General features: G+C 38.5%; 1 protein-coding gene and 1 long non-coding RNA gene across 3 annotated transcripts; one reads left to right on the forward strand and one right to left on the reverse strand.

Annotated features, from left to right (window-relative positions):
- Positions 1 to 1,180: 1,180 nt before the first annotated feature.
- On the reverse strand, positions 1,181 to 17,737 carry LOC128570731 (uncharacterized). Its single transcript, XR_008375619.1, has 5 exons — positions 17,681 to 17,737; positions 5,787 to 5,850; positions 5,165 to 5,252; positions 3,226 to 3,293; positions 1,181 to 2,773 (listed from the first exon to the last, which is right to left on the reverse strand). It is a non-coding gene; the product is annotated as an uncharacterized LOC128570731 (long non-coding RNA).
- KCNJ2 (potassium inwardly rectifying channel subfamily J member 2) lies at positions 14,274 to 27,836 on the forward strand. 2 transcript variants are annotated; one of them, XM_053570121.1, is made up of 2 exons: positions 14,274 to 16,757; positions 22,577 to 27,836. In XM_053570121.1, exon 2 carries the CDS (start codon positions 22,807 to 22,809, stop codon positions 24,088 to 24,090), a length of 1,284 nt encoding a protein of 427 aa, XP_053426096.1. In that variant the 5' UTR covers positions 14,274 to 16,757; positions 22,577 to 22,806; the 3' UTR covers positions 24,091 to 27,836. The 2 variants fall into 2 exon arrangements, with proteins under 2 accessions (XP_053426096.1, XP_053426095.1); XM_053570120.1 differs by lacking the exon at positions 14,274 to 16,757 and adding an exon at positions 17,443 to 17,616.
- The last annotated feature ends 44,253 nt before the right edge of the window (positions 27,837 to 72,089 follow it).

The raw sequence follows: 72,089 nt of genomic DNA on the forward strand, positions 1-72,089 counted from the left end.
GGGGATCAGATTTTCAGATTTCCAAGTAGATTTGGAAGAGACAAATATCCAAACTTTTGCAAAACACAAGGGGAATTATTAAAGGAGCGTGAGAAGGGGAAATCCATGAGGTCTGAGAAAGGAAGAAAGACTGGTGAATTGTCAGTGGTGCAGCTGAGCACCAGAGCCTCTGGGAAGACGGCCTGGGGTGAAGGCCTGACCCGGAAGTTCATAGAGAAAGAAAGGTGAGAAAATAGAGAAAAATGTTGAAGTTTTGCTGTAAAAGGGAGAAGATGAAGTAATAGCTGAAGGAGATTTAGGATCAAGGGAAGCTTTTCTTTGTGTGTGTGTGAGCGTGAGAGTGAGTGTCTGTATTTTGCTTTCTTCTGTTAGTGGGAGCTTGTTCAGTATGTTTATGAGCAGATGGGAATGATCCCTCTCTAAGGAAAAAATAGATAATGGATGAGAGAGAGGATAATTAAAGAAGTAGAGTCCTTGATTACACGAGAAGGGACGGCATCTAGTCTGTAAGCACAGGCAGCGGAGATGTCTCAGCTTAGCTAGCGACACAGAAGGGAAACGGCATTTGTAGGTAGTGGGGCTGAAGGACATCTCATGTTGGGTGTTGGGGTGGGGAGGGTGAAGGTTGAGGTTGCTCTCTGTGCTTCTCTTTTTGTAGGATAATGAGAAGCAAAGTAATCAGAGGAGTAGAGAGGGTATTATTTGAGTGGAGGAAAAACAAAAAAAAGGTTCAATACTCATCTCAGAGACTAGAAGAACTAAATGAACCAGGAAAACATAATTAGATTGTGAGGCTGTCCTGAAGTCACCTTTGAGATCCAAGATCATACTTTTAAGGTAACACTTGGCCAGGCATGGTGGCTCACACCTGTGATCCCTGCCCTCCGGGACACGGGGTCAGATGGATTGCTAGCGCTCAGGAGTTTGAGACTAGCTTGAGTAAGAAGAGCGGGACCCGATCTCTACTAAAGTACAGAGAAAACTAGCTGGACATCGTAGCAGGTGTCTGTAGTCCCAGCTATTCGGGAAGCTGAGGCAGGAGGATCACTTCAGCCTAAGAGTTTGAAGTCACTGTGAGCTACGATGCCCCAGCACTCTACCCAGGGTAACAGAGTGAGACTGTCTCAAAATAAATAAACAGACATATAAATAAACACCAGCCTATGTTTGTGGCATTTGCTATAAGATTATTTCCAAAAACTGATCAGTTGAAGAAAGAAACCCTCAAAATAACACATTCATTTTTGGAAATGACAAATTCATTCACAATTCAATAAAAAATAGACTAATTTCATCTGTCATGGAAACATTAATTGTGAGGCTCTAGAAATAAATGACTAGATCAGCATTTGGCTCAAGGAAGACATCTTACTACTTACGTATCATGCAGAGCAAAAGACTCTTTGAAAGATGACAGCTCTTCATCTTTTTTGTTTGTTCATTTTGTTTTCCTATTTGGTCATAGATTACAACCAACTGTTGAAGGGAAATGAGTAAAATGTGCTAAGACTCTGTCAACACACTAGATTTATCTTAGCTCATGGGTCTGCACACGGTTTCATAAGCTTTTTAGTGTAACATAATAAAGCACAATAAAAGGGGCTAAATGATAAATATATGAGGTAGGGAAAAACAAATGGTTTAAGTTGAAATTATTCTAGAACAGTGGCCACCTGGCTACTGTGGGCAGGAGCTGAATAACAATCAAAGGAGAAATGAAGATTTCAGTCCAATATTTGCTCATCTTCGTGATAACAGAACTTATTTTTTCTATCTATGGATTTGATTTTCTTTTTTATACAGTTGTGGATAATGTCAAAACTGGTTCTTTCCATGAAAGCAGCCCCATCCTCATCTGTACATCCGCTACTGCTGTTCATTCCCTTTTTCGTAAACACTTTTGACAGGTGGAGATGAGAAGATCTTAATGAATTTGGTGCTGTCTTGGTTTGGGATATATTCTGTGATATCCTTTTAGAGAAAAGTATTTCTTAAATCTGGTTTTTAGATGTACTTTTTCATGCTTTCAACAATGCACTACTACAGGGTTCATAGTTAAATGCATTAAAATCTAATAGGGCTATTTTCAGTCAACCTACCAGGATATAAACATTAAAAAGGTTCACTTTTCTCTGAAAGTGATGGATCCCAGACTGATACAGGCTTTTTAGAGAATAAATGAAGTGTTTGTAAATGAAATGTGGGTGTATATGGGGGCATGCCTGGCAGCTACTGTCATGAGTAATGAATAATAGTCAATGTATATTTTTATAAGTATTGAAAATAGGCACTTATAAAGAAAACCCTAATGTATTATTGCAGTTATAAATTCAATTGCCACATGTGAATAAAGCATGTGTTTATATTTAGTTTATAGTAAAATTGATGTTTATAAGTAGATATCATAAATCACTGATTTTATTGACCATAACATAGAAGTGAGACAGAAGCACCCTAAAATTAATTGACATGCTTATTTATACATTTTTACAAAGGAAACATCTTGAAAGTATCAAATTCATTATCTTCTCATATCCTGATTATTTGCAACAGAAGTTGCCAGGCTATCACATTTTGTCCAGGAGCCTATCTGAGAAGAATTCAGATCTCTGTTAAGAACAGCAATTAGCCGGGCGTTGTGGCGGGCACCTGTAGTCCCAGCTACTTGGGAGGCTGAGTCAAGAGAATCGCCTAAGCCCAAGGATTTGGAGGTTGCTGTGAGTTGTGTGATGCCATGGCACTCTACCGAGGGTGGTAAGGTGAGACTCTGTCTCTACAAAAAAAAAAAGAAAAAGAAACTTGCATCCAAACAAGAACAGCATTGAAAAGACAGAAAACAATTCATATGCCATTCTTGGCCACAAAGAAAGTAAGCAGTGTTTATTAGCAATGATAATAGTGATAACAATAGTAACAATAGTGGCAACATCTTTGGATCAACTTCCAAAGATCCTCATATTAAAATAACCATGCAAAAACAAACAAACAGAAGAAATAATATGGTGATATCACCTTGAAGGTCAACCCGGATTGTGGCGAACAAGGCAAAGGTAAAAGGTAAAAACTCATATTTAACTATATTAATATCATAATCCTTTAAATTGTAAGATTTTCAGAGGACTCACATCCATACGGAAGTATTTAAAATTGATTGTGACAATTTTATTTTTAATTGTTAAGAAGACCAAATCACATAAGGTGACATGTCTACCATTTTAGTCTTACCAAGAAAACAGCAAAAAACAACTCTAAGGGAATCTTCAGGAAGATCCTTTTCGACTTCCTTCGGATGCCTGTAGAATAAAAAACAGAATAAGAAAAATGATAACCCGTTCCATGGAGTTTTGATAAATATTTGACCTCAAAGATCACTAAATCTTTTTAAATAAAAATGTTAAACCTGCATATAACGGATTCGGGGGATTGCAATATTGTTTGAGGTAATTAACATCACAGTCTTCTTTTCACTGAGGTTGATTCTGAAGCTTAAAATTCCACCAAAATCAAAATTTTATTTATTTGTAATGTTTGATACTTTTTTCCCCTGGAATTTCTCCTGAAAGGCAATTCTTTATGATCTTTATCAATATGCATAATATTTGATTTTTTTTTTGCCTCTGTGGTGTTTCCCTTTGATTCATAGAAGCAGTTTTAAAATTTTACTCACATCTGCCACATGATTTGAATGACTAATTGTTCTCTCTGGAATTATGAAATACATGTTAAGGAAAATTTAAAAAAATCAATGTCAGGGAACAACTCCATCAGCAATCATCTCACCGAAAATCAATATTTTCCAGAATATTTTCACTTACGTTCAGGGTTGTCTGTGAGTTTAGCTTTTCAAATTATTAATAATGCGATGATGAAGCTAGGGCAGGAGGGTTAATGGTAGGAGGTACACCAGTTTTTCTTGCTTTTAAACAAAGCATTCAAAAGAGCAGAAGTCTCAAAGCCTTGTTTAATACTGGGCTTTTGACATTAAAATAAACTGACAATTTGACTCTTAGGGAACAGAATTCAATTAGGTATCAAGGTAGGTCTAATGGGGTTCAGGGAGCAAGGACCACACTTTTCTTATTTTTTAGAAATTTTATGTTAAGAACAATTCTTTGATGACTTTGTCCTTGGGTCCCTAGAGGAAGTTTGACAAGATCTTCTTTCTATAAGGTAAGGATGGTAAAAGTCCTGCAATGAATTATGGTGAAAATTAGCATTTGACTTTTTCTTTTTCCTTATTAAATTCGGTAAGGAAATTTCCCCAAGCTTCTCCGACTAGTGCACTTACATTGGTTTAGAACTATTTCTGCTTTCACTCATTGGATAGATGAGAAACAAAATATTATATGCATAACTTAGTTGTGTTTTTAGACAGATAAAAGAGTTTTTATTTTTTCTCTCAATGAATACAGAAATAAGATGCCAAGTTTTGCTGACACTGTCAGTAAATAAAAGGTCCAAATTCCATCATGGCTTTAATAAGAAAACTGCAGAGATAATAGAAAAGGAATGGCACGCCTTTTGTTCCCTTAAATTAATACAGTGTATTCAGTTTTGTTATTTACTATGAAATAATAAATATTAGATAAAATGAGAAAATGTCAATAATGAAACAGAAGAATATATCAGAATAAGTGTAATCTTATTAACTAGGTCATTGTTAACCGTGTGTGTGTACGTGTGTGCACACGTGTGTGCGTGTGATTTTAGAACAAAGCCATAGGCATCAAAACACCATGGGGTCACCACCAGGCCATGGAATGCCTATCTCCAAATGTTTTTACATGCGAGAGAATTATGTCTATGTTGGTTAACATATTGTTATTTTGAATGTTTCTATTGTAGGCAACTTCAACAAATCCAGTCCACCCAAGGGACTTTAACAAAAATGGTCGACATGCAGAGGAGGTCAACATAAGGAACGAGGCGACTGTACTGACACGTAATGTGGTGCATGTCTAGTCTATGAAAATTAGGTCCACTTGTGGCTGTGCTCAGTGGAAGGAGGTGGTCAGCTACAGAGGTTCTACTGTGTGTGTGTGTGTGTAAAGAGAGAGAAAGAGAGAGAGAAATGTCTGTCCATATCTTGACCTATTTTACTTATCATGGATTAATTTGCATTACTCTTTATTTAAAAATAATAGTGCATTAAACTATTACTTACCTTGATTACTGAGGCTTTCGATTTTGGTGCCTCTTAACTTTTACACCTGAGCTGAGCAGTGCCTTACTTTTTGCATTCTAATCCTGTCCTTGAAGTCAAATATAGAGAAAGATGAAGATATAAACCTCGATATCATCAGATACTGCTTTTTTAAAGGCATGAAATTATACAGTAGTATATTCTACCTTCAAATCACCTGACATTCTTAAACACATTTCAAAACCTAATGTTTTGGTTGCAAAATAAACCAATTTATTCAGTTATTAGTTGCTTCGATGTTGTTTTCAATCGCTAAGCACTCTTCAGTGCAACCTTTAACGATCACTAATGAGATCAAATTCAACATGGGTTGAGCTGGACCAGTCCAGAGCTAAATACTTGCCTGAAAGTTTCACAGTCCAAGATCCCTCTGTGGAACAGCAAACTTAAAACAGTCTACCTGTACGTTTATGAAAATCAGGAAACTACTGATTTTCATATTATTTGAATGCATAGTTGAAATCATTAGATAGTCTATCCTAAAAAATTTTTATGGCATTTTATCTCCACTTTAACCAGGAGGCACCAGTTAAAGAAAACATTCAATCCTGCAAGAATCATAAGTGAGTGTTGGTATTTGCACCTGTTCACTCAGTTCAACCTCGTGCTCCATCGCATTATTTAGGCCAGCAGTCAGCAGACTTTTTCTACAACCAACCAGACAGTAAATATTTTAGACTGTGTGGGCCACAAAGAGTCTCTGTCTCAATGCATTCAACTCTGCAGTTGTAGCCTGAAAGCAGAGACAATCTATAAACAGATGACCTGTGATCCACTGACACTTTCTTGAATACAGAAACTTGAATTTTATAAAATGTTCAGATGTCACAAAATAGTACTCTTCTTTTGATTTTTTTGCTATCTTAAAAATGTAAAAATCGGGCGGCATCTGTGGCAAAGGAGTAGGGCACCGGCCCCATATGCCAGAGGTGGCGGGTTCAAACCCAGCTCCAGCCAGAAACTGCAAAACAAAAAAAAAAAAGTAAAAATCATTCTTGGTTCACAAGCTAGATCGGTGGTGAGCCCAATTTTGCCTGTAGAGGGTTCTGAATCTGGGTCCATGGGAAGCATTATACTTTTGACTTAAAATTTCAGAAAGGCCCAGAGTTTTGATTTCTACAAGTCTAGTACTATAAGGATAATCTCTTGTGAAGCATATATCTCTGTTCCAGGCCATGTTCCGAACCCAGATGCTTTCCCATCAATTATACTCACTCCTATATTGTTTTGCATGAACAAAAGGAAAGGACTGTGCCTGTAGTCAGGCATATCTGGTGCCAGGGGAGTCACTGCACACAAAGAATTGAGTTCTTTTGAAGAATGGTTTTAAAAAAAAATTACTTGATGATGCCATCTCTAAATATTTCTTTACTTCTTTTCTGGATGGCTACCTTTTCCATTGTGAGTTCATCACACTTCTCACTCAATCCGTGGGATTCAGAAGTCCTGAAGATAATCCGTCTGCTGTTCTGGATACGTGGACCTTGTTCTTAGGAAGTATTACAGACGTTTCCCTCGAGGAGTTTGTGCACAGACCCCAGGAAGGAGGAGGAGAGGGGAGGAAGGGAACGGAGGCTCGCTAGTGGGCTATTGTCAGAGCCAACACTGGGTTACACGGAACTGACAGGTGCACCTGTGGCTGTAGGCAAAAATGCAAATTCTCCTCTGCCTGTGGGAACTGATGCTTCTGTGCTTCAGCCCAGGAAAAATTCCTAGAGATGAAAGAGGAAAGAGAGACTAGAAAAGGGATTGTTGGATGATTAAGCGATGTAAGTAGGGGAGCAGTGGAGGCTGCAGCCCACTTCTGCCCACTTTCATCTGGCCCCAGAAAACTCCTTCGTGAGAGCTCAGTTTGCAACTTGCTTGCACATCTAGGAAAACCCGCACTGCAGCTTAGGACAGAGAGGACTGGGACATCTGTTTCATTTACTCTTGCTGCATTTGATCTCACCTATAAAAGAATGTTTAACAAATGCGTGTCCTCTATTTGTCCCCAACTACTTTTCACTTGCTTAGACAACCCTCTTTCTGTGTTTTGCAGAAAAAAGGCAGAGCACCCTGCTTCATGAAAGTCAGTGGTATCAGGGCCAGCTTTTTCTTCATCTTTTGTTTTGTTTTGTTTGTTTGTTTTTAATCAGAAGCCACTGCAGTGGCTGTTATCTGATTATACTTCTTTCTGTAGTTAAGGCCTCTGGGTATTCAAGCCATCCACCTTCCTAGCAAGTGAAGATTGGGGCCAAACCATTATAATTCTCGAATTAGCCTGAATTGAATCATCACAAACCCATCACACAAGGCTGCTCCCTTCAGCCCAGCAGTTGAGATTATTATTTTCTGTGATGTAATGGACCTTTTGAAAGAAAACTCACCAGCAAGTACAATTCTCTGTCTACAGATCCTGTCTAACCAGAAGATTGTTGAAATCATCTGCAGTGGCCGAAAATGTGTCATTGAGGGAGAAGGTTTTTTAGATCAGAAGCATTAGTTATGGAGGGTGTAATTGTTGTTCCTCGCAAGGAAGAGAATAAAAGTGCAATTGCACTAGGTCATGTGTAAATTTATGCTGTTTTTACTGGCTCTTAACCCTTTTCCTTCCAGGAATTGTTAAGCTCCTTTGCAGTCGTATATCAGCCCTTGGGTAGGTTCTCACCCAGGGTGACTGTTTGACGGTAAGGCCCTTTAGTAGACCAACAGAATAGGAGTCAGGTCATACAACTTACTCCCTGGAAATTACGTAAGAGAAATAAATACCCTGGTATTTGCACAGAGAGGAAATTATGAAACTCTCACCGAGCATGAACTCATAGACTTGCCTGTGAGAAAATTTTTTCTTGGGCTGGGTCGGGGTCTTCAGTAGAGTTAAGGGTAAAACCTTCTGCTTGATATGGTCTACAGATCAGGCTGCCTTCTCACGGAGAGCACAGGGGTTCCGGAGATGGGAGGCTGCACGGATCATCTGTCAATGCTTAGAGTGTTCCTTCTTACTTTCTTTTTGTTTTGGTTTTATGTCATAGCCATTGCTTTCCATTATGAAGAAATAAGGCCAAAAATGTTTTTTTCTTTGTTTTTATATACCTTTCCGTTTGTCTGCTTTTTTTGTTTGTTTGACTGGACTGCCTCACCCTGCTGGGTATGGTATAGCTTAGTTTTAAGGCATCAAGCTTTCAGGGTACTTTTCCGACATGTTGCTTTTATAGGTGATGCTTTTCAATGGAGCCTGTGGAGCTGGAATCATGTAAGGTCTTGAGCTGCAATTCCAGGGATGAATCAAACGCTAACTTATGGTAGTGATGTAATTCAGAGCTCTCTGCCTGGACTGCCACCTCTGTTTGGGTCCCAATCCCCTTTACATAGAACTTGAAATAAGGTATGGACAATGGAGAGAAAAAAAAATAAACAGAGGCAAGAAACGCACAAGGAAAGAAGATAGAATATAGAGAGGAGTAAACTAATTTCTGTGCTTAATTCACTTAAGAAGAGCATTGATTTATTTTAAGCCCAGGACTAAGGACACTTGCATAAATTTCCATTATGCTGCCTGGATTTTGAAACTATGGATACGGCATCGGTGACTAAGCCTGCTGTGCTAAGTGATGCTTTGAACAGGTAGAGGTTCAGATTACCTCTGGAAAGAAATGCAAATAATATTTTCATTGTTTTCTACACGAAGGGAACTGTTTAAATCATGAGTATTCATCTGGTGCTTTACTGCAGTGTTGAAGCTGTTCAGCCTCAGAACTTTGTAGTTTATTCTGCTTTTCACAAATACAGAGAGCTGCCAGTCTTGACTTTGTCATACTTTTAATGCATAAGAAATGTGTGTGTGATGGGTGAATAGATGACTTTTTATATAGAAAATTGTAAAGAGTAACAGGACTCTAATCAGAATCAGGAAAGCAAGTTACAGACAGAGAATCTTAGAGTCTGACCACAACTTTTGTCAGAATTAACTAAATACAAATCAAAACTTAGCTCTCTTTGTCTTCTTATGAAGTTTTTGAACGTGTCATCCTTGGATCAGCAGATCTATATACGTGTCTGCATGTTTATATTTATTTCAAATTTGCATTCTGCCCACTAATCTATTAAGTATGTACCTTCTTTAATCTATACTAAAAAGGCACTACATTTTTATGTAAAAATAATATACAGTAAGAGCAATAGATTTGGGGAAGGATCTTTGCCCAAGTGGGAACTATATCACAACTTTTCAAGGATTTTTTCGAAAGCACTATTGGATGTGTTAACACATAATAAAAAGGTTTAATCTCAGTAAATAGGAACGTTAGCTTTTCTGATTTTTCTCCCTAAGTTGACTTAACAGGTCTTCACGTATTTCATTTTACATGCAGGGAAATAGCAATCAGATTGCCAAAAAGCATTATTTATAGCTTGAGTTCCTGCTCTGCTAAAACTTGATGACTCAGTTACGCAAACTATACAGAAGAATAGACTCTGATACAAACACAAGTTTTGAAATGAGAGCTTTGCTGATAAAAAGATCAGAAGCTGAAATACCGGAGACAGAATTTAAATCTGTGTTATAGATTCAGAGTTTCTCTATTGCTAACCCTAGCAACAACCCTAGAAGCAATTTCTAAAATACTTGCTTATAATGATGATTCATTTGAATTTCTTTAACATTTAAAATGATCTGGATGTAGCTCAAGTTCAAATGCAGCAGAAGAAATATCTGGATTAGATACTAATAAGTACATTAAAATATCTGACTAAGCACCTCCCAAATGAGTAATGACATACTTTATATTTTCTTTTAATAATCATATAATTCTATTAATGTTATGTTACCATCAATCACTGACATTACACCTATTAATGGCAGTCGGGTAAGCATTTTATTATTTCAGAGTTGTAATGTAAAATTTTATTTATTTGTAACAGATACTGGGGCTTTAAATATTAAAACATAAACTTATCAAAAGTCTTGAATTAAATATACATTGAGGACATGTGCTTACAGAATGGAAACTGGTCAGTGATAGGGGAAAACTCAATCAAACCCTCAGGGACTGATCAAATTTATTTTTAAAAGGGAAGAAACTCTCCCACAGGAAAGCATAAAAATTGAGCCAAACATTTGGAGTAAAAAGTCAAATTTCTTTCTTTCTTTTTTTTTTGATGGGGGCTGGGTTTGAACCCACCACCTCCGGCATGGCGCCCTACTCCTTTGAGCCACAAGTGTGCCCCAAAGTCAAATTTTTTATATTCTAGAGTCAGGGGAAAAATAATTTGGGGAAATTAGTTCAGTGGCTTTGAGAACTAGAGGTCTTATTCTTGGTTCTAGATTGGTCTGAAAATGCAAAGGAAGAGACAGCAGAGATACTATGAAATCTCCTGCACACAGCAGAGAAGGAAACTTTGGGTTTGGTATCAGCAGGCTTAGAATCTCCATCTACAGCTTCTACTCACATGAAGAAATTTCCTGGAACATAATTTCTGTATCTCGATATCCTTTTAGAATAAAATTGAGTTTTGGAAAATCATACTAAAAAAAAAAAAAAAAAAAAAACATAAGGAAAGATAACATGGCCAGGCTGCAGGAAGAAGCAATGAACGAAGAAATGATAGATTGAAGTTCCAACAGCCCTGTTTACATTCTTTTCATTCATTTTTAGATCTCTCCTTGTGTAAAAACTAGAGCATCAAATCGTCAGCCTTATCATACAAGTCTAAAAGTGGGCCTAAGTTTAACGTTTAATCTTTATATCTCTTTAAATCAAGTCATGAATTTTTTTTGAAATTCTGACCACCAACTGCAAAATCCATTTTATTGCTCTCCCTTTGTTTAGTGCCAACCTATACTTTCAAATATAGATACAATATGTGGCTAAACTCCTCAGATACTTATTTCTTGGTTTTAGGAATTAATCAGGCACTGCAATGAATACTTGTTGTGTAAGGTCTTAATGTATTTGTGCTTGATTCTCCCGAGATGCTCTTGATCTTATCACGTCTATCACTGCTAGGAACAGTCAATACTGAACTATAAATACCTATCACTGGGGATTGCTCTATGTCAGGCATTTTACATATATTATCCCTAATCTTTACCATGATCTTTCATAGCTAGTAAGTGGCAGAGCAAGTTCGCAAACACATGTCGGGTTGACCCAAAGCCCAACCTTTCCCCACTGGGCAACTCTGTCACCATCACCAAAGACACATAATTTAGAGCATCTTTGAATTCCGTGCATTGAGATTTGATTTAGAAGAACTGCATTTTTAAAAAGTTTTAAGAGTTCATACACTTTGACCTCGTAATTCCACATCTAGAAATCTATTCAAGGAAAATAAGAAGATATGAAGATAAATCATCTCTAAAGACAGTTAATGTATACCTATAAAAGTTAAGAAACAAAAATGCATATAAAGGTATAAGGATAGGTGATGATTAATTACAGTTCATATATATTATGGACATAAAATAGATGTGATTTTTAAAATATACACTTTCAGATGATTTTTAATTACATTTCAGAGGCTTAGATCATATAAAATTACGATATTCATGTATCAAAAATTATGACACAACTTGTCTTGAAACTGTAAAACATAAATGACTTTAAAATGGAAATGGAATATAGGAAAAGGGAGCTACCCCCAAGTAATCATGTACAGTTGTCATCCCCCAATGATGGGAACATGATTGTTTCATTTTCAACATTTTTCTGTACTCCTCTAATTTTTAAAATGCTTATCTTCTACATTTTCCACAATAACCATGCATTGCTTTGAATATAGGAGCCACACAATGCACCTTTTAAAAAAGCCACAAACTCTGAAAGCCCACATTCCACCACCTCTACCTTCAGGTTCCTACCCTTTCTTTGAAGAGTATCATTACTGGTGTTTTGACCCTATTGAAAATGTGTTTTTTGCATTTTTCTTTGTAGCTTGTGGCATGTTTCTTAAATATCTAAAATAGTGACTAGGCTTGTCTGTCTTAAGTTTTTTTTTTTTTTTTTGCTTTATTTTTGTTAATTCTGGAAAAAGCCGCATTGCAGGAGTCATTTAGTTCTCCAAAGAGGCATTATTACAGCTAAGAGGCATTCTGACAGGGATTTTAGATGTTGGATTCAGTTTGCTAATTGTGGTGTCCCTTACTGGAAAGCATTCCTCCCTGGGCTAGGCAGGGACTCTGGACGCTGATGGCCATCTCACCTACCCTAGCGGCTACCGACAGTGTCTTGTGTCTCCTTTAGAACTAATTATTTCCCAAGAACATTTTCTCATCTCCTCTCCTTCCTTCCTACCCTTCTTTTCTCTCATTTTTGTGTGCCAATGTACATGCAATAGATAACAATATTCACGGCTTCAGAGTAGTGCCTACTCCCTAGAAAGCCCTTAATAGGTGGTAGTTTCTTACTAGACGTCTTCTTATTAATACTCTTTCAACACCACTATTAAATGTTGGTACTACTAAGCCTCCAGTAATAGGTTTGCCTATTCCCAATGGTGGTGATGAGGCCGCACATTACTGGTATTTTCTCATCTGGAAGCTCCTCTACTCAATGACCCTGACCTGGCTACCCAGTCTCAGGAGCTGTGTCCCGTGGTCATTCAGGATGAACCCAGGCGAGCCTAGTTACCTTTGATAGAGCCAGTATGCCAGAGATAACACAGATGAAACGATCATTTTAATCTCTGTGTCAAGAGGCAGTAATGTAGGGTCCAGCCCTAAAGTGAATGTGGTATTTTCAGGCTGTAATTGTCTCACTCATGTGAGAGAAATGAAATCTTCCAGAGAATGGCAGAAGAGGTAATTTAGTAAATAATAACCTGGCTGCTCTGGAAGGATGATCTTCTTAAAGAACAGTACCTCTTATTGTTGTTGTTTTTAACATATTGGATGAAAAATAAAGGTCATAGTAAGAAACAGACGCTGTAAACACTCAAATATTTTCTAAATAAGTGAGTATATGATTTTGTTGTGTTTATACATATAAACAATTGTGAAAACACAAGTATCTTACATACCCAGAAACCTTCTTCAACTATTTGTAACACAGAAAATACAGGGACTAAGGAAATTTAATGCCCTGAGAAGCTAAAATAGATGCCATAAATCCATATCCTGAAGCTTTTTTACCCAAAAAGGAAATAGACCAAGAGAAGGTAACTCCAAATTCAGCCTCTGCTCATACCATTTCAAAAATACATCTTCAGAAGTGTTAGATCATATTTGCTTTTACTTTAACAACCTGGGTTACATAATTTCTCACCTCAGTGCAGATGAGAATCAACAAATTAGACAGAGCAGGGTGACAGCCTGACAGATTCAAGGCCCATTTTCAGAAGTAAAAAATGAGAAATGAAGGCTCACATTGATGGTGAAGAAGGAAAAACGAGCAGAAAGGCTTAAATAAGCTTAGTACAGGGTCATTTAATGCAGAGGAAATGGGTCTGCCCCACTGTATTGCAGGTAAAATTGAAACAGCTTAGGTTGATGATAAACATACTGAATCCTTATTCAAAACCTATATTATATTCAAAAACAATATTCCTTTCATTCATTTCATCATTCCACTGACCTTCTTAGAAGCAACTTACAATTTATACACTTGACTACATGTACAGATAAAGATCTGGGGGCATGGTGAGCATGTGGGAAATTAAATGAGGCAACCCTCTCTTCTGGTGTGTCCTCAGCATGCTTAACACCACTACAAATGGTAATACGTTAATCATATTAAAGCTTTCATCATAAAGACTTTCCCATAAATAATAACTCTGTTCCTGTCCTCAGAAACGCTCTACTATTATTCTGTTTTTGTTTTTATTGCTTGACCTATTTGAGTACTTAATAGTAGGCTGCATTCTAATGTCATTTGGTCATTTAAATGTTTCACTTTTGCATAGTCTGTCTTCTCAGTTAGAAATTTTGAACTCCTGCTTGAAACTATTCCTCCTAAAACCGACTTTTCTGTTTTTCCTATCACTTCACATATAGCTAAAGTACTAAGCAGTTATTCAATGAATACATTCATTGAATTTAATACGAAGATTAAATATTACCAAGTGGTAGGTCAACCTGCATAATTGCTAACGGCAAAACTGTTTCCCTATATATAAAATTACATTCAGTGCCTTAAAATACCAGTTAGTGGCTTGTCTTCATAGCAGCAGGTTGCAAACTCATCCTGTCTACATGTCAAGTCAATCTGATAATGATTTTATCACTTATTGCTATTGATTATTTTTTGGAAGATTAGTGACTGTTTTTTAATCCTCAACAGGAGCAAATGCTAAGAGCTTTTTGCCATCTATCCTTGTGAAATTGAACTGTATATAGATGGTTAATGGAAGTCTGATAATAAGTCTAATTGTTGGGGATCTTTATTTAATTGCAAAGCAAAGATTTTTGCTCCTAGTGCAATCACCCTCTGCATCACACAACTATTCACAGTCTGACTACAGATCTAGATTGTGACTAATATTTGGCTCTGATATTATAGGTGGTTACCGTGGAGAGAATCAGTAAGAGCACAATTGTCATTTCCTTGGAAAAATTTAGTATCCAGATGGATCCCAACACTGAGCTGCATTGGTGTCCAAAACTAATGGGGATTTTTGCTAAATAAGGCCTGACTCAGCCAAAAAAATAGACTCTAAATAGAGAACTCTGTATCGTGTGTGGCTCCCAAAAGTATATTTACCCAAGTACTGAAAGCATTGGCACACTAGAGGTTTCCTAATAGAGACATGATAAAAAGACATTTATTAATTAAAACACACATTGATATTTTGTCTTTATGAAATGAGGCAATGAAATTATTCAATGCTGCCGTACATTTACAAAGGTTCAGTTACAAAATTTAATCATTCGTACTTCCTTATTTAGCTAAAATAAATAAGGTAAAGATTCTAATCAGATTGAGAAGCTGCTTGTTAAAATCATTAACATTTCTCAAACTGTCTCCTTCAAGAAATAAGTCTACATCTTGCAGTCCCCAGGAAGAAAGGTTGCTGGTGAAACGATGTGGAGAGAGCCTGGGATACATTTATAATGTACCCCAACCTCCACAGCAAAATTTATACAGTCAATTATAAACTTATAACTCTGCTCTCATATATTTAAGGATTTTCCTCTCCTATCAAACTATTTTGGCCTGTCATGCATTCATTTAATTCAAAGTAAAACATTAAAGTAAAACAATACAGTAAAACAACAGCAATCCAAGTTCCAGAAAAAAAATAGCATCCCTTTCTGGGTTAATGACTGTTAAACTGAGCTCATTACCAGGGGGGAAAAATGTGTTGCCTCTCTGAATTCATATAATTTCTTAGCCATCTACCATACACCAACTGAATCATAATAAAGGAGAGAAAATATATAAATGATTGATTTCCTCATTCCATTTAGGCTTAATATGTTTTAAGGGACTAATTAGATCTCTGACTGTTTTTTTTAATAAATCCAGGAGGAAGCACATTTCAGAAGAAGCTTACTGAAGTGGAGCGAGCTGTTAACTCATTCTCCGTCCTTTAGCTAACATACAGTTAATTTGTCTATCTCCAGGTTCTTTTTGCTCCGGACTACAGCCTGGGTTCTTATACATACGCCCATCTATTTTACAGAGTTAATTCAAGCGGTTTAAAAATAATGCATGACTTAATAAAAATGTAAGTAGACCTCCTTTGAGGGAGGCATTATTCCCACATACATGGCAACAAGAGTTGATAACAAGGCTTGATGGATTGTATAATCTCAGCAAATGAAAAGAAACAGCCGCAGCATTTGGCTAGCAGAACAGTCACACCGCGTGCATGACCTATTCCACGCCCTTTTAATTTAAATGTCTTGCTCCATGCTAAGAAAGGAGGCACACTTAGTAACCCAGGATTAAGTACGTATCTGAAAAATCTAAGCAAACATATTTCACCAGCACCTCCTAGGGGCCACGTGAGGATATGAAAAAAGAGGGTGGGTACCCGCGCCGAGCTTTCCTCCAATTGTCAGTTTCTCCTCTTCTACACATTAAAAATCCACCCGGCTCTGCCGTTCAGAACGTGATCTAGTTTGGGAAAGTAGTCTGGCGACTCGAGGAGGCCTTTAGAGGTTTTAAGCAAACTGTACAAAAGACACTTGAGGAAACAAACATTTAAAAAAAAAAAAAAAACTCAGTGGCAGGAAAACACTCCTAAATATATCCTGTCCTCTAGGAGCAAACCTATGTTACGACACCAAAATGCTCAGAGTTAATTTGCACTTACTCTTAGATTTACACCCACAAAGACACACACACGGATTAATTGGTAAAAGTTCCAGGATCCAGGCCCCGGCACCACTGAGGCTGATTTGTAAGGGTCTGCATGCTCTTGCGTGGTTCTTGGGAGTGAGGGCTGGGAGGCGCTCATGAGAGGGCTGATCTGAGTGTCTGTAGGAGTTGCTGTTCCAGAAAATTCATTACTCTCCTAATTGTTCTGATTTTAGATCAGCAGAGCGTGCCAGGCGGTGGTGAAGAAAGAGATTGAGGGCGGATGAGGCGAGAGGGAAGGAGTCGTTCACCCTTCAGATAAATCTAGGCACTTTGTAAGTAATTCACGAGCAGTCGGGAGAAGGAATAGCCGAGCAGTTAGGCAGTGGTCACACTTGGGAGCGTCAGAATCCTGCGGGGTTGTGTGCGCCCGTCCGGGTCCCTTTCCCATTTCATAAGCGGCTCCTCCGCGCGCAGCAGGTTGCGCCGTGAGGGTGGGGGTGTTCGAGGGGCCCGAGAGGGAGGGGCCCAGGGCAGAGGGAGACGCGCCCGGACTGCCGTGCGGTCCTCATAGCAGCAAACTCCCGGCCCCGCCACCGGCACGTCGCAGGCCCTTCAAGGAGCACGCACAGCACAGCCGCCACAAAGAAGAGAAACCGGGAAGTGTGGGGCTCGGAAAGGGTAAGGAAGCTTTGCCCAAGACCAAGTTGCAATTAGGAAGCGGTAAAAGCCGGGCCGTGGAGCTTTCCACCTGCTGCTGTCCCAGCTGGGCCGCCACTTCCTCCTCCGCAGCCCTGGCCGACTCCCCGAGCAGGCTCCGGAGGGCGGAGGGGTAGGAAGCGGCAGCAGGTTCCCCTTGCTCGCTGCGCCGCGGGCCGCGGGTGTAGCATCCTCCCCTCCCCGCCCAGGCTCCCGGGGGCCGGGCGCACGGACAGGCGCTCTGCGATTGGCCGGCGGCGGCCGTGGGCGGAGCCAGGAAGGCCGGTATCGCATGTGGACCGCCTCAAAAGAGCCCAGGATATTGCAGAGCGCACTGGAACCCTGGCCAGCGCGCAGCCTTCCCGGCGCCGGCAAGCTGGGTCTTGGGAATTCTGGCTTGCTTTGGCTCACTCGCTTTGACAAACTACTGGATCTTATATGCCTCTGTACTCCCCACTTCCACTCCATGTCCCCATGCTCCAGCGCCAGCAACAGGTAAGGGCTGCTGTGTTTTCTTCCCTTCTCTCTCGTGGACTGGGGCCGCCGTCCCTTACCCTACCCTGTCCCGCTGCTCGCTGCTCCAGAGGTGGTCAGCTGTCACACTGCTGTAGCGCTCACCCACGCTCCGGAGTCCCAGATCATGCCTATATAGTTTGTGTGCGCACCAGAACATCCCCAGAGCTAAAAATACTGAGACATGCTTGGAACAGTTGAGCAATAGAACCAGATTTCTCTGCAGCATCTGTTTGTGCTCATAACTTCCAGTGCACCAGCTGTAGCGAGATACTGGATTTGGAGGCAATGGCGAGAGTCTGTGTTCCATTCTCACTCCTAGGGCGAAAAAAGGTGGTTGGGGTCAGGGCGAGAGTCTTGAGCCCTGGTCTCAAACCTTGGCAACCTTAGGACTGAGGGCTCAACATTATTTTTGATCCTTGGCTTCTTCTTCTTATTATTATATTTTTCCCTCTTGGTCATTGCCTCAAGTGTAGCTTCGAGAGAGTTGCAAACAGAGTGAGCTTCTCAAAGTTGCTTTCCTGGGGGAAGACAGTGGGAGCTGGAGTTGGATTACAGCCCATAGACTGCAAAACTTTGACATCGTATTATCACTCTCCTCTAAGCAATGTGATATTCTTAGTAAATAATGGTGCTAATACCTAGCTTACAAACATTATGGTTTTAGGAAGCAGAAAGATCAAAACGACGTAGTTCTGCAAAAAGATTGCATCATAGCCTGGATTCGTCAAGACAATTAAAAAAAATAGAGATAGAAAATTGGGCAGTTTAATGTCTCTGTCGGATTAAGGATATCGGTAGGGTGGTAACTAGGAAAAGGCTGTGATTCTGGGGGTTTTCACGCACTCAGAATTTACCTGTTAGGAAATAAGGTGCTATTTGAAAACCTGCTTTGGGTATGCAAAGAATGTATATTGCTTTTGACAATGTTTTCTCTTCGCATTCATAATAGTCACATTTCCTTTCCCTAACCACTGTTGTATATCTGTTGTACATTGCCTTTACACTTGGTAGCTTTTCCTGCTCACTTCCAAGTATTTTATTTATATTTGCCTTTATCTGGAAAAATCCTAGTGCTCAAAAGGAGAAAGAGATGTTACTTCAAGGATGGTGGAAGGGGGTGACAGCTGGGGTTAAAGGTCATTTGCTTTCTGCCCTTCCCCCTCTTATTTTGGTGGTACTTGTTTAATGTTACTTGGTATCTATAAGGAATATTTGTTCTAAATGCTTGTGAATTTGGCTTTTTTTTTCCCTTTTTCTGTCTTTCTTTTTTAAAGAACATAGTCTTTCTACATTCTTAGACTCACCAGTTATAGAATCTTTACTTAGCTCTACAGTCCTTGTATGACTTTGTAGTAGACTGAAAAGATTGAGCACAACTTTACCTGAGCAGATCTTTTAACTGTTTTGTTTTTTTTAAGTGTGTGTTTTTGTTTGCCAAACATGTTTTTTTTTAGCATATGCAAATGCCATTGTTGAGCTAGTTGGTGCTCACATAGATAAATGGGTACTCCCTTCCCCTCCCCATTTTCCCCTCCCCCTCCCTTCTGTTTACTGAGCTTCTAAGAGGTTGCTTTGCAAGCAATTGTGCTCACATAGCAACATGTGCCCACAGCACACTCAGGCTGGTCTATATGGCGTCAGCTGGGGAATAGCTACTCTAAACCCTCATTAGCAGACCTCTCTCTCAGCCCAGTATATTTTCTTTCACTATCTTTATTTCCTACCGTTAGAAACCTTCATAGTCACTGCATACCATGACCATATCATGGGACATTTTTGTTCTCATTTATTCTCCCTGATTATTTAATTTTTAGCTATTTATAAACTGTATTGGAATATTTCCTATATAGTGAAAGTAATGTAGATCCCCCATTTGTATCATGTGACCTCCTTGACCTTGAATTTATCAATAGCCCTCTCTCCTTTAACATCTACCTACGACTGAAGCACTGAACTATTTTTTTTCCATTGCTTATGCTTAATTTTGGCTCAACCTATAAATAGTCTTAACATGAACAGCACCACATGTAACCTCTCAATTTCCCAGAAATACTTTCTACATTATTGGTTATAGCCTGGGCAAAATGATTATTTGTGTGTATTAAATTTATATGCAGGACCCTGAATATTTATTTGGCCATGAGAGGTAACTTATACATCGTTCATCAAACCCAGTATCAAGTCTCTGGAGCTATGTCCACCAAGAAGGAAAATCACTTAGCACTCTCATTTACTCCTAACTGATTCTTTCTCAAAACATTATTTTGAGTGTATGCTTGAAATAAAGTTACATAAAAGTCCTTTTTTTTAAATGAAACCTTTTACCAGGTGGTCATAAATTGATTTCTAGTGAGAGAGGAACGGGCAAAGAAGTTTTCTGTTTGATACAAGTCGTTCAGGCATGTGGGAAGGTTAACAGTAAAGGCAGTCTTTACAGTGAAATGTTAAGACAAAGGTCCTATGAGACTTTGACAGGTTCTAGACTTTTGTTATGTAATTAGTTCCACAGAAGCCTGGATATACACAGTGTGTGTGCACACATATACACATATAAATCTGGGGGAATATCTATTTAAAGTGACAAAAGTTTCTATTATGCCAAACAAACAAACAAACAAAAACTTCTTTTTCTCTTTCCAGGAAGAGATGGTAAAATTTCTAAATGATGCTCCACATGTGGAACAAATTCTGTCATTAGCAATGGAAATACGACTATAATAGTCACTCAATACAGGCTATTTTCAAGGTTCTAAATGTGGAAAGCTATTCGTAGGAAGCTAGTATGTGTGATTTGTGGAATTCAAACAAATGTCCTGGGGTCAAGATTTTTGGAAAGTCATAATTCAGTCTTTAGATTTCATATGGTTGTTGTGTTTTAATTTGAAAGGAGTGCAGAAAGAAGTCGGGAGACATTCAAGACTGTCTGCTCACGGCCCCTAACATTAACTCAGAAGGAAGGATTGTTTTGAATCATGGAAAGGGAATTTCTTGGTGTCAGCTTATAGCACAAGGTTCTGAAGTCAATCAGAGCTCAAGGATACAAAACACTCTTCCATGAGGCTGTTCTTCCCAACCCTCCCCACCCTTTTTTGAAAGTATACCTATATTTGGTGTTGCTATCTCTGTATAGAAATGATTGTCAATTTTGTGGGAGCTAAGCTGAAATAACAGTTTAAAAAAATGCTTTCCGTATCTAGAATCTAGAACCCTGAGGAATAGGATTCTTGTTTCTTCTGTCCAAGTGCAAACTTCATAGAGAAGCAGACAAAACATTGAAGCAGGCAGAAGGTTAGGAAGGCACAGTAACTTCTTTTTATAAAGTAATTCAAAGGCACTTTCAAATCGGGCATCATTTAGGTGTCAAAAGCTGCCAAAATGTAACACACATTGCAATTTTCATAGATGACTAATCTCAGGAAAAATGTGTTGGGGCACATTCTTGTATAATAACTTGGATAAAGAAGAAGAAGTCAAAAGACTGTAACAAGGCATTTTCAAAGACAATGCACCTTGCCTCTTTTCAAGGAGATGCAAAGATGCAAGATAAAAGGTTGGCTTTATTTGTTTGCAGCTGGCTTGGCTGAAATTGGTTTTGTTAACTGCTTAATCTCACTGGCTTTAGCAGAAAGAAAAAGTGGAGTCTTCATTAGAAGGGCCTCAACAAATTTCTGATCCTTTCCATGTGTTGGTCATTTCCTCGCTTAAATACAGGAGATGCATTTGGTTGTTGGAAAAGTTGAGAATCATTTTTCTTTTTCAGTTCCGGGTAATATCAGTTTTGTTAATGTGTGTGTGATAAAGAAAACACCTTAGACTTTCTCTTAGGCTTTTGTTAGTTGTCAAGGAAAAAAATATATACTTTCTCTGAGGAAATATGGAAAGTTAAATAGATAGTTTTCATGTAGGGGAGAATGAGCACTTAGAGGAAAACCGAAAACTATTTGTTCATATTAAGTAAAGGTGAGTGCCTTCTCCATAGGAACCTAGGGCAAACAGCAGCACTCAAAGTGAAAGTGAGTGATTTGGCATTTATGATCTGCCCTTACAAAGTTGTCTCTGTTTGGGAGAACACAGCTTTGGACCCACATGAAATGAGTTCCTGCCTTATCTCAATCCACTAAAGACCTGTTCCTTTGACACAATGGTGCTTACTTCCTAGCCTATCATTACCTCTGGCAGTCCCATCTCGAGAGAATTTCAGGACTCTTATTTCTAGGCAACAGAATTGTGCTTTCTGTTCCCCAGAGCAACCCTCCTTGGTCTTCAAGTCAGAATCAGTGGCACTAGGAGAGATGCATCAGACGTTTCTACATAGTGACTGCAGTAAGTAGAGGAAGAGATGAAACAAGCCCAAACAGTATCCAGAAATTGGGGTCCATTTCAGATGATTATAAGGGCTGTCTGCACAATTATATCATTTAAACAAAATAGCCTGTGTCTTTTGTTTTCAACCTTGTCATCAGGAGCTCTAATAGTCTGTCATAATGCAAGTGCAATGCAATTAATATCAATGCTGCACTCGTGTGAAAAGTTCTGTAGACACGTCCTAGTTCTAAAAGCTTTGGGAACAAACCTTGGAATCAGAAAGCCTTTCTTCTTGTGAGTATTCTGGAACTTTAGCAAGTGGGGAAGAAGAGAAGGGAGAGATAGACTTGAAGAAAAACAGAACATTCCAGTTCAGTGGTAAAAAATAAAGGGAAAGGGACCTGAAATTTTGGTTGAGCAACTGTCAGAGATTCATTTTATGTGTAATGACTTTATGCTTTTAAGTAAAATTAAAAATCATTTTTAGAATATAAAAATTAAAAACCCTGTAATTCAATGTAAAATATTTTTGACTTTGCCTGATCATGTGTTTTTGTTGGGACATATTACCTTAAACAGTCGAACTCTTTAAGAATGCCTGCTTTTGTAATGAATGATCTCTCTTTTCTTGCAGGACGCCTTCTCTGGATGTCAACTGAGTTACTAAGGCAACTCTACATGTCAGGAGACAGACCTTGGTAGAACTCCAAGGCTCCTGGAGACACTCATCTTCTCCTCATTTGTTATTATTATTTTTTTTGTGTGTGTGTTCTCACTGAACATTCAAAACTGTTTCTCCAAAGGGTTTTGCAAAAACTGAGACTGTTTTCCAAAGCAGAAGCACTGGAGTCCCCAGCAGACGCGATGGGCAGTGTGCGCACCAACCGCTACAGCATCGTGTCTTCAGAAGAGGACGGCATGAAGTTGGCCACCATGGCCGTCGCCAACGGCTTTGGGAATGGGAAGAGTAAGGTCCACACGCGACAACAGTGCCGGAGCCGCTTCGTGAAGAAAGACGGCCACTGCAACGTCCAGTTCATCAACGTGGGCGAGAAGGGACAGCGGTACCTGGCGGACATCTTCACGACCTGCGTGGACATCCGCTGGCGGTGGATGCTGGTTATCTTCTGCCTGGCTTTTGTGCTTTCGTGGCTGTTTTTCGGCTGCGTGTTTTGGTTGATCGCTCTGCTGCACGGCGACCTGGATGCGTCCCGGGAGAGCAAAGCCTGCGTGTCCGAGGTCAACAGCTTCACGGCCGCCTTCCTTTTCTCCATCGAGACCCAGACGACCATAGGCTACGGCTTCAGGTGCGTCACGGACGAGTGCCCGGTGGCCGTGTTCATGGTGGTCTTCCAGTCCATCGTGGGCTGCATCATCGACGCCTTCATCATCGGCGCCGTCATGGCCAAGATGGCGAAGCCCAAGAAGCGGAACGAGACGCTGGTCTTCAGCCACAACGCGGTGATCGCGATGAGGGACGGCAAGCTGTGCTTGATGTGGCGCGTGGGCAACCTGCGCAAGAGCCACCTGGTGGAGGCTCACGTGCGTGCGCAGCTGCTCAAATCCAGAATCACCTCCGAAGGGGAGTACATCCCCCTGGACCAGATAGACATCAACGTGGGCTTCGACAGCGGCATCGACCGCATCTTTCTCGTGTCCCCCATCACCATAGTCCACGAGATCGACGAGGACAGCCCTCTGTACGATTTGAGCAAACAGGACATCGACAACGCAGACTTTGAAATCGTGGTGATCCTGGAAGGCATGGTGGAAGCCACGGCCATGACCACCCAGTGCCGGAGCTCTTACCTGGCCAATGAAATCCTCTGGGGCCACCGCTACGAGCCTGTCCTGTTCGAGGAGAAACATTACTACAAAGTGGACTACTCGAGGTTCCACAAAACCTACGAAGTCCCCAACACCCCCCTTTGTAGTGCCAGGGACTTAGCAGAAAAGAAATACATCCTCTCCAATGCTAACTCATTTTGCTACGAAAATGAAGTTGCCCTCACTAGCAAAGAGGAAGACGATAGTGAAAACGGGGTTCCAGACAGCAGGAGTACGGACACGCCCCCTGACCTAGACCTTCACAACCAGGCCAGCGTCCCTCTAGAGCCCAGGCCGTTAAGGCGAGAGTCGGAGATATGACTTGACTGATTTCCTTCTCTGGAATATTCACTTTACAACACAGTCTGTTGGACAGAGGCCCAAAACAGTGATGCAGACGACGGTACTGGTGACGAGCTGGGTCGATCAAGCGGCCCCCAAGGGACTGAGGCAGGCACAGTGGTTTCAAAGGAAGACTGTAAGCCTGATGATTAACGTGAGCACTAAAGGTGCCTCTCCGTGACCCGATGGCACATATTATGTTGTAGAATAAGTTATGGATTTTTTTTTTTTTTATGTTTTTGTTTTATGTTTTTACAAAACTTGAACTTGCAGGCAAGCCTTGGTTGGGTATTTGACTTATCCAGAATGCTTCTCTATAGGGAACAAGAATGTTTTTAATGGCATAACAAAGGCAAGACTCTGCCTTAATCTTTGAAAAGCTGCTAACTACATGAACACAAATTGTATTTTTGTTGCAGTGTAGTTTTTTTTTTTTTAATTTTGTGTAATTTTAAAGTCAGTGTTGAACTTTGTTGAAAGTTCACCATGTGCTTCAAAGTGGCAAGTATTTGGGTATTAATTGCCTAAAAGGAGAGCCTGATATTTTGAGGCCAGTAATTTGTTTGCTAGAATTGATTTTCTCTCTCTCTCTCTCTCTCTTTCTTTGGTTACATAAGGGCATTATGTAACACTAGCCAAATGGTAGCCTCCGGGTTGTTTGTTTGTTTTGTTGTTTTCCTCCATGATGTTAATGGGTTATCTCAAATTTTAAGTTAGACTACCTAAAATAAATACCAAAGATAATGCATATTTTTGCACAATGAAGCTTATACTAAATAAAGAAACAAAGCCCCACGGGCTGCCTTGATATCAAGAGACAATAACTTTGAACCTCAGCAAGACCCTGAACCACTGGTTCTTTTTGCACCTTATTCAGAAAACACAGCGTTGTACACACAGAGTCCAGTAAGTGTAGTGCTTTTGAAATTTTGTTCTTTCATGTAAACTTTCTTAATTGAAGAGGAAGAAGAAGAAGAAAGGAGAAGTACAACTCACAAACACACCCTGTCTTTCCTGCGGGGTGGTGTAGGCCAGGCTGATGCGTACGCTGAGAGATGGTGATGTGCGCTTTCTGATTGCGTGGGTTTTCCCTTTCTGCACATTCCAAACTGTATTCTGTAGGATCAGATCTTCACTAAACCTTGGTGGCATCCTGGCATCCTCAAGAACTGAGCCATCCAATGTGAAAGATGAATAGGTTGACATCACTGCTGCTGAGTTCATTGTCCTGTCAGGACATCACCAGCTCCACGCTCTCTTAAAGAGAGAAAGATGCCAGGCCTGGCCTCCAGGCTGCTTCTTCTCATCAGTCTGGAGTGACTTCTGCAGGGTCAGAGAGGCTAACAAATGCTAAAGCCGGGATGCAAAGAGGTGTGGACAAGCCACTTTGATGCAGCACTTCAGATAAAGTATTCAGGAGGGACAGGAAAACTTGTCTTTTTTTTATGGCAGAGGGGAGGAGTGAAAGTGCCTCAGGATTTTCGGGTCAAAGAGAGCCATAAAAATTAACATAATCACAAATAAAAGAGATAATAGTGTAAAGGGATTATTTTCTGTGTGTAAACTCATGATTGAATGTGAGCTGACTCTGTCTTCTGTGGGGCTCCTAGAGCAGCTTACAAAAGAAGGATGCATTGTTTTCCAGAAGCTTCTCCTGCCTGGTGGGACCCTGTTGCTCGGACACTTTTTTTTTTCTTTTTCGTTCCCTGCTCTAACTCAAAGATGGAGCTCTTTTTTTGGTTTAACGTTCCCTGTTTGTGAATTCTGGGGTTATTGACTTTTTAATTGGAGTCTCCAAATCAGCTCTTTTATGGTATTATATCCCTGTATGCCATTAAAAAACAGCTTGTTCTAGGGTTATGTATTTGCTAATTGGATGCTTCTGATGAGCTCTGGTTCTTGAACAGCCATATCCGAGTGCAGTGCCTGCAACACATAATGACAGTTTCTGCTGTTTTCAGCCTTCCACTTTGATGGGTTTGCGAGCCATGGTGTTATTTTCATTGAAACCAAGAAAGAGACGCAAAGCAAGTGGATGTTATTTTAGACCCAAATTTTAAGGCAGGTTTGGGAAGTTGTTTAAAGAGTTAAAGGAATTGGAGATTAAGTGGACAAGAGAACTCCCAGAAGAGATAACAATTTGGTCTTTGATAGCGAGACGGTATATTGAGGGCTTCAGCTGCTGCTATTATGATGTTTTTGTAAAGGAAACTCATCAAGCCAAAGAGTATTCAGTGATATGTCAATTAAATGAAGATGCAGTGGAGAATGAGGTGGGGGGGACCACAAAAGAGGCTCTCCCCCCAAACACACAGTGCTACCACTTAAAAAAAGACTTCAGATATATGAAAGAGGATGGGTGTGGGGGCAAGAAAGAGGGAGAGAAATCTTTCAACCTATTTCTGAAAAAGAAAAAAAAAAGTCTAAAATTTCTGGTGCACAAGTTTGTTTTTTTTTTCAAGAAAATTTTGCAGAAGCTATGTTTTTAAAAGTGTACATTTTATAAAGTTTATCAGATATTTTCATATTTAAAGCCAAATGTAAATAGAAATCTGTAAAGGGAAAACAATTGCCATAGGAAGTATAATGTCAGTGCAGCAATTTCGGAGAGCTAGTACCTATATGCTACTGGTTAGCATGGTTTTAGCAAATATTTACCAGCCTTATAAGGTTTGTATTGCTATGTTCTTCTGTTATTTATTTCAGCATGGACTGTTCATTCGAAAGCTTTTTCCAGTTATTAGCATTTTAACAATTACAAGCTTTAAATGGCATTTTTTTTTTTTTTTTTTTTTTGTCAAGAGCCAAGACGTAGGTAATGCACAACACTTACTGCTGCATTTTACCTTCAAAATATCTGTCTTCATCGACTGGATCTCTGTCACCAGTGTATACATGTGATTAGAGTGCAGATGGAAGGGGCTCACCAAGAATATCTGAGGGGCAATTCCTAGATGCTTGTTGCTTCTCTATTGCAAACAAAACCCTGTTGAATTTACTTAGAATTTATTCCCTTTTATAGAATTGTTACCCATATCTGGATGGGCGCTATATTTTGAGAGGGGGGAAGTCATAAATTTCAGGTTATCCTATTTTTAAATAAAATGTAGACAAAGTGAATTCTATTTTGAATACCGAGAAAGGAATAGTTTTGTATCCCTCTAAGAGTATACTTGAATCAGACATTAGAAGGATGTCACCATAGCATTGCTGTCATTTCCGAATTCCTAGACTAAGTTTGCTTTACATTGTTTTTGTTTTGTTTTCTTTCTTCCCTTTACTCTCCTGTCCCAAATCTTGGTGTGTATTTGATGAGCTTTGTCATCCAAATCATGTTCCCCTTGCAAATAATGGGTGTAATTTCGTATTTTATAATAAGCTGCTCAGTAAAGGCAAAAAGCTTGTCCTGAGAAGTAGAGTGAGTTCTTTCCACTCTGTGTCTAATAACATAAAGGTGAAAAAAAAAAAAAGTGTTGAGCAGACACCTCCCCATCCTCAACCCTCAGTGAACCAGAATCTCTTTTCTAGTCCTAATGTTGGGTTTTAGCTCTGGGCTCTGGCAAATTGAACAATCCCGGCCTTTGAGAATCCTGATAGTTATTATTTCCCATTTGCCGTCTTTTTTGTACCTAAAGTCTTCCTCTTGTACTGCACAAACCATGGATTGTACATATTTTTATATATTATGTCTTATTTTATTATTTCTAAATAAAAATTAAAAAATGAATACAGATTGGTGCAAGAATCTTTGGGCTTTCTGTATGATGACTGTAGAAACACTGAGATATAGAACAAATGTTCCCAAACAATAGAACGCAAACCCCAGAGAGCTGGATGAATAGAACCATAGAAATTGCCTAAACAGACAGGTGCCCTGGGTGGCAGATTAGTTTAATCCAAGTTAGAGGAAGTCAAGCTCATATTTTGTTTTTGGACGGAATGGCGTAGGTAGAGAAAGGATAAAAAAGACCAAAAATAAGCAAAGAAAACTAACAAAATATTAACAAAAAACAAAATTTTGGTTTTGTTTAATGATAATATGTACTTTTTATCAAGTCTCAACTATGTTTTGAGTTCTTGCTTTATATAATATTTTATCTCATTCTCACACACACACACACACAAAGAAAAAAACAACAAAGAGGGATATTATTATTCTAGTTTTATAGATCAGAACTTGATCAACGGGTTCCATAAAGAGCCAGGTAGTAAATAATTTTGGCTTTAGGAGAGTCATTGTCTCAGGGAAGTAATTCCACTCTCCTAACGCAAAATCACCCCAGACAATGTGAAAAACAAGCTACGTTTCTGTAAAACTTCACTTACAGCCATAGGCAATTTGGCTAGTGGCCTATTATTGGTGGAGCCCTATCATAAATGAACACACTGAGTTTGAATTTTAAAGCTAATGAATTAACGAAATAATGGTTGAATTCAGGTTTTATCTTTCCCCAAACCTTGTCTAATCCCATCAGCTACCTGTTGTTTCAGGACACCAAAGTTAGGAAAGACATGGGGTGTCAAAGAAAGCACCCCTTTCTCTAGCAAATTTGGAATTACTGAACTGTTTCTCCACGTTGTAAACACTGAGGAAATTTTCACACTGAAATACAGGTTGCTCCTTAATATTTTTCTCTTTAACAAAATACTCATGGCCTTTATTATGTTTCAAAGAGAGTTTTGAGTTCTTCACGAATATTAAAGAATTTAATCTTAACAGCAACCCTCTGGGATAAGCTCATTGTTATCTTTATTTAAGAAACTTGGGAACTAAGGTCCAGAGAGGTCAGGCACCTTGTCTAAGTACACACAGCTTGTAGGCACAGCTTGTAGGGATGAGTGCTGAGATTTAAACTGAGGCCATTCGGAACGAGGCTGTGCTTTTTGTCACTTCGCTCCGAGACTTTTCTGTTGGAGATATTCTTGGTAAAACCTTCACCATTTACTCTAAAACTTTCCGCATCTCAGCTTTTATCCTTCTCAGGGATGAAAACACATCCTTTTTATCTGCACAGGATTAACGCAGGCTTCTAGTCTCATTCATAACATGTGCCCCAATTTCTCATTTAGTGTTTGCAGAGAGGGAACACATCACAAGGGATAGAATAATTACAAGCCCTGATAGTGGGATTTGGGTAAATTTCAAACTTCAGATTAATTACAATTAACTGGGAATTGCTAAGGTCTGTCTCCAGGCAAAACCGCAGTGCTCCATTACTAACCCAACGACAAACATCCTGCCACAGCCGTGCCCCACCTTCTACCCAGGTAGTCAGCCAAAGTGGTAACACGATCCTCTGAGTAATTGGGACGATTAAAACAGTGTCTGTGATAGTAAAGACAGTGTGTTGAATGCTATCTATATAGGACTCACCTGTATTTTGATTTTAATTGAATATATATATATAAATATATATATATATACACACAAAGAAAAGGCAGAGATAGAGCTTCAGAGCCCTTCTTCTACTTGGATACTCTTGGGTGACGGCCAGCTAAGACCTCCAAGCTTTAGCCTTCCCAAGCAGCAAGGGAAAAAATTGAACAAGGTGAGCCAGATTTGATGTATGGAGCATTACTAAATATTGGGACTAACGATGGTGAACAAGTACACATATGTGGTTCTCTCCGAATAACTGCAATTTGTGACCTCTAGGGAATTCATTGTTTTGGAGGAATGATTTTCTAAAATGTTAAAGAATTCCCTGCCTTTATCAAAGGATGATATATATTATTTAACATTTTCCTGTGGGACTCCAGGTAGAATATGCTTGTCAGTAGCTTGTCTTGTTTCTCATGAAAGTATCAGTGACTGTTTTGTCCATTGCCAGAGGAGCCCCAGGATTCTGTAGGATTTTGTTTCTGATTGTCTGTGTTGAGGAACTCAGACCAATCCATTATGATAAAGATTATTTTATCAAATATGATATAATAACATAGCATGTGTAAATTGTATCACATGTAATATCCATGATTGGATAGGATTATCAGAGAATCCTGTATGATTAATACCCAAATACCAAAAGGTCCAAATGAGACAGTAAAAGATGGGATTGGGCTTTATGTTCACTGTACTTAATTTCAGAGATTTTTTTTTAATTTTAGGTTTGAAATTTTATTCTGAGAGGCTGAGACTGTGAAGGGGTTTGAGTTCTAGAAAATTCTATTCAATTCAACCAAATATTTGTTGAGGAATTATTACATGGTACTGGATACTCAAAAGTTTTCTAGATGGAGTTAGGCTTTAGGAGATCATGGTTTGGAAAACGATGGGTATGGTGGTATATTTATTTTGTCTTAAAACTAAGAAAAATAATGGAGTTCTAGGTATACAAAGTTTATATACAACAATAACTACTAATTACTGACTATGGTAATTACTCACTAAACCATATGGTTCCTGCCTTAAGTATACAGAGATCTTCATTTGGTAGATTAAACATTTTTTCAGGGATGTAACTATAGATTTGATGTTTTTTACAGCACCCTAGTGAGAATCATTTTAAGAGCATATCATTTGAATATTTTAACTGTGGCAAATGTTTGTATGTTTTTGATTAAATTTTAATTTTAGAAAATCCAGAATCAAGAAGAACCACATTTAAGTGACAACGATAGATAGTATAGATAGTTAAGATCACAAATATCATATTGTACAAAACAGCCAGTGTATGACCGTAAAGAGCATGTGATGTGGTGCTTTGGTTGTTTAATTGTTATGGTTCCGATTTGGCTGAGAATGACTCAGGAGGTATTACAGAATGTGCTACCTCAAGAGAGCAGAGTTGGATTAAGTAAGCAACCTCTGATATGATGACTTTGAAAGACATTTCATATGTCTTTAAATAAACTTACTTGGCTTAAAAATTTCTCTTTCTCATCTCTCTGTGTCTCTCTTTCTCATCTCTCTGTCTTCTAATTCATGAATGGCAATTCCAATTTTGGCTTTTGATTTTTACCCTCCAATTCCAGATAAATATTATCTGGATATATTGATACTAATGTGTTAAGTTTGGTGAGACAAGCATATTTTCTCAAGCTCGTAAGATCTTAAAATCAGAATTTGTAAACCCTTTAGCATTTACTAATGGGTCGATCATTCCCTTCAAGGAAAAATTAAAAATTTGTGCGTATTTGGTTCAGTTTTGATAGAGTATGCTTTGTGACAACAAATATGTGTACCTACCCAAGCTCCTACTGGTGTGAAAGTTTGGGAATTATAAGGCAAAAGTCTTATGACAATTTCTTGGTTTAGGTAAATCTAAGGAAATTACATATGCAGTGCCTCAAGTGCCAGAGACATTTCAAAGTAAATAGCATGCATTTCCCTCCCTCCATCCCTCCCCCGCTCCCTTCCTTCCTTCTTTCCGTCCTTCTTTTTCTTCCACCCTCTCTCCTTCCTTTCCTCCTCTTTCCTTTCTTCTTACCACATAGTTTTAAGCCTCTATTACGCATTTGACACTGCCTTAATTGCTGCCATTATTAGTCCCACTCAGAGCAACTCAATAAAATTACAATGCAGCTATTTGATCTTAAAGAATGGTTACTTAATTTAATGTTCAACCTAAAATCCATATTTATTTATTTATTTGAGACAGAGTCTCACTATGTCACTCTCAGTAGAGTGCTGTGGCATCGCAGCTCACAGCAACCTCAAACTCTTGGGCTTAAGCGATTCTCTTGCCTCAGCCTCCCAAGTACCTGGGACTACGGGCGCCTGCCACAAGGCCTGGCTATTTTTTTGTTGCAAGTGTCATTGTTTAGGAAGCCTGGGCCAGGCTCGAACCACCAGCTTTGGTGTATGTGGCTAGCACCCTACTCACTGACCTATGGGCACTGAGCCAAACCTGTGTTTATTCTTAAATTTTAAGTTGATTTGGTAAGAACTTTGGTCCCATAGAACTTTTCCTTCTCTTCCTTGTGCTAAATAACTGCTCTGATCCCAGATTTTGCTTATTAGCTGCCCCAGCACCTTCCCAATCTTGACCCATGAGCCTAAAGGCATCCTTTGGACAAGCAATTGGGTTTGCTCAAGTCTAACAAACCAAGGACTCAAATGTCATACTTTATCATTGTGTTTAGCTTTGGGTTTTCAATTTTTTTTTGCCAGTACAGCTTTACCCCTAGAATCCCAATTAAACAATTTTTTATTTGATTTGATAAGCAAAGAGAGTATCTCACCAAATGGCATGTAGGAGTTTTTTCGTCAAAATATATAGATGCCTGCATGAGAAACTTATAAAAACCGATTACTTACCAACAGAGAAATTTCAAAGGTGAGTGTACGCACATCCCTATCAAAATACTCGTGGCAACCATTCATAACACAAGGGGGTATGCTGAATCAACATGCCAGAGGTTTTCTTCATTCCTATCCTAAGGTGGCCATAGGCCAGCAAAGCACTGCTCTTTGCCTATTCCCAGATCAGCTGGAAGTTGCAGCAGCATCACCCAGGCACACTCCATCAATGAGGCAGCTGAACAAGATGCCCCAGAGTTGCCATAGAAACTAGAAGAAGCACCTTCTCCTGCACAGACTTGAATTTCATCTGAGTGACTTTGTTCAAGAACCAAAAATAAAAAAGTGCACAAGGATGTAATTATATAAAAAGATGTGTTCAATTTTAAATACAGTATGTGCTTTTTGCTTGGTTCTACAGCTCGTCTCTGTCTTCCATTTCAGGACATTTGAACTATTCCAGGAGAAATCTCCATTGGAGAGTTAGTGGAAGTGAAACCCAGGTTTACCAACATTGGGGAGTGAGGCATTTTTCTGCATTCCTGTCTTTCCCTGGTTTACACTTGACATCTACATGTAAAGTCTTTTAGAACAAGGGCCATATACATATTTTTTAAAATCAGATTTTCAACTGGGGTCTACAGAAATTTTTCTGCCTTCAAACATCCTATAGGTTTATGATCATTTTGCAGGATAATAAAAAGAAGTGGACGGGAGAATGCCAAAAGAGCAATTAGTGTAGGCCCAAAAAAAAAAAAAAAAAAAATTCGTTTCCAAAAACTCCTGTTGCTACCTGCAACAAACAGCTTCTTTCACCGTGGGTGAGGTCAGGAGAATACCTCAAGGGTGCTACATTACCATAGTCACCTGGGGAAAAATGTTCAGAACCTGGTCAGTCTGCTTGAGTTCCCTGTGCCTCCTGGTGGGCTGCTGGGTTAAGTTTTTGAGAAGGAAAAGAAACCTCTTTTTGCTAGTATCCCCTAATGAAACCAGATACTCCTGAACCTCCTCCTTGGCGTGATTTGACATGCACTTAGGTTGCTGCTTCCTGCTACGGATTTGCATGAAGTTATGTGCAATGAATAATTTATTTAAAAAGGGAAATGCAAAGGTAGGGGGTGTGTCTGATGTAAAAGAATTTTTGTTAATGAATATAACTTATCTGTTCTCTTGAGATGGATGACTATGTGTGAGAGCCCTAGACTAAGACCTCCTATAAGGCAAATAAGTCCTTTATCTGAATAAAAACATGAAAGTATTTTCTTTTTCTGGAGAGCTGGCAGCCTGCAGGTAAAAAATGTGGCTGGCTCAGCTAGTGCCATTTGTAAAACTAGACTGGCCATGTGGCTTAAATGCCTACTGAAACCAGCTGCTTGCATTCAAAGAAAAAAAAAAAGAAAGAAAGAAAAAGCCAAAAGAGAAAGAGACTGAAGAAGTTCCTTGGCTGTTTAAGGAAGGAAAATTTCATTGTAATGAATTTAGAATTTCCAGACCTTTGTATCTACAGGTGTAAACCAACCACAAAAGTTGTTTCCTCAAACGCAACTTTAAATTTCAGCTGTGTCCTCTGCCTGGCTCTGAGTTCAAATGTGTGTTTCCTGGGTTTTGTTCTATTTTTCTGTTTTGTTTTTGTTGTTGTCAGTTTTTTTTTTTTTTGGTTCCACATCAACTCTTAATGAGAACTCAATTCCCTTTTGAGTTTTTTCCCCCCAAAATAATATAAAAATCCATTATTAAGCAATGTTGGCTTTATAGAAAACTTAATATGCAAGATGTGGGAGGCGATCTCAGCACACCACTCGTGGGAAACATGAAACTTATCTGGCAGGTCATATTTCTATGGGGATTTCCTCCTTCTGTCTCTCCCCCCTAAGAGTACTCAGCCAAATTTACTCTGTTTACTTCCTGAAACCCATTAAACTGTTGAGTAAAACAAACCATCCTGCAGTTAGCTGTACCCTCATTCTCAGAAATGGCCAGCTTTATACCTGCACAAATTTCTTTTTCTTTTATAGAATGACCCTACCACTCAGATGCGCAGGTAGTAAAGTCTAATTACAGTAATGCAGGGCATAGCCTCAGTCTCACAGGCTTGGAAGTCTGATCCACCAAGACATTACAAGTCAACTTCCCCAGCCTTAGGAGACAGGCGTGGGCTGTTCGTCTATAATGAGAACTATGATTGCTGAGGGAGGCAAACACTTGAGGACTCTAGTCTGGGGATGTTCCCTTTCTGTGAATTTTACATGTTGCCTAAGATCACAGCAAGGAGAAGTCACGGGAATTAATTTGGGGGTGTTAGCAAACGGAGACATCCCGCATCTAAGTCCACTGGGGCTGGGACTCCACTGGAAATGGTCACGTTGAGTCGTCCGATAGGGCCCCTTACCCCTGAACTAAGCACTGTCCATGTTAGCCTGTGGGACTCTTCTTTCAGTAACATCCAAGGCCAGCTAATGTTGTCATCCTCTGTCCCCTTTTAATTAAAATATTCTTTACTTATAAAAGGGAATATAATGGGCCCTTCCGAAGTAAAGTTGCAGGGGTCTGGAAATTTATCTCTTTGGTCTGTGTCTTTTTACATTTATTGTCTTTTAATTTACATACAATAAAACACTTATTTAAATATGTTTCTATGACTTTCAATAAATGTATACACTCTTATAACCATTGCCACAATCATCGCTGTCACCTTCTAAGTTTATTTTGTACCTTATTTCAGAAAATCCTCCCCTTTCAGCACCACCCTGGGCCCCAAGAAACCCCTGATCAATTTTTGTTATGACAAATTAAGTCTTCCTTTTCTAGGGTTTCTATTCTATCATTTCTTAAATTTCAGGATCTTTATGTTTTTTTAACTGATACCCTATAATTATAATTTAATGTTTAATACATATATGTGTTGTATAACGATCAAAGCAGGGTAGTTAGTTGATCTGTCATTTCGTGTGTTTCTTATTTCTTTTTGGTGAGAATATTCAAAAGCCCCTGTTTTAGCTATTTCATAAAATACAATACCTACTGTTCACCATAGTCACCCCTCTGTGCAAAAGGCCTAGTACTTAGGCGTCCGGTGTAACTGTAACTTTTTACCCATCTCTGGTAACTGCTGTTCTATTCTGCTTCTATGATAGCATTTAAACAACCTTTTTTAGATTCCACCTAAGAGTGAGATTGTGTGGTGCTTGTCCTTCTGTGCCCAGCTTATTTTACTTACCGTGATGGCCTCCGGATTCTTCCATATTGCTTGCTGCAAATGACATGATTCCCTTCTTTTTTGATGGTTGAATAGTTTTCCATCACACCTATATATACATATGTATGTGTGTGGGTGTGTATATGCTGATCATATGGTAGTTGCTTTTTAAATATTTGAGGAACTTTCTGTTTACTGTAATGGTTAACCAACTTTACAGTCCCACCAGGAGTGAGTAACCGGTGCCTTTTCTTCACACCCTCCCCCTTTGTTTTCTTTTGTCTTTTTATAATAACATCTTAACTGAGGCAAAGTGGTATCTCATGTTGGTCTTGATTTGCCTTTCCCCATCAGGATTAGTGATGTTGAGCATGTTTTCATACACCTGTTTGCCATTTGTATGTTTTCTTCTTAGAAATATCTATTAAGATTTTTGCCCATTTTTTAAATGAGATATTTGAGGAGCTTTTGCTATTCAGTTCTTTACGGTCCTTATATAAACAGATATTAACCCCTTGTCAGATGCAAAGTTTGGAAAAATTTTCTCCCTTGCTGTGCAAGGTTATCTCTTTATTAATTGTTTTCTTTGCTGTGCAAAAGCTTTTTAGTTTGATATAATCCTATTTGTCTCTTTTTGCTTTTGAGGTCTTATTTTAAAAATTTGTGGGCAATTTAGTATTGTGAAACATTTCCCTGTGAGGTTTTTTTTCCTGATATTTTTATAGTTTTGAGTTTTACATTAAAGACTTTAGTCTTTAATACATTTCTGGATCAATTTTTTTTTTTTTAAGTTTGACCTTAGGTATGTTCACTGTTTTCTCTTCAGATCATATAGATGCCATTCACGTGTTTATCATTTTTTCTTTGCAGTTTTTGGCCGGGGCTGGGTTTGAACCAACCACCTCTGGCTGGCATATGGGGCTGGCGCCCTACTCCTTTGAGCCACAGGCACCACACACATGTTTATCATTTAAGACTCAACATATCTCTGCTTTGACACATCCTGTCTTTATTTTACTTTCTAATTCTGAGACGAAAATCTTCCTCTGTAATTTTCAAAATCTTGGGGTCTCTGAGAGCTCAACACATATTACTATTGTCCAGTTTTCTACCTACCTTCCAGCCCAGCCCTCCGGGCCACTGATGTTTTTTATGTTAAATCATTGATAGCAGAACTTTTGAAAGAAGAAATACATAATTTTTGATTCTATGTTACATATAATCACATATAAACACGTGTGTGTATATATATTATATATATGAATTAGTGTTTATTTTTGCCTAAGGAAATCTATAATTCTAAGAAATTCTCGAAGGAGTCCTTTCCCCATAGGTTTTGTATAACAGAGATTTCTCCTCTATTTTTTAAATTTCTGTATAAAATGTATTTAATCCCACTTACTGAAATGTTAATCTGACTCCTTTTCTTCAGAAAAATGGCTAAAGAAAAGGTGCTTTCCACAAGCTACTTAAGGATTTTGAGCCTTGATTTTAATTATAAAGTAACAATAAAGGGTGGCGCCTGTGGCTCAGTCGGTAAGGCTCCGGCCCCATATACCGGGGAGGGTGGTGGGTTCAAACCCGGCCCCGGCCAAACTGCAACCAAAAGATAGCCGGGCATTGTGGTGGGTGCCTATAGTCCCAGCTACTCGGGAGGCTGAGGCAAGAGAATCGCTAAGCCCAGGAGTTGGAGGTTGCTGTGAGCTATGTGAGGCCATGGCACTCTACCGAGGGCCATAAAGTGAGACTCTGTCTCCACAAAAAAAAAAAATAAATAAATAACAATAAAAACAGAACTTATAAGATTTAAAAAGAAACAGTTTATGCAAAAGCACTTTATATGTTATATGGTACCATATATAAGTCTAAAAATATATACATACATACAGGTCTAACATATATATAATTCTAAAAATAACCTATATTTGTTAAATATTTGAGGAAATTCCATACCATAATACTTACAATATACTCATAAGTATATATACTTCCATACTTACAATATGTAAATTATTTTTAGACTTGTAGTTGCAGTTTTTTATTTCTTGATATAGTCTTTACCCTAAATTTTAAATATTAAGTCCAAAGAAAGAAAGAGAGAGAGAGAGAGAAAGAAAGAAAGAAAGAAAGAAAGAAAGAAAGAAAGAAAGAAAGAAAGAAAGAAAGAAAGAAAGAAAGAAAGGAAGAAAGAAAGAAAGAAAAAGACAGACAGAAAGAATGAAAGAAATGGGTTGTTCTCATTTGAAAAATGTTTACCTACCATCAATTGCATGGAATTATGATAGGCATTGGGTATTCAAAGGTACTCTTTTCAAAGAGTTACCAGGGAAATGAGAAGGACTGAGAAGGGCAATCACAGTCATCTAATTTTAGGATTCTATATTTGTGTTCTGACCTGAGCAATCAGACCAACAGAACTCCAATAATGTGTGTGTGCAAAGCGTGTAAGGGCACTCTTCTGCTCCCTTTCTGAGATAATCCTTGGCATTGTCTATCACTTTGTATCAAATGCCACATGTTTTTTTTTTCCTTTTTCCTTTGTACTCGAGTTTATAAGGTTGGAGTTTATGCACCTGGACCCAGGCACAATGTGCAGAGAAGGTGTTGTTCTTGGCAGGCTGTCCCCTAACAAGCCTATCAGATTACAGAGTGGATTTCCTTTATCTCGGGGCATTGGACTGTATTCAGGGGGCAAGAGTGATGGGATTTCACATCTTGTTCGGACACGCTAGTCATTTCTTGTTCTCATTCTTTTTGAGAGCAGAGTACAGTCTTCTGGCATACATCCTAGTAGGGTAAATGTCCCAACAAGAAATGCATAGATGTTCTAGATGCCTTTGCTAAACACACTGGCTTTACTTACGAGAAAATGAAAAAACTACTTCTCGAGAATCAGAGGTTGTTCCTTCCTGGAAGTTTTAGCCAAACCAGAATTGCTTGGTAGTGCTTCTCCCAGAAATAGTTATATTAGAAGCCACGTTCCCTACACCCTGTGTCCTGAGAGATTCTCCTTGCTGGGCTCTAGGGGAGTTTTTCCCTATCATGTCTTTAGCTATATATACTTTCCCTCACTGTTTTCATTGCTTTATTTGGCAAGCCAAATCTTTACCAAATATTCTTGTCACCAAAAATATTTCTAAACAATCTGCTAAAATAAGTAATTTCTGCTTTGCAAGATTCTTTTATAAGGAAAGCGGTATTCCTGACAAAGGGCCCTGAGGAGGCTCACGGGCGCATCACTCCAACGGCGCATGCGCACACACAGCACCTGCGCACACGTGCGTGAAACTAAACGCCTTGCACAACTCCCAGAGTCCTCACTCTTAAAACATCTCCCTTGTGACATTGGTAAGATCAAAGGGGGAATTCAGCCTTGAAACTGTAGCGATATCTCACCATTTTGAGCTTTTGGCCTGATTTCTTTATTGTCCATTATATGTGATATGATTTCAGGAAAGGAAAAAATATACGTGAGGTTATGGGTAATTACTAGTTCTGTAATAGCTTATTTATAATTACTATATTTTCTACAACGAAAGTAGACAATTTCTTTTATCTCATTCAAGATTTCTGAGTTGAGCATAAAGTTGTTATTTCCCATCCTTTCTTTTGTTTTGTCATAAAACATTAATATCCGTAAAATATCATCTGAGTGCCACTTTTGTCAAAGTCCGCAGGTGGTGTTGATACGTTGCTTTCTCATGGTGTTTAAAATTTATAAGTAGTCTGAAATAAAAGCTTATTAACAAGTGTTTTAAAATGTTCAGTTGCATATTTATTTTTGTTTTGTTTTTTTTTTCAGAAGGACGCTATTATCTTTCGTTTTTATGACCTAGTTTTATTGAATTGTAGTCAGAAAACATGGAATATATTAGTTTATTTAAACCATAATGACCAATTTTTATAAATATACTATAGCTATGTGAAATAAAAGCATACTCCCTTTTGTTAGGTGTACATTTTAAATATTTATATGCCCGCAAATTGTATAAGTTAAGTATTTAATAACTTCAAAAATGTTTAAACTGTTTAATTAATCTCTTGACTACTGAGATAAATGTGTTCAAGTCTTTACCTTGATGGAGGAGTAGTTTATTTTTACCTGTATTTCTAATGGTATTTGCTTCTCCTATATCTTATTACTATATTGGTAGGTGCATCTATGTTCATGATTATTAAATCTTATTGAAGTATTTTAAATTTATCAAGAAAAACCCTTTTTTGTCTTGACTTATTTTTTGTCAGATATTAACATGGTAATGCTGCTTTCGTTTTCTTGGTATTGATCTAATAATTTTTTCTCCCCTTCATTTTCTATGTCTGGCTTAATATCAAATTTGAGAAGAATAGTTACAATTTTTACGAACGCTGACATGTTTTCTATTTTCCTTGCTTTTTCACATTTACTCGTCTTTTTCTGGATTGATGTGTTTGCCTTTATTTTTGTCTTAAATCAGCTTACAAACATATTATCTCATTTTGGGGGTTGTCCTTATATGTGTAATCATTATGTGTAAACAAATCGTTTTGAAAATGGCTAGAACTTGTCAGAATTTTTCAATAAGACAAAAACCTACCATGTTTTCCTCTATCTTTCCTACCTATATATCCCTATAGTTAGAATGTCTGGATCCTATGGTACATGATAAAAAACAAAACATCCAGTAAATTTTAGCAGATTTTTATTTTTAAATATGATCCAAATCTATCATGCTCCCTCAATTAAAATGAAACAGACATTACAGTTTTTAAAGTAGGATACAAATTTGTGTTGCATTAGCAGAGAAACTCCACAGTAAGTTTTAAATTCCAAGAAATATCTCAGGTTGCTGATCTGACCTGGAACACAATTGTCTTTCTCAGTCTGGTCTTTGGAACTCATCACAACTTGTCTTTCAGCCAATATTGCACATGGTGAATAGCCAGTCTGTATCTACACAGCTCCTCCGAGTCATTAGGGAAATTCTTGCTATACCAAACACAGATCAAACCACCTCCTTCCCCAGTTTCTAATTAAGTATGCTTGGGTTGGAACTGAGAATTTGAATTCCCAATAAATTCCCAAGCTGGGTACATGATATGGGACTGAAGACCCCACATAAAGAACAACTCGTTTGATGCAAACAATTCTGAACAGGAGCCCTAAATATCAGTCGCAAATGAAAGAGACTACACCTACCACATCACGAAAGCCATTTCATATTTAAGATTCAGCTTGCATTAGTTTTTTGCTTTTATTTTTTCTCTTTCTGAAGAAGCAATGTTTTATTCACTATCACCTTTGATAAAAGAAAGCATCACATTATTTATCAGTGAGATAACTTTGAGATAATTACATAAGGATTATTACTTTTAATATTTATATACTAGTAAAAGTTTATGTAAGAAGATACAAAAGGTTTGTTGGGGACAAAAAAAGAAAGTGAAGTTCAAACAAAATAGAAAGTAGCTTACATAAGTCATGCCATATATATTTTATACATTCAAACACCAGAAGTTTGCTTCCCATGTTTGTATTATTATTATATATTTTTTTGAGCCAGAATCTCACTTTGTCATCCGTAGTAGAGTGCTGTGGTGTCATAACTCACAGCAACCTCAACTTTTGGGCTCAAGAGATCCTCTGGCCTCAGCCTCCCGAGTAGCTGGGACTACAGGCACCCACCACAACACCTGGCTATTTTTAGAAATGGGGCCTCGCCTGGATATTTTTCGAGATCGAGTCTTGCTCTCACTCAGGCTGGTCTTGAACTCTTGAGCTCAAACAATCCACCTGCCTCTGCTTCCCAGAGTGCTAGAATTATAGGCGAGTCACCACACTTGGCCTTGTGTTTATATTTCTTTAGCAGCCATAGTAAAAGGAAAAATAAAGTCAAAATTAAGATAAATGTTTTAAGAAATATGTAAAGGAAAGTACTTGTATTCTGGGATACTGTTTACAGAGGTCCTCAAACTTTTTAAACAGGGGGCCAGTTCACTGTCCCTCAGACTGTTGGAGGGCTGGACTATAGTTTAAAAAAAATACTGTGACCAAATTCCTATGCACACTGCATGTATCTTATTTTGAAGTAAAAAAACAAAACAGGAACAAATACAATCACATCACCTCATGTGGCCCACGGGCCGTAGTTTGAGGACCCCTGGTTTAGAACAAGGAGATAAGATTTTGATACTACAGAGCTTTTGAGGTAAACTATAAATGATGGATATGATTTTATTTTTATTGATTGATTTATTTTTATACATTTCAGTCTTTATTTTTTATTTTTTTTTCACGAGACAGAGTCTTACTCTGTTACCCTTGATAGAGTGCTGTGCAGTCATAGCTCACAGCAACCTTAAACTCTTGGGCTCACGTGATCCTCTTGCCTCAGACTCTTCCTAGCTGGGACTACAGGTGCCACAATGCCTGGCTAATTTTAGAGATGGTATCTGGCTGTAGCTCAGGCTTGTCTGGAACCCATGAGCTCAGGATATCTTCCCACCTCAGCCTCCCAGAGATGGATTTGATTTTAATAGGGAGAGATCGTAGGAAGGACGTAGCAAGCAGAGGGCCTGCTGCAGACACACAAGCAACCATGGAAAACCCCAACAATGTTTACTTTGATAACCATAACAGAACCATTTATGTCTAGGGCAGACATTTTTTCGCTGGGAATACTTACCAATGCCTAGGAGTACTTCGGGTTGTCATAACTGGGCAGGGCATGCCGTTGGCATCTAGCACATTAAAGACCAGAGATACTGCTAAGCATGCAAGATGTGATATACGTCATTCCCAACAAAGAATTACGTAGTGTAATATGTAACTAGCACTGAATTTGAGAAAACTAGGGTATAGCTACATGCAGTCCTTAATGGAGAATAAGACTGCGAATGTAGCCTAAGGATTTTAAATGGCAGGCCGAGGAAAGGTACCTGAAGCGAAGGTTTCAGAGCAACCACTGAAGTTTCGTGATCCATGCGTGGCTATAGCTGCAGTGCCCTTTAGCAAGGTGAAGTTTCATAGACACAGAGCTGACTGGAGAAGTAAAAGGTGAAGTGAGGAAGTGGGTAGTCAGTTATGAGCCTATGGCAATATTTCAGGTGAGAAGTAATAGGTGCTTGAACTTGAGAAAGGAAAGGGAGGGATCAATTTCAGAAACATTGCTGGAGAGGAATGTTCATGACTAAGCAACCTTTTAAATCATGGGAGGGGAGGGGATGGCTGGAGGAGACCCAGCAGGGCTGAATTAGGAAACAGACGAGGCAGGAATGAGGAGTGGTCTGCAGGAGATGAAATGCACTTTGATTTTGAGGTGCGGGCAGGACTTTACAGGTGGACACATCAAGTAGGCTGCTGGCAGGCAGAGAGGTTCAACGTACCATTTCTGTCCACAGTCTCAAGCTCTTCCAGTTGAGCTGAATCCAAGTTACCCAAGTTTCCATCCTCATTTGTAACAATGTCAACTCCTGGCGCTCAGGCAGGGGCGGGGACACAAACTTGGCCCTTCAAACATTCAGAGAGTGAGGCCAACTCATGGAGTCGCCTTCTAGGAGCAGAGTCGCCGGATTTGCCGGATGCTTAACGCTCCTAGAGAGGAGTAGTGTTCTTGTTCACTATCAATTGTGTCTCCTTTTATGCAGCTTTCGTGATTCCTGGATTGTAAACTTGCAAGTCACGTTTGAGTTCCAGGCATGAGTTCACATTTATGTAAATGACCTTCACATGCTGCTACAAATCCGCTCAAGCTGGACTGTTCAGCACATCCCAACACGTACATCTGAGAGGTTTCCGTGAATTACATTCTTTGTTTTAATCTGGAGTTGACTCATCCCCATGCTGCCATCTCTCCTGTTGTGACATGAGCCTTGGTGTTTTGTTAGCATTTTTCTCTGTGCCTTCCTTTACAGCGGGCAAGGATTCTATCCATCCTCCATGGCTTGAGTGGAAGTAGAGGGGGCCAGGAATTAATCACCGCCCACAGCATTTTGATATTTTCACTTGATGGAAGCCTGGCTAGTTAATCCCCTCTAGCTTATGCCAAGCACATTTGCCCCCATGGCAGGATTTCCTCGTGTTTCCAGTGCCACTGTCTCATGCAACGCTAGCTAGAATCCATCAACTCCACTGACTCCAAGTGTAATTCCCATTCTATCTACTCCTGCCTTGTGATTTGAGTTCATGCTACAAAGAGTACACATGATATAAGCCAACTAAATTCTAGGCAGTTGGAAAAATTATTTTTATCTGTCCTGTGAGCTCTCTGTCAACTGATTTATCAAAATCCTATACTAATTGCAGGAGTATCTGCATCCCATGAGTTGCAGGTTGGGATGCCAGGCTGGATTTGGTATCTAAGGTCCTTCAGGTGTTTCCCTACCTGTGCAAGAGGCAAACTCAAGAAGAGGAACACGAACCAGGGTGACCAACGGTTGAGCCTGCTGAGAGGCTATTTGTATTCACACCCTTCCCAGGAGTAGGGATGAACAAGGAGAAGGTATGTCCTTCTAATCTACCACTGTCCATGTGCTGTGAGAGAAGTGCTAGGTAGAGAGACTCATCATTGTCATGAGTCTGCTATGGTGGCGTGGGTGCTTTCCCAAAGCTACATCAATCCCTCACCTGCCCCAGATCCCGAGAAACATCTTGTGAGGCTGCCTCCTCATCACTGGAGAATCATCCATCTCTTGGCTAGTTTTGACTGGCTGCTGGGCCATAATTCCTTCTCTTGACACTTTTAATTTTTTTGTATAAATTGCATTATTTATATTCCCAAATGTTTCTATCAGAAATTGTCATGAAGCAGAAGGTAACTTAGTAGCAGAGACAAAGAGATGTTTTACTAACCTTTCAATGCTTTGGAACTATCCCTGGTTAGTTTTAAGTTGAAGTATGTTTGAAGATTCTGTATTTGAAGAAGATAAAGAATCATAAATAATGATTAAAAAGTGAAACCATGAAAACAAAAAGAAAAGAAAAACTCTTGGAAATACAGATTCTTAAAAAGCTATAGAAGAGATTGAGATTGTTGGTCTAAAGTAGTGGTTCTCAACCTTCCTAAGGCCCTAACCCTTTAATACATTTCCTCATGTTATGGTGACCCCCAACCATAAAATTATTTTAATTACTACTTCATAACTGTAATTTTGCTACTGTTATGAATTGTAATGTAAATATCTGATATGCAGGATGTATTTCCATTGGTACAAAGGGGTCGCAACCCACAGGTTGAGAACTGCTTTTCTAAAGGAATAAGATGGCCAAAGCTATGTTTTATTATAATATAATAATAATAATAATATAATATAATATCTGGACTTACAGGCAGACACAGATCTCCCTGGGGTTCTGGTAGGAACTTCCAGAATGGCATATGGAGCAAATTAGCTCCTATAGGGACCTAAAAATGAGAAAAATACCTTCATAAATTCTTCTTTCTTCCCCATAAGACCTAATCAGTCATATTCTTTCCTCTTACTTGTTTTACAAATTTGAAACATCTTTGAGGAAATACCACCTTCAAACTCGTACAGAAACAATGACACAATTGTCAAGAGATGAATTTAAAATTATGCTCCCTAATAATACCTTAGATTTATGGCATCTGTTCCCAGTGGTCTGCCTTACCCAATGAGCATTTCTTTCAGATTTTGCTGAAAATGTCCACTGGGGCTGGGAAGTGTTATCGATTGATAGCTGAAAGTCTTTTTAGTCTGACTTCTCCTGAGAATCACCACCTGGACTTCTCATTCTGCGCGCATGCTTTGTGGGCTCACACCACGTGCACAGACACACCTAAAATTAACTCTATAAATACCTGTGTTGTTCTCCACGTGTCTTCAAGTGTTTCCTCTGCCACATTCTTCCCTGTGACAATCTCAGATGAAAAAGCTGTACTTGATGTTTTCACATCTATTAACATATGTTTTTCTATCTGAGAATTGAAAAAGGCTTAACATGTTAATCCTATAGACTTAATGAAATTATCTAATACTTTTAATGCACACGATTCTCATTTATGATCTATAATCAGTAAACAAGTTACTGTAAGAAATTTAAAGCAATTCTTAATTAACCTGTTTAATATAGAAGCGATCAGCAAATGTGGGTCATTATTTCAGGCCCAATGAATATAGACCATGACCATGTTAATTAAACCAAATGGTTCTAAACTCTCTGATGTGACACAATTCATTATCTTAAGATAAAAATGTGCATTAACTAAATATCCTTCATCTCCTGTATTCATCAGGTAAAAATGTGCATTAACTAAATATCCTTCATCTCCTGTATTCATCAGGTGATGAGTTAGTGAAAGTTGTTAAAAATAAATATATATATTTTTTATTGTTGGGGATTCATTGAGGGTACAAGAAACCAGGTTACACTGATTGAAAAATAAATATATATAGATATATATACAATTATACAATTCACAGCTCACAGCAACCTCCAGTTCCTGGGGTAGGCAGTTCTCTTGCTTCAGCCTCCCGAGTAGCTGAGACTACAGGCACCCACCACAATGCCTGGCTATTTTTTGTTGCAGTTTGGCCAGGGTCAGGTTTGAATTCGCCACCCTCAGTATATGAGGCTGGCGCCCTACCCTCTGAGCCACAGGCACCACCCCTGTCCAGCTATTTTTTTTTGTTGTAGTTGTCACTGTTGTTTAGCAGACCTGGGCTGGGTTCAAACCCGCTAGCATTGGTATACGGGGCTGGCACCCCAGTCTTTGAGCCACAGGCGCCAGCGGAAAAATAAACTTTTTTTAATATCTGGGAAATGGAGTGCTCAGGGCCGCCAACCTGAGATTTGGTAATCTGGTTGTTAACTTTACATCTTCCTTTTAAAGAATTACGAGAAAGCTCACATTGTTCAGAATAATTCTGCACAACTGTTGAAATGAGTGAAAACTTCATTGAAAGCATCACTCGTGATCTTGAAAACACGTGGCCAGTCCATGTCTCTTTAGGAAGTCCTGACCATTTTCTCTTTCCTAAGTAGTAAAATCATGGAGAAATGAATCCTTTTGGCATTTTTATAAAAACAGCTTAACAAACACTAAATAAATACTGATGTCAAAATATGTGTTCTGGAAACTGCAATTTGAAGTCATATATGTGCAATGTCACTTAAATTACCACAGTTGCCAAAGTCTAGGCATTTTCGAAGTTTAAATATATACATATATATATATGATTCATGAAAAAGAATCAGAAGTTATTCCTTACACAGTTCTAATAAAGTGCTTCACCATCTTTATTCCATTCCTCAGATTATTTGCAAAATTATACCTTTGTTTGCAATGCTAAGATTAAAGAGTTACCTCTCAGGTGCATGTAGATTTAAAACACACATGCACATATGTATATATATATATAAAATTACATATTTCCTATTTCTTGTAATTCATTTTTTTCTTTTCTATATTTAATCAAATATTATGATACAGCAGAACAATAATCAAATAAAACCAAAGCCACTATGTGCCATACACTATAATAGTATGAATATTTTACATACGACATAATTAATCTTTAATTCAACTTTTGAAGGAAGTATTACCACTGTCATTTCACCCAAAGGAACTGAGTCAGAGAGATATGAGGAAAGCTGCTGAAAATTAAAACACTACTAAGGGACAGAGCCAGGATTTTAAAGCTGGTCTTCTTGGCTCCATCGACTCCTAACCATTGTGTGAAACCATGAGTCGTGTGACATTAAGAAAGAAAAATGATATCCCTTTATTTAAAATCCATCTGAATTGATATTGATATGTTTTTTTTTTTCCCCCTTGAACTGCATTGTAAATCAGCAATTTTGTTCTCTTGTCCAGAAAGGTCTAGGCCTCTTTAGGAGACATTCTGTGTTTCTGAACCTGTATATGAACTCTCCCTTTTCATCTGCGTATGTATCCAGCCCTCAAATTAATTTGTGGCAACTCATGAGTCATGCAACTGTCCATTATGTGTTTAAATCAAAAGGGGCAGAGTACGTAATGGAGACACTCTTCAAAATTAATTTGAAAGTCTCTAGGAGTGAATAAACTACATGATAATCATAGGACAGGTGCAAAAGTCCCCTTCCAACGCTGGCTAAGTGGAGCTATCACATGTGCCGCAATTCCAATGCATAGCGTATCTGTTAAGTCATTGCCAGATTAATCACCTAAGGCTAACAACATTTAAGGAATGTGTGATGAGTTATTCTGCACGTTTCTATATTATATTTAGTTTAAATAACTTGTTTTCCGTTCTTCCATCGAGGCTTATCACATTTAGGGCAGAAAATGTATTTGCTTTAGCACAACATCCTCAGGTGGAGACTTCCCATTCTCAGGGCAGACATGCAGATTAGCATGACTTCATTAGTAAAATGGCATTTCAGCCATTAAGTTCATTCCACTATGTGTAAGCAGAAAGAGGGACAGTCATCTTGGGTGACACTGAAACATGATAAATCACTCTGTTTCTGTTTAATCTGCCTGATCGGTACTTAAAAAGGAATGGCACAGTGGAAGCACTTGCATGTGGCAGTCCTCCACGAAAGACACCGAAAACAACCACATTAACAGCAAAACAGAAGAAAAAAGAAATAACTGGCTCAATGAAATGAGGCAATGACCCTCACGGCAACAGTGACAGTGATGAGTGGCCACTAGGCACAAATAAAGAAGGGTCATTCTTTCTGTTGTTTTGCTTTGAGACAGAGTCTCACTCTGTCACTCTGGGCAGAGTGCCGTGGCATCACAGCTCACAACAACCTCTAACTCTTGGGCTCGAGTGATTCTCTTGCCTCAGCCTCCCAAGTAGCTGGGGCTACAGATGCTCGCCATAATGTCCAGCTATTTTTAGAGACTGGGTCTTACCCTTGCTCAGGCTGGCCTTGAACTCATGAGCTCAAGCAATCCACCCGCCTTAGCCTCTTTAAATGCTGGGATTATAGGAGTGAGCCCCCATGCCTGGCTAAGAAGGGTCATTTTGAAGAAGGACATTAAGAGAAACTATATATTCCAATCTTAAGAAATGTGGCTGATATTTTTTTTCCCTAAAAGTAACAAAGTCAAAAGTCTAGCTAATGCCCATTCTCTTAGAAAACCAAAATGTAGGGGCATGATCTGGCCAAGGAAAATTTAACACTGGATACACCCAATTCAAAAGAGTCTCATTTCTAGCCACAGAGTCTCAGGATAGGAGACAGAAGGGGCATTTGAACAGAAACTACTGTTTCCCAAGGTTAAATAGCCTAACTCAAACAATGGTTTCAAGGAAGGCAGCTAAGGGTGAGGATAATAGTAGCAATCACTTTTGTAGCTGTTGATCTTAAAACCAGAATTATGAAAAGAAAACAATAAGAAGAAAGTTTTTATGGAACAGAGAATTCGTGATAGACCAGAGAGAGAACAAAAAAATTAAAGGCATGTTTCCAGAGCAGAGGACAAGCAGACTGAGTGAGAAATGTTCTGAGCAAGAAAATTAATACCAGAATAATATCTGAAATTTCCTCGGCGCTTGGTAAATACTCCTTGGATGACTGAAGGAGAGAGAGAAGAAAAGAGGAGGCGGGCAGAGAGTCCCAAGCAAGCGACAGACACCTACCCTTTCTTAGCAACACGTCTAAAACCTTGCCACATATAGGCACAATCTATTTCTTCTTTGATTTTTCTACCAAGCTTCTAGAGCCCATGTGATATTCTGGGTGTCTCTACACCTGGACCAGAATAGTACATTTTGTTCTATCTTTAACTCACAGGACATACAGCAACAGTCTAAGTCTCCAGAGAAGTCCTGGAATCATCAACAGATATAAATTCTCTTTCACACTTCTTAGAGCATCATTAAAAATAACTGAAGTAAATTCAATTTCAACAAAGGGGCTCTCTTTGGATGTCATGAGGAAAGGGCAGAACCATATGAATTCACATTTTAATTGGTGTCAAAATAAATATTTTAATTGGTGTCAAAGTTAGAAACACATTGTCCTTTAAACCCATGCCTTCTAAAAGTGATGTATGTCTTATTAATACTTTATAGAGTTTCCTAAACCCTCGTTGGCTCAGCTTTCTTATGTATAAATGGTGGTAATAATATCTGCCGTGCAGGGCTGCTGTGAGTAGGCAAAGGGAAAAATCTACAAAGCCTGGAATACAATGGCTGCAGAGATCTAATTTCTGCCATTTTAGATAGAACCCTAATTAATTAATATTTTCCTTGGCTGGCTTTCTCAGACTACATTGGAACCCTAGTTTTTATCATATTAAAGTAATTTGAAAGTTTCGAAAAAGAGAAACTAAAATCTAACATTTCTAAAATGTTTGAAATAATTCATTAAAGTTAAAAAATACTTGAAAAATGAAAGTTCGTCTATCCAGGCTAAAGGTATAGTATGTTTCTTTTTTACAGTTTTAACAAAATTCAACATGGATAGTTGTTTTTTTCTTCCACCCCTGTAAATAGCCCTTGATCACAGAGATGTTGGATTTAACCAAAAAAAAGCAGTCTTGGCCTAGGGTCACCAGGATCTCAGAAGAGAAGCATCCATAGCTTATAATTTGGTTCATGGAGCAGTTCTCAACTGGTCAGTAACACTCTCCAGAGTGTCTGGGGATATATGAAGGTGTTTTCTGATGCCTCAATGACTGGAGGGTAATTTTAACACTTAATGCCAAGAGCTGAGGATGCTACAGTTTTGCAATGTGCGAGGGAGTCTGCAAATGGGAAAGCATCCCATCCAATTTGCACCCCTGACCATTTAAAACACATTACAATATACACATTTGCATACATATGTATATAACATGTGAATTATATATGTGTGCAAAACACAAATACTTTTGTATGCATATGTGTATATAGTAATATTTTTCACCTTAGTATGTTAATATAAACAAAAGCAGAGAAAGATTGATGCACTTAACAGCTGCTGGGCTTAGTGGTCAATCTCATCTTGTTCTGAATGCTGATTCAAAACTAAACCATCCTATGAAAATGCAACCTTTGGGAATAGCATTACATGCCCCACCACTTCCACTCCTGTCCAATACTCAGAAGGGCAAAAGCTATCCAAGAGTCCCATCCTTTACTTTCCCCTCACCCCAAACATCAAGTTTGCAAGAGTCTTCCTCAAAGACGCCATTGTTAGAGCCCACTTTGGGTTGGGGAGGTAGTAAATCTGTGTGTGAGCCTGTGTGCCCCATATCTTCTTTAGGAATAGATGCTTTTTAAGGAAAGATTTTCGTAGGAGGTTCTTTTTTATTCTGACATTGCATTTATATTGGGATCCACCCTCACATTTTTCCATTTAGTTGCACTTTCAGCCAACTCATAAAAAGATATGTTATTTTTTTCTTTTTTGGTTCTATACTGGGGTGGAAACTTCTTATTATAATGTATATACACTGTCATAAACAGATGCTGTAGAAACACAAACTCTCATTTCTCATGGCACCTTCTTTTTTCTAACTTCATGCAGACCTGAAGGAAATTATGGCCTAAAAAAAAAAAAAAATGGGAGAATGCAGTATGTTAGTTGGAACTTTGGAAGGCTGTGTCGTTTCCCAGAGCTACGTTGCTGAGATGAAGTGTTTCTGAGCCTTCTTGAAAAGCTTTCTTAGGTTTCTGAAACTGAAACAGGAGGTTTTGGGTATCATAGGTGAATTTTCTCCAACAGTGGCCATGACCACTGCCTGATTCTTCCCAGCCAACATTTACGACATCAAAGAGAAAACAAAGAGTGGAGTCTTATGGGAAATACTTCACTGGGAAAGTAAAAAATTTGGTGGGGGTGGGGGTTAAGGAATGTGGACCAAGCTCTTGCTCATTGCTAAGAGTATCTTTTGTAGCAATCAAAAAGCCCAGCAGCTAAAAAATGTCTCGGTTCTATGTATCTCATCAAACATGAATCTTATATTATTATTTTGTGAGAGACAAAACTGAAAATTCATGCATCTAGCAATGTCCACATGTTTGAGTGATTTCGTTTTTAGAAGAAGGATTGTCTTTCAATTTAGTTTAGCATAACTTCCCCAGAGTCCATTTCTTTTCTGGACACATCGCAGTATTTCCACGCTCATATTCCAAGGCACGTATTGAATTCATGAGATCAGATGAAGTTAGAACTTGCTCAAACATCTCCCTAAGCCCCTGGAAGGAGTTACAACACGGTAAGACATTCGGTTAACTTTCTTTTTCTCTTCTATCCTGCTTTGATATTCAGTTACACTTCCTGATTCTATCTACTGGAAGTGTCGACATGTGGCAAGAAAGGCACGTTCTAGTTTTACCAGAAACAAGAAGTATTTAAACGTTTTTGAAAAAAATAAGACTTCTATTGTGGAATTCCCAATCCAGTTGCACAAATTTAGAAGAAATTTCTCATCCAAACTTCCTCATAATCTCATGTGATGGACTGTGTGAAAACCCTTGTTTTTATTTAACTTAGTGAAGAAAGGTTAAGAGGGGAGTGACAGTAGAGGGACTTTGGGATGTCCACCCCTGGGTGGCTGGGGCGTTCTCAGCGGCCCTCAGTATCCTGCGTTGTTCTCCTTACACCTCTCAGAATAGCGCAGTGCTCTGGGAACAACAATTTCTAAGATGTTCAACAGAAGATTTGATATGAACAACTATATATTGCATTATCAACTCTTTCCTTTGGCCCAGGCATATCCTTTTCAAAATCCGATATCCCGTGACCTGCAGAAGTCATTATGCTCACAATGGTATCCAATTTGTTGGTAAAGAGACCTTCCTTTAACTCTGAGCATAAGTGTTTATTTATTCAAACAAAAAATTAACTTGCCTTTTTTTATCTTTGTAAAGAAGCTAACATTAAAGAAAAGTACCATTTTCCCCAAGTGAATCATTTTCAATTTAAAGCAGATGAATTGCTTCTTACCTTTTTATCCAAGACAAACCATATGCAGATTCTGTGAATTAAAATGACCAGAATATCAACACTCTTAATTATAGCAATCTGTTCCTTTCCTCTTGTTATCCATAAATTCTGTCCTATTTAGGAATATTTTGTTTGCATTATTGCCATAGAGTCCATGTCAAAGGCATAGCTTGATTTTTCCCTTTCATGTCCTCTGGAATTCTTGATCTCTAATGGTGAAAATCTTGGAAGGTTTTAAGTTTGTCCACCAGCTGATACACATAATTAGAAATTAGCTGCATCTACCTATTTGGGGTTTTGTAACAAGTCAAATGCAATAAAAAGAGCTGTATTTTTAGTAAATAAGGACAACAAATACTGAATTTTTCACTTTGCGAAATGTGATTGTAATTGCAGCTAGACTCCCCTCACTGTCCAAATCAGTACTCTTCATTAAGATAGTATTAGCGTTATCAGTTTATCAAGTACCCCATTATTAAGGGTTTCTGTAACCTTAAAACACAGGACCTGGCTTCTAAGAAGAGTTACAGGGCGGAGCTACAGTGTGGTTACCTAGCCTAGCCCTTTTGCATTGCATCGGACAAAATAACTATATTTAGGGTATGACTGCACTAGGCTTAGACTCTGTAGTTTGTAGTTAGGCATGTAAATGCAACTCAAATATCCTCTCAGTTCTTCATATAAGCAATAAGAGAATATAGATCTAAGTAAGCAGTATAATTAAAATATTCAATACTGCATCTCATACGTGTTTGTGTTTGGGTGTGTGTGTATGAAGTCCTTCTAAAAATACAGCAAAATGTTTACAGTGCTAATTTCTTGGTGATGGGGTCATGAATAGTTCTATGCTCATCATTGACATTGTATGTATTTGCCAGGTTTTATAATGATTAATCTGCTGCTCTTCTTAGAAGACAAAGACTTAGAGTGTCCTCCCTAAGAAAAAATATTTACCTTTCCTCTCTGTAAAAGACCCTTTAAATTCATAATCAGAGCACAGATTCCTTGTTGGAGGTGTGGACTGCTGTCCTATCCATGGATGGCCTGGTAGTGTATGTGGATAACAAGGAAGGGAGACAGAGCACAGGGAGGTAAGGCAGAGCCCAGGGGGTAGATGCAAGTATGGGATACGTTTTCAGAAGGCATGAAGCCGCGGAGCACAATTTGTTTTTGTCTAGTAGAAGAACATTCTAGTCAGGTTTTTTAAGGATGGCTCCTGAAAGTGTAATTATGGCCTTGAAGATGGACTGGTGTTTTAGCAGAAAATCTGTGAGTTTACAGAGGAAGGTTAAGGTGGTTTATGGAGATGCCAAGATTTTCTGTGCAAACTGCCATTTATCCTTAATTCTTCCTTCTACCTCAACACCCAGGTGCCACGTTTTATCAGCTTCACCCTTCAATCGCCTCAAGAATCTGTTCCCTCCACTCCCTCCCTCTGTCCTGGCCTTTGTAGGGTGCTCATAGCTCACCTGAACTCCTTACTCCAGGCTGCTCTGTCTCCTGCCCCCCCTCGATTCAGAACATTTATATCATGGCAGCCAGATTTATTTCCTTTAACATTAAATCTCCTTCTGCCAATCTCCTACTTAACAAAACCTTCAGTGGCTGCTCACTGACACAACATAAATGCCAACAGTTAGCATTACTCCAGCCTCAGTTGCCTCTGTTCTGTCTATGCTCCAACATTTTCTCTATTTCTTTAAGTATAGAGGCTGCTTACGTGTGTTCCTGCAAGTGTACAGATTGGCTGATTGCTCTGACCAAGTGCTGCTTCTTTAACTCCTTTACTCATGCTGAAAAACCCACACTACCTCTGCTGAGATGATTTTTCTTATTTCCTCGAGTAGACTGAACTGGCTCTTATGGATACCCCTGCGGCTCTGTTCCTAAATTTTTTAAAAAGCACTGTTTGAAAACTGGCAAGTGAGTCTGATTTCAGGCTTCAGAGCTATGCCCAAAACAGTTATGAAGGTAATTATTTTTAATTTAACAAACATTTAATATAGTATTTGTACCTCGGGTTCTGTTTTAAGTGTTTTACAAATATCTCATTTCACCGTTCATAGAAACTAATGAAATAGGTACTATTACTATTCCCACTTAAAAGCAGAGAAAATTTAGATGCAAAGAGCTTCAGTCCCTTGCTCACACCCAGCACAGGGTTTGAACCCAAATGGTCCAGCCCCTGAGTCTGTGTTCTCGCCAATTACAGCACTATTCCACGTACTTCTCAAGAGCGATAGTCATCAGGGCACGTGTATCCATGGAGCATTGGACTAATGAAATTGCTTCAAAGGAGTTAGCAGGGTATCAACCTTTTAAAAAATGTTTTCTTATTCATTAAACCATATAGCCAGACAGTGTTTCCTTTCAACTACAATGTTTGACTCACACAGCTGCTCAGAGTCCCCGGGTTTATGATCTCTGCATTCACATAGCACAGAGAGCAGAACACTCTGTTCCCGTTGCATCCAGCTTCTCCCAGAGTGGAGGAGATAGCCAGTTCTCATTAAGCTTTATGAAGCTACATGCTAAGCGGAGCTCAGGTTGCTTAGAGACTAGGAGTCCTTGTATCTTTTGGTTGCCCAGGTTATTTCCTGGGGCAGAGCTCAAGAGTTGAAAGTCCACAGCTTGGGGAGGCGGGAGAGGGAGACTTTTTTCTTCCTGGGAAAATTTGGCTTTGAGATGGTTAAATAGGTTTCAGATATGTAGGCCCTTCAAATACCTTTCGGGATACCTTTGTTTTCTGATGGAATGGGATCGCATCCTAGGTAAACACGTTGGGCCAGGATATATAACTTAATGGTTAAGAGGTTTAGACTGTAGGTAGTTGCACAGTTCAGAATTTGGGTTATTTTTCTTTTTTTGAAAAACTGCTAAGTGTAATGCAAAAAGAGTCATTGTTTTACAAACCTGAGCTAATCCTGCGTTTCATGTATTAGTTCTGTTTGTTTTCCTTCTGATTACGAAACTATTATAATAACAAAGGTACTATTTATTTAGTACATTCATTATACACTACTCAAACATTATAGAAAAACATAGCATAGAGCATAAAAGGCTTCTATAATTAATGTCTAAAATAAAACTATAACTAAAAATTACTTCTCTAATTTTTACTCTAGACATGCACGTGATATTAAAATTATTAGCAGTAATTTTTAATTATACTATAAATAGATGCCATTTTAAGCTTTGCTTTTTAACCGAACAACAATTATTGAGTGCAAAAGTCACTCAGGAAGTATTACAGAACATAACTTCCCTTGCATATGGGAATCTGATAATTTAAGATTGCCTAATTTCATCTCTCTAAAATGTTCTATATTAAGTTAAAACAACTTGGGACATGGAAAAAAAAAAAAAAACTGCCCCCTTGAGTAACAGAAATTAAAACTTGCTAAAACATCCTCCACAGCATTCTTGGAATTTTCCCGACCACTGCATTGACACCTTAAATCATACAGGAATTTCCCTATTCCCCTTTATCTTAAACACTACACAAATGTGTCAATCAAACCTGGCTTTTAGGGTGGCGCCTGTGGCTCAAGGAGTAGGGCGCCGGTCCCATATGCCGGAGGTGGCGGGTTCAAACCTAGCCCCGGCCAAAAGGAAAAAAAAAAAAAAACCTGGCTTTTAGACGGTTTATCCACAGTACCTACTTATTTTTCTGCTTCTATATTTCAATACCTCCTCATTTTGGGAGCTCTCATCCCTAACATAAAAAGCAAAAAAAAAGTCTCCTCCAAAAAAAAACAAACCTTTATATAATTTCCCATTAAACTTTCATGGCAAATTTAATAATTTAAGTTGAAAGAGAAAGAAAAAAGCCACACGGAAAGAGAGTAGGGGGGATAGCAGTGAGCAGGGTTGGCAAGGGATCGCTCTGTTTGTAAGCTGTTTGCCACCTTCCACAATTACTCTCTAATACATTTTAGAAGACCTGAGAATCTTTTTTTTTTCTGTACAGGGGTCATTCTCCCTTAAAGAGATGCAGAAATATTAAAATACTGTCAGAAAAAGCCTGACTAGAAGACCTCATACCAATTGAAGAATATTTGAAAAATATAGACATGTTTATTAGTATAACAGAATAAAAGAATAGAAAATCCTAGCCCCCCTTTTTTCCCTTTTTCATCCCTCTTCCCACTCAGGCTTGCTCCCTTCATTTGGGGGGGTATCTCAGAGCAGAGCAGAAACAGAAAAGTTATATTGGGGACATGCTCATAATTGAATCCAACCATTAAAGAATTGGCATTATTTATTCATTCATTGATTTATTTAGGCTACGACAGACGGAATTACATTTAATGGGAAGAAATCTCCAGGAACCAGATTTCAGTGTAAGGAGACTTATTTGCCGTCAGGTGTACATAAATAAAATTCATGACATTGAATGATGGTAGTGGTGTTGATCATGATGATGAGTCTATAAATAATACGAAAAATAAAAGTTAACGTGTACTGATCGTTGTCAAGAACGTTACACCCATTACCACATTTAATAATAACTTTGTCAATTGGCTACTTTCATTGACTCCTTTTCACAGATAGGGACATTGTGACATTAAAACTTTTACAAGTGATAAGTCTAATCTCTACATCCAATGGTATTGTTTGTAACAGTTTAATGTTAGAAGGATGTAGGGATTTGGGCCCTAGATAAACTCTAGAGCAAGTGTTGTACAGGTGTATCTCTGTCTAGGGACCGAGCTCTTAAGCACTTTGCTATCTGTACTGAATGGTTGTGAATTGTCTGTTACCGAATCAGCCATTGCATCATTGAGGTCATTATTTAGTAATCTCCACAGCAGATGCTAAAAGCCACTGGGATCACAAGAATGCAGTGAGATTCAAGCACCTGGAGACTTTTATTACAGTTCATTAATTTTATATTAGCAGACCAATCAAAAACCAAGCTTACAATCTCTGGGTGGGCAATTTTGGAAGTCTCCTTTAAATGCCTTCTTAAGTAAATGCCTCCGCCCCTCATGGACTTGCTCCAGACAATGTCTCCTTCCCACTCACGGTACAAACGTAGCTTATTATCCAGAAGACCTTGGAAGACTTGGTCAGCATCATAGATCAATATAGTGCATGGAGCCTCTGCTTGTCTCTGGGGCTCCCTCTTTAAAAGTCTTTGTTGTCACAGTGGTAATGAGGACAGTGCTCATCTTTTGTCCTGCTCTAGTCTATTAATCTGAAATAAGAAAGCTCAGGAATCAGCATCAAATCTCTTCTTTAAATTGACCACAGGGCCTGGGCACCGTGTAATCCCAGCACTCTGGGAGGTGAAGGCGGGTGAATCACCTGAGCTCAAGAGTTCAGGACAAGCCTGAGCAAGGCCAAGTTTTCTATTTTTGAACTAAAAATAGAAAAACCAGTCGGGCATTGTGGCCGGCACCTGTAGTCACAGCTACTCAGGAGGTTGAGGCAAGAGGATCACTTGAGACCAGGAGTTTGAGATTGCTGTGAGCTATGATGCCATAGCACTCTACCCAGGGCGACAGAGTAGGGCTCTGTCTCGAAAAAAAAAAAATGATGATAATAATTAAAAAATATATTGAACACAAAACCTAACACATAGGACACTCAAAAGAGTTTTTTGCATTAAGATAAATGAAACTTGTATCATTTCGTTATTGAAATGCTAAGTGTAGTAAGTATTATGTAATGTCTAAGTTTCGGAGGATGTATTATGATCTCACCAAGTGTAATACATTTATTTTCAGAGATTTATGTGGGGGGTTCTGTTTTTTCTTTTGTCTGTATTCTAGGGTGTGTATGAACGTGACTCTGTATGTGTGTATTAAGTGATAAATTTTCTGTTTCTTTTATTGGAGCAAAAAAATGTGTAAAGGTAGAATGTGTTGAATGCATAGTTCTTACAGTGGTTAGGAAGGAATTCTTTTTAAATAAGCTCTCAGAGCTTATGGAAAAATATGACAAAATAATTAGAACTGATCGTCAACATTTGTTCAAATATTTAAACTGCTGGATCTTTGCTGATTGCTAATTTAAAGTTGTGAACATTGCATCATTCTACCAGAACTATTTTGCATTTGCACCTATCCTATAGAGTAAATCTGTGTGTTCATTTTCCATGGGCTCATTTTCAGCACCTTCAGAGAACTGATTGAATAAAAGCAACATGATGAGAAACTCCTTTGAACTGGAACATCCACTGTGCGTTTGATTGTTTTCATGGATGGTGCATTTTTATTCCAGTAAGATGACTTATGTTAATTCCTAAATATGTCTTTTCATATTTGGGAGAGTTAAAGTCAGCTCTTAATCCTGGATTTTAGGTAAGTTGACAGAGATGCATTTCTGATAATGTGTGACTATACCAATTCTCTGATAGCCCCAGGCCATTTTCCATGCCATTCAGTAAAAGAAGTTTCCATTATGAGTGGCTTTATGTTCTCTGAAGGTCTTTTATCATACTGTGCAGTGTGGCATTATTGTAAAATAGAAAAGCCCATAGGAAATCTCTTTATTTTCTTCTTATTGTAACGTATTCTTTTTAAGTTTGTGTGTGTCGTCCAGACACCATCCACAGACTCCATCCACTTTTTATTCCCTCACTCCCCCTATTGCCTGTCATTTCCCACTTCTGTAAGGTCAACCTTTACAGGACAGATGATAAATAAGAAGATTTATGCATATTTCAGAGTCTGGCTGAGAGAAAAAATATGTTTTGAGTTGGCCACTTCATACCCTCTCTGTTACCACGTGCTACTCTTTTACTCTGAAGAAGAATCTTAAGGCGCAACATTATTTCAAGGACTTTAAAGGGGTAAAATATGTGGTTTACTCAGTTCTCTAAATGTTCTTATTGGCCTAGAAAGATTTCCATAAATTCCTAAATTAATTATGGTACGTTACTTACAATATATCAGTAGATACTTGATCTAGATGAGGTTCAAGTTACTTTGGAGGAGTTAGTAAAATCAGTAAGTTAATGAAAAACAATAAATGAGTTCCTAAACATATGTAAATGACTGATTCTTTTTTTCTTTTTACTCTAACCTAAGCTGGATCCAGTTTTCAGGTTAATAAAACATATCAAGATGTGTGGGCGGCACCTGTGGCTCAAAGGAGTAGGGTGCCAGCCCCATATACTGGAGGTGACAGGTTCAGGGTTCAAGAACAGCCCCAGCCAAAAACTGCAAGAAAAAGAAATTAAGATGTGACATAGTGAATTAGATCACAAGATTCCTTATGAAACTCACTTTCAGACATTGAAAGATATTATTGTAGTTACATGTATAAAACCTGAACAGAAAAACGATTGCAAAAAACATTTGATTACTGCGGCTTCTGTAGCTGAGTGGGTAGGGCCCAGGCTGGTGGGTTTGAATCCAATCCAGGCCAGCTAAACAACAATGACAACTGCGACACAAAAATAGCTGGGCGTTGTGGCAGGTGCCTATAGTCCCAGCTGCTTGGGAGGCTGAGACAAGAGAATAGCTTAAGCCCATGAGTTTAAGGTTGCTGTGAGCTGTGATGCCACAGCACTCTACCCAGGGTGACCTAGTGAGACTCTGTCTCAAAAAAAAAAAAAAAATCATGATAAACAGTGGTATTCTGAATTACATAGACTTCAGTTTTGCACCAGAACAGAAGGCAAAGTAATTAAATCAGATTCACGATTTTGCTCTGAAGCTAATGCCATCGTCAAGTGATTGCTTCTGAAACCTTCTTTGTTATCAAACTTCCTTTTAGACTGAAAAACTTCTTAATTTCTTAAGCTCACAGCATTGGCATGTTCCTTGGCCTCCAATTATTCTCAAACAAGAATTTCTTTAGGAAAGCCGCTTAGATCCAAAAGTAAACAAACTCCTTTGTTAGCAGGTATCTAAGAAAGAAAATGGAATTTTGCGCTAATGCCTTCTCTCTCAAGTTCAAGAAGGGATAAAACACATTTCTTTATGAAAAGACTTTTGTGTTCATCAGCAAACAGATGGCATTTAAATGACACCTCTACAGACAGATCTCTTCAATCCTTGAGAGTTCATAAGCCATTTGAAATGACGATGCTTCTAAATAAACATGTGGTTCACATGGAAAAGTTTTATATCTGCTCTACCCATCCAGTTTAGTTCACCTTTCAGCAGCTGACAGATTTTCTAATGTATTAATCCATTAAATAACATGTGTTAGATTACTTTCTCAATATTTTGGGACAGTTTGTCCTTACTTAAGAACTGCACAGTGTTTTTTTTTTTTTAATAAAATATTCTCTCTGCGCTGGTACATTCTTGTGTAGCCTCATGAATTATTCTATTACTATAAATCATATTACAATGATGTTATCAATATGATATATGAAAAAGTGGCTCCATCATGGCATTTCAGGAACAGAGAACTCCAACCCACTATGCCAAATATATTTTCATTTATAATATAGCTTTTATAAAACAGTTTAAGTACGAAGAGCAATTTATCTATGTTCATTTTATTCTCCAGCCCACTTGTTCAAAAATACACCACCACCACCACCCCCGGAAACTAATTTACAGTGAACAGGATTTTATTCATAGAACTTTCTTTTTCTCTTTTTCTTTTTCCCTATCTTCTTTCTCTCTCTGTTTCTTTCTTTCTCTCCCTCTCTCTTTTCATTTATCTCTTTCTTTTTGGTAAATAGCTGAGTAAAAGATTCTTTACGTGACAGTAAATAGCCAAACCCAAAATTTTACGTTGTGTTTAGCTTTTCGTTATGATATCAAGTAGATACAATGATACACTTCAAAACAAACAAAAAGTTTCTTTTCTTTAATTCAAACTTGTCTATTTTCAGGTGTGTTTTATTTGTGTATGGAAGAGTCAAAACAATCAACTCCTTGCTGGGCTGTTTCTTGGTACCAGGGTAGAGCATTAATTAGTAAACCCACCCAGTGGAATTCTTTTTCTCTTTCAACAGACGTAAGCTTTGAAAGAACTTAGCACAGGATCTAGCATTGAGTATCATTAATTATAATTATCATTTTAAAGAAAAGTGGGTTTCTTTCTACATAAAATTACCCTTATGGGCTGTGTATTTTAGATTTAATTCAAGAAGACATGTTTATTTTCTTAAAAGAAATTTCTTTAAGTGGCCACTGTGGAGTGTGATATATGATTCAGGATACAACTATTAAAAAAAACTTCTTGACCAGATTTATGAGAATAAGATTGTCAAGGACACATATGTATTCAACCTTCTAGTTTTACGGATGTATAGATCAGGGGTCTAAAAATTATAGTCTGAAGACCAAATTGCTTGTTTTTGTAAATCATTTTATATTGAAACATTACTATATTCATTATTTATATATTGCTCATGGCTGCTTTTGGTATAAATAAGTAGTTGTGACAAGGACCATCTGTGGCTTACAAAACCTAAAATATTTACTGCCCGGCCCTTTAAGGAAAACGTTTGTCAACAGGTTGTATAGATCAGCTTCAAGTTCATGACTACTTCCTGCACTTGAAAACGGAAAAACACTTCTAGGGAAGTGAGTTATCCAGTTAAATCTTTCCCTGCCAGAGCAAACATGAGGGAAAGATGTACCCTCAGAGGAAAAACTATTAATCAGCATTGTCATAACACGTCCCTCTATTCCATTGCTTCATTTCAGAAGGTGACATCAAAGCGTAGTTACCATCAGTCATGCAGATTTCAAGACCCTTATAGAAGAAAGGTATGTTAACATCTAGTCTCGAATATAAAGAACATTAAAATGCTTGTGTGTAATGTTCAAAATCAGGAAAAACATTACCCAAACTCCTCAAGGCATTTTCAGTCATATAAACTAAAATAAATTCGGCAACATAAACTAGCTCTCTTGAATTCTGGCATTACGTTGATGGACGCCAACAAAAATACCACTCTCTGGTTTTTAGATATGTGATGAAAAAAAATCACTTTGAACACACAAATTTGTTTGAATTACTATTTTATTATTATTATTATTATTGCAGTTTTTGGCCAGCGCCGGGCTTGAACCCACCACCTCCAGCATATGGGGCTGGCGCCCTACTCCTTTGAGCCACAGGTGTTGCCCCTGAATTCCTATTTTCAATAGATATTTTTACCATTGATACACATAGCAAATCAGAGACCTGGAACTGGACAATGTTGGCTGCTCTACTGCCTACAAACATCTTCAAGGGCAAGATTTCCTTTCTCTGTATTTTATTTGATAGATATGGACGCACATTTAGCTTTTCTTAGCCCCTCAAATCCTTGAAGTGAGTCTAGTAGTCCTCTAAATGTGCTAACAACTGATTATCTAGGGTCAAAAATCATGCAAACAGGCAGAAAGCAGTTCCCTAATATTTGTGGGATATAAGGCAAGAATGAAAGTGGAAGGCCACACGTCATATATCTAAATACATAAATTATAAACCCAGGTAAAAATGATCAAATACAATATTTTCTGTCCAACTATTTGGACAAATACAGCTGTTTCATGGCCTAGACAGTCAAGTCTGTCTCTTTGGAGATTCTCACTATCATATGGAAATGAGAAAACGCCAGTTCTGAGGGCCTGGTTCTGTGGCTACCTTGTATTTCTTTTACTACTCCTGGATGGGAGGCAAACTGGGAAGGGACTTGAAGGCACACATACAGATATCCACCTGTTCAGGTGCAAGGTTCATCCATATTTCCCAACACCTCTACCCAACCAAAGAGCTAACTTTGTCTACTCCTTGGACCTAGGGATGTGCATATAAGTGATGTCCTCAGGAAGAATGGCTTGGAATCAAGCTAAAACTATTAAAGAAGATTCCAGATGGCTGGCACAAAGTCTAGAAGGGAAAGCTTGCTCACTTACTCCTTCCTTACTTCCTAAGATAGGGTATATCCATACCAGGGGCAGAATGGAGTCTTCTAAAGTATGACCTTGGAACAGGGACTGGGCTCATCTTCCCCAAACCCAGGGGGAATGCCACTCATGTGTTTCTGTGCTAGAAACACCTCATTCGTAACCTCTCATTATGGCTTTCTACTTGTCTTAAAGTAAAATTTAGAAAATAATCTTCATGTAAAGGGGAGAAAAAAAGACCACTGTTGGATTATGTTATCGACCAGCATTCTGCAATAACTTAGGTCAAAGTTCTAAATTGGTAAGATCAAATCATATGGCCCATGCCTCCTGCAATTATTTTGTGAAGAATGTATTGAGTTTAGCATGGATCACTGCATCCAGGCCATGGCCAAAGCAGCACAGACTCATCTTCGTCCCAGATAAGAGTCCCTTGCACTGTATTTTGGGAAATACTCTGTCTACATGATATACCACATCGTTATATGAATTTGTCCTGGTTTAGACTCTTTCTGTTCATAATGATGCCTCAATATGTCAGATTACTTACTTCAAAATGAACCTCTCCTATACCCACTTTTTCAAGGAGGACTTCCCCGAGTTTTAATTTTGGTCTTGTCTACTTTCCGCAATCCTCTTGACATTTTCTGAGGGAAAAAAAACCTTCTCCAGCTCTTCTTTACTCTAACAAATTCATATTGATGATATAGAAATGCTTTGTGCCTGAAAATAAACATCAATTTAAAGATAATCTTCAAGCTTCACAGAAAATTGCCTGTTGACCTCATAGGTCAGAAAGGCATTTGGCTGAGGCAGATTGCTATTTCCTCCTGAATAGGAATCTTGATAAGTCATGATTATTTGCGTAATGCATGCTTCATTTTACAATGTTGAAGAGTCCAGGTGGATGGGGGTGGAGGGGATGAGAAATTACTTTAGCACCTCACCTCTACAAGTAAAGTTGCTGTGAAATATAAAACTTGGGGTGTGTTGTGCAAACACAAGCTTTGAGACAGCCCCTTAACTCAAACAACTCTGCTAATCTCAACACTCAGTTTGGAAATATTTTAATGATACACCCATTCTCATAAACCCATGGTCTTTTCTCAGTTGTGTTCATTTACATTTTTGACCAAGCAGAGTTAATGGGTGAATAAATACATAAAGGGTGGATGACAAAACTAAGTAACTTTGTGGCAAGAAAGTCCAATTTTCCCTGGTTTCATATGTAAATTATGGCAGCAACAATTCCTATTGCCTCATATGAATGACATTAAAAATGACACAGATAATACCCAAACATTTAACACTTTTATTTGGGATTATATACTTATTTTTTATGGTTAGCATTTAACTGGTAAGATAGATTATTCAGCTGGGCCCAGTAGCTCCCACCTATAATTCCAGCATTCTGGGAGGTTGAGGCGGGATCTTGAGTTCAGGAGTTGGAGACTAGCCTTAGCAAGAGTGAGACCCCATCTCTACTAAAAAATAGAAAAATTAACCAGGTGTGGTGGTGGCGCCTGTAGTTCCAACTACTTAGGAGCCGGAGGCAGGAGGAGCTCTTGAGCCCAAGTGTTTGAGTTTGCTGTGAACTATGATGATGCCATGGAACTCTACCAAGGGTGACAGAGTGAGAATCAGTCTCAAAAAAAAAAAAAAAAAAATAGACTGTTCAGTACATCTGCTTACTCACACCCGTCCCAAATAGAGCGAAGACTCTCTAAACAGAGAAAAGAAATCTCCTTTTGCATCAGCTTGGACCAACTGCAACTTGTTGGGTTGAAAGGATTGACACAGTTCTCATTGCCAACGTACTGCCAGATAAATTGTAAATGGTTCCCTTGTGGTCAGTAAGTCACAATGAACAACAGTTTCAAATTTTTCCATTCCACAGGACTAAAACGTTCCTTATACATTTTAAAGCCATAGTCTACCCCAGAAATCTTGGGGGTAAGACTCATAATAGCTGCAATTTATTGAGTGCAACTTATTTTGTGTTAAGTACTTTATACATCTTATCCAATCTCCACAGTGGCAATGTGAACAGTACCTTTTAACAGAAACAGAAAGTGTTGGTGACTTGACCACAATCATACTGCCTAAAACATAGAGAGCTGGGATCTTAACCTAAGCCTGGATGAATCCAAAAATCAACTGCTATGATCTTTGGCCTCACATACAGTTGTGTTTTTTTCTTCTAGGACCTTCTTCAGAAAGTATATAGCGATATTTTCCTGCTGTGTTGTTTAATGACAGCCACAGAGTTATTCGATAAGACCAAAAATCTGAGGCCTTTTGAAAGGATGGTCTAAGCTTGCTTGCTGAAGCCATCTTGGTTTACATAACACAGTATCACGTTAGTTCTGTTCTGTTGCTCACCAAAGGGTGGTACTAATCTGTGAACATCCCTCTAAAATCACACTGGTTATCACCGCATTTGTATATGTTTCAGTGTTTTATGCTGTGGTGTTCATCTCTCCCTTCCAGCACCTTCCAAACTCACGTCCCTGTGCAATTTGGCAATAATTCAAGTATTTGATACAACTTGTATAACCACATCTGAGGACATCTATCAGTGTGATAGACAATAGCACCTGCTGATTGAATTTCATTGACCAGAGAAGAGTTTTGGGGAGTGAATTAGTGGTGTTTGGATTTCTGTTCACATTGACTCTGATGACAATGCAATCTTATTTAATTTAAGCTCATTTTGGCTCAATTGTTTTGGCCCCTAAGTTCCTAAAACCCACTGGTTTCCTGCTTCCCTCCAATTCTAAATTAGATTATATGGGGTGCTCTCTTGTTAGTGGCTTTGAGGGCTGGCCTGTTTAAACTCATAGAAGCCAATGACAACTAACCCAAGGGCAATTGTTCGGTATGAGTACATACACCTACCTCAAATTGAGTTTGACAGTTGTCTAATTTTTTAGAATCACTAAGGATAATGGCACATAACTTTTCAGAAAGAAAAGAGAATAATTTGTTCTTTCAAGTCTCTGATGAAGCAACTTTAATTGTTTAATATGACCACCATAATAAATAGTTTTTATACATACATCTTTAAGCTAGGTAATAAAGGTTTAAAATCAGGAATAATATGATTATCTCATCCTCTCCAAACATGAATTTCTGAGGTTTAAGGTTTACAGAGATGCAATATTGCCTCTTTTTTTTTTTTTCAAATGTGAAGAAATATATTTTGAGCCATAATATACTTTTACCTGGTCCCTATTTATTTTTTTTATAAAATTCCAAGATGGAAAGCTTAGCCATTCAACATTTCTCCCCAAAAATCTGCCATTAGGTAAAATCGAGCCCAGGTTAGATGGTAAAAGATTACCTCTTAAAGTTTATCTTTTTTTTGAGAGAGAGTCTCACTCTGTTACTGTGGTTGGAATGCTATGGCATCATAGCTCGCAGCAACCTCAAATTCTTGGGCTCAAGTGGTCGTCTTGCCTTAGCCTTCAGAGTAGTTGAGATAACAGGCACCCACCACTACACCTGCCTAATTTTTCTATTTTTAGTAGTCTCTCTTGCTCAGGCTGGTCCTGAACTCCTGAACTCAAGCGATCCACCTGCCCCAGCTTCCTAGAGTGCTAGGATTTCAGGCATGAGCCACTGTGCCCAACATTAAAGTTAATCTTTAATAAGAGATTAGTTTTCTTTAGTGGTCACTCTGCTATTAAAGTTGGTGATGCCATTGTTTATCTATAAAGATTAACACTTGATTACGGCAACTACTTGAGGAGTACAGATGTAAAATTACCAGTATGTATGGACTGAGGTTGAAACACAGCCTAATTTCCCTTCAGTCATTTTTGTCATTCGTCTTCTCTACTGTTGTATACAATGCATACTCTTGCACGCAAACTTCCTCTTCCTTAAGGCTTAGAGGCTGATGGTTAGCTGTAAGATGTAGAGCTTCCTGTTGTCCAAAAGAAGCTTCCAAAAGGCACACTATTTATTAGTAATATTTAAGCATGTGATAAAAGTAATAACAGAAATAATCTATTGTTTAGCTATCAAAACAAGGCTGCGGGCAATTATGTTTGGTTAGATTCTGAAGAATCCTTGATCTCATTGTGATTCAAGTATGCAAACTAAATCCAGCTCCTTCTTTTATACAACGCCAGCACAGGCAACCTTCAATCACACTTCCAGATTTTTAATCATTTATTTTAAGACTTTGAATAGTGATGACACAATATCATTCTCCTTAAATCAGTGTTTTTTTCAAAAGGAACTAGGAAGGCATTCAGCCTCAGACTTATAAATGTTCCAACCCACATCAAGGCTACAAGTTCTTGGCTGAAGTGGAACTGACTCTGAGCGAGTTCTTCCAGCAACCTCTCTCTTCAGCAAGAAGTTATTTACCAAAACACCATGGAGTTGAAATGTCATGACATTTACTTCTTTTAAGACAACAATTTTATTTCCTTGTCAAAATTGGGAAGATATGAAGTAAAAAAGAAAAAGAATAAATAAAACAAATCTCCCTCCCAGTAATCTCTAATATAAGCATGATTGTCTTTTCAGCAAAATCTTCCCTCTACTTATCAATGAATATCAAACACTCAATTGATGGGACAAAGTGAGTACGATTACTATTATTATTATATATAGTGGAACCACTTTATTATTATACACACTACAACCGTCATAGTTGAACCTCCCTACATTGACCATCTCCTTAAGTTGACTTACGTTTCATACACTGTACATGCCCCACATGTATGTATCTGTACAGTAGGCCTAGTTCATTATATTGACCACCCCTGTATGTTGAACAGTTTTTAGAGTTCCTCCGGTGGTCAACTCACTGAGGTTCTACTGTATTTATATTTTTGTCTGAATTCCGAAGTTCAGCTGTGGTACTGATACATTACCAAAACATGACCTTTATTTGGATGGAGTTGGGACCCCTTTTTAATCTTCTAATTTATTATTTTATTTTATTTTATTTTATTTTTGAGACAGAGTCTCACTTTGTTGCCCTCAGTAGAGTGCCCTGGCCTCACAGCTCATAGCAATCTTAAACTCTTAGGCTCAAGTAAATCTCTTGCCTCAGCCTCCCAAGTAGCTGGGACTATAGGCGTCCACCATAATACCCTGCTATTTTTTTGTTGCAGTTATTGTTGTTTTAGCTGGCCTAGGCCAGGTTTAAACCTGCCTCCCTCAGTGTATGTGGCTGGCGCCTAACCTCTGAGCTATGGGTACTAAGCCAATCTTCTAATTTATTTGGAATTCACATAAATATAGGATACCTCCTTAAGTTAACATAGTTTTCATAGACTGGATGTGTATCACATGTATATATCAGTACTGTAGGGTTGACCACCTCCATCTGTTGACCAGTTTGTTACCATCTCTTGGGTGGTCAACTTACATTCTATTATATACTTCTTTTACAATGATGATTGTGACATGGAGACATTTTACAGAGTGAAATGGACATCTTATGTTTGTTCAAAGGCTGTGGTTATTTCCTTCCTGGAAGTGGAAGTTTCAAGAGGGCAAAGAGACAAAGGGATACATTTTTGATAGCTGCCCAGGGTAGAGCCTGTCTGGCCAGTTTAGGAATCTGAATAAGGTCTTCTGCTGCAAAAACAGGACAGTTCCTGAATTGATAACTTCCGGTTGGCAAATACAATCAATGTGTGTTGATTTATATAGTTGATACTGCAGAAGTATAGGCAGAAAAACTAGAAAAAGAAAGAAAGAAACATAGCTGCTGAGCTCAAGATCATCTTACAATCATGGTATCAGTATACAAGGCCTAAGAATTTTTCCAGTAATGTTCTGGAATCATAAGATTAGAAACTGCAGGGTCTCATTGGCTTAGCAGCCCAGCACAGGGCTCAATGACAGCTTGACAGTGAAATCCAGGAGCTGGAGGTTACACAAACTCAAGGTGGGACTGGTCTATGTATATACCTTTGTCTGTTAATCTAGGGGTCAATGCACTTCTTTGGTTAATTAGATTACCAGTGATCTGCAGCCACTCTGAGATTAGTGTATCAAATTCAGTATAAATCTAGGTTCTTTAATTTCCCCCTTCAGATTTATTTTTTCCTGTGTTCAGAGGGAAACTTAATACCAAGTGAATAAGAAGGAAAAGTGGGCATACTTTAGTCTGTAAATACCAACATGATCTTTCACCAGCTGCTACAGAATTTATTCGTTCAACCTCTATTTGGTTAATCATTGACTCATTCCATTTTTTTTTTTTTTTTTAGCAATATCTTTGGGACACTGTTACGTGGAATGGCTGGGAAAAAGAAGGTGAATTTCCTTGCAAAACGTAATTTCTCATGTCAATTTCTAGTAAATACATTTAAATGTTTACTCTAGTATTAAATGTGTACTTTTTCAGTACCATACTTTTGAACAACAGTCTACCTTCATATACACACAAGTATACATATGCTTGTATACACTCATAGAATTTACCGTATGGGGGAGAGAAAAGCTGATGGAGGATGTTTCAGACAGAAGACAACTCAGAAGTTGTTTATACTTACAAAGTACGTAGTTCTTGGTACTACAGTTGCCTTTCCAATTATGGTCTTGTTAAAATAAATTTGCATTTACTAATTACGCAGGGAGACAGTAGAAGCTGGGTGGGGGAGGGACAGAAGGAGGAAATGGCTGCCACGATCAGAGGAGTAGACAGAAGACAAACAGCATTTTAAAATATACCCTGGATCACCCACAGAAGGAACGAGACAGGTGTAAGCCCTATGTTTGCTGTCGACTTTCATTAATAAATAAATGCACATTTGAAGTTTTTATACAAATAATTTTCCACCTGTGTGCTCCATGTTCCTGTAAGCACAGGAGAACTGTCCTTCTCACGGAGGTTTGTCCATTGTGGGCATGACACCCTCATACATAAACATCTGTGGTTATTGAGGCACCAAATCCTTTCTAGCTCATACACCAGCTTGACTCAGGAATGAACTAGGGAATAAAATGAATTACATCGGTATTCTCTTTTGAGCAGGCACTTGACCCTGGGAAAGAGAGGTGTGGTTGCTAAAACAACAGACTATAAACTGGCTGAGTGGTCTAGGAAACGTCATTTAAGAAACTCTTTGGAAAAAGGAAAAGGAATAAAATCACAGTAGTGCTTTAGCTAAGACCTCAGCCGGGAGAACCCTGAGGAGCACTGCCTGTCTCCTGGCGGCTCCCCCAGTTATTCAGTGGTTCCATCTGATGGTCAAAAGGCCAAGTCAGAAAAAATAAAAAAAAAAAACCCTGCTGTAACTGGCTTTGGACAGTGCAGACAATTTCCTGGGGAAAATGCCACTTTATTTCTACTTTCCCCGAATCTGTTAAAAACATGTTTGTTTTGGCATTTTTTGGGTTTTGTGTGATTTTTTAGTATTCCACAGCTTGGGAGGATTAGATTACATCTTGTGACCAAAACGAGGGCTGGGAGTAAGTTAATTCCACAGCTTTAGAATCCTATAATTATGGGTTCAAATGGAAGGAATAAGGTGAGTCTGGATAAATTTTGTTTTAAGGTTTTAATACAACATTCTGTGTATGACTTACAACATTGTATTTCTGCATTACCCAACTCAGGCTTAGCATATGCTACCTGTATCTCGAATATATTCCCTATCTCTTTTGCTAAACATGAAAGGGTTGTGTATAAAAGAACATGGGAGCTGGAATGGGATGTAGGAGTCCAACTTACTTTTCAGAAGAGACATGACTCAACTAGAATTGAAGGGATTTTCTCAGAATCACAGACAAAAATGCAATAGGCCTTCCAGTAGAACTCAGCTCTCCTGACTTTAGGCCTGATGTACGTATGTACATGAGAGCACATCTCTGATCCTGGGCAAAAACTGCTGTTTGAGAATACACAGAATGCTCACATAATTACTGAAAATATAGAGTTAAGGCTGGGTGCAGTGGTTCACACCTATAATCTCAGCACTTTGGGAGGCCGAGGTGGGTATATTGCCTGAGCTCAGAGTTTGAGACCAGCTAAAGCAAGAGTGAGACCCCGTCTCTACTAAAAATAGAAAAAAAGTAGCTGGGTATGGTGGGGCACATCCGTGATCCCAGCTACTGGGGAGGCTGAGACAAGAGGATTACTCAAGCCCAAGAGTTTGAGGTTGTTGTGAGCTACAACTCCAGGCACTCTACCCAGGGTGACAGAGTGAGATTCCGTCTCAAAAAAAAAAAAAAAAGATTTCACCAACACATTTTGAAAATTTGAATTCTCTTTGGTTTTAGAATAATGACCAAAAGTAGCTGTGAATTGTTTACAGTAGCTTTGAAAATATAAATGCACTAATAAAAAAAAAAAAAAAAGATACTAGATAAAAGCCAGTTCTTCGTCATTGGAGCAAATAAGAGAAAACACTGAGCTACTTTCTAAAACATAAATGTACTTTCTACCCCTTCTAGGGAAAGTTCCTTTAATAAGACACATGAAAAGTGGAAAATCTTTGATATAACGAGTGTCTCTTTATTAAAGTGGTAAGTATATTCACTGAAATAAGCATTATACTAAAAAAAAAAGTCCACACGCACCAGCGACATAGCTATCTTAGGAAGTAACTATTTGTTCAGTGTCTATAAGAAAAACAAAAGCATATTTTTACACATTTGTATTTATCCATTAGATTTTCTCTAAGCCTGAGATGGACATAAACATATGTTCACTCTGAAGGCAGAAATAATGTCTTTAAAATTAATAAAAGCTATGTTTTGGGAATTATAAGGTGGAGAAATAGTAGTATGTTACTCTTTTATTTTTTGAACAAGTTTTAAAATTATTATTTAAAGATTCATGATTATAATTATCTTACAATCACAAAATGCTTAGAAAAGGAG

The sequence above is a fragment of the Nycticebus coucang genome, chromosome 18, assembly GCF_027406575.1.
Source record: "Nycticebus coucang isolate mNycCou1 chromosome 18, mNycCou1.pri, whole genome shotgun sequence".
In the NCBI taxonomy this organism is placed as follows: Eukaryota; Metazoa; Chordata; class Mammalia; order Primates; family Lorisidae; genus Nycticebus; species Nycticebus coucang.

What these genes read in the sequence shown, in the direction of transcription:
- KCNJ2 (XM_053570121.1), top strand. Translation starts at nt 22,807, where the DNA reads ATGGGCAGTGTGCGCACCAACCGCTACAGCATCGTGTCTTCAGAAGAG.